Source organism: Xenopus laevis, chromosome 5L, assembly GCF_017654675.1.
Source record: "Xenopus laevis strain J_2021 chromosome 5L, Xenopus_laevis_v10.1, whole genome shotgun sequence".
Classification (NCBI taxonomy): domain Eukaryota; kingdom Metazoa; phylum Chordata; class Amphibia; order Anura; family Pipidae; genus Xenopus; species Xenopus laevis.
Genome location: NC_054379.1, coordinates 170,558,004 through 170,626,647, shown reverse-complemented (window position 1 = coordinate 170,626,647; position 68,644 = coordinate 170,558,004). Strand labels below are relative to the sequence as shown.

The 68,644-nt window shown below is 43.0% G+C and overlaps 3 protein-coding genes across 4 annotated transcripts in view; all 3 read left to right on the top strand.

The window, feature by feature from the left end:
- The first annotated feature begins 14,314 nt into the window (after window positions 1-14,314).
- On the top strand, window positions 14,315-26,338 carry LOC108717282 (extracellular calcium-sensing receptor). Its single transcript, XM_041563840.1, has 7 exons — window positions 14,315-14,366; window positions 15,170-15,459; window positions 16,822-17,235; window positions 22,152-22,988; window positions 23,778-24,002; window positions 24,702-24,825; window positions 25,422-26,338. The coding sequence occupies exons 1-7, from the start codon at window positions 14,315-14,317 to the stop codon at window positions 26,336-26,338; spliced, it is 2,859 nt and encodes a 952-aa protein (XP_041419774.1).
- A 7-nt stretch (window positions 26,339-26,345) lies between these two features.
- Window positions 26,346-39,474, top strand: LOC108717281 (extracellular calcium-sensing receptor). Its single transcript, XM_041563839.1, has 9 exons — window positions 26,346-26,352; window positions 30,022-30,310; window positions 31,645-31,760; window positions 32,970-33,186; window positions 34,129-34,144; window positions 35,212-36,048; window positions 36,829-37,053; window positions 37,901-38,024; window positions 38,558-39,474. The coding sequence occupies exons 1-9, from the start codon at window positions 26,346-26,348 to the stop codon at window positions 39,472-39,474; spliced, it is 2,748 nt and encodes a 915-aa protein (XP_041419773.1).
- A 9,656-nt stretch (window positions 39,475-49,130) lies between these two features.
- gckr.L (glucokinase regulator L homeolog) overlaps window positions 49,131-68,644 on the top strand; it is a 21,404-nt gene continuing 1,890 nt past the window's right edge. Inside the window, exons 1-19 of one of the 2 annotated variants that reach the window (XM_041562118.1) lie at window positions 49,131-49,212; window positions 50,549-50,631; window positions 52,780-52,935; window positions 55,436-55,504; window positions 55,949-56,017; window positions 57,305-57,378; window positions 57,572-57,638; window positions 57,923-57,976; window positions 60,018-60,112; window positions 60,195-60,300; window positions 62,273-62,388; window positions 62,757-62,855; window positions 63,055-63,152; window positions 65,155-65,231; window positions 65,499-65,595; window positions 66,656-66,753; window positions 67,723-67,806; window positions 68,139-68,288; window positions 68,579-68,644. The exon at window positions 68,579-68,644 is cut by the window's right edge and continues 69 nt beyond it. In XM_041562118.1, the coding sequence (XP_041418052.1) occupies window positions 50,572-50,631; window positions 52,780-52,935; window positions 55,436-55,504; window positions 55,949-56,017; window positions 57,305-57,378; window positions 57,572-57,638; window positions 57,923-57,976; window positions 60,018-60,112; window positions 60,195-60,300; window positions 62,273-62,388; window positions 62,757-62,855; window positions 63,055-63,152; window positions 65,155-65,231; window positions 65,499-65,595; window positions 66,656-66,753; window positions 67,723-67,806; window positions 68,139-68,288; window positions 68,579-68,644 (1,635 nt within the window). In that variant the 5' untranslated portion in view covers window positions 49,131-49,212; window positions 50,549-50,571. 2 annotated transcript variants of the gene reach the window in all.

The window sequence follows — 68,644 nt, the reverse complement described above, 5'->3', positions numbered from 1 at the left end:
ACTTCTACTCAGTATGTTAAACTGAGAGCCATCTAACCAGTATAAATCCTTTGCAGTGCAGTATGCCAATCTGAGGTCACCTCCCTGAAGTTTTTGCCCTCAATGATGATGATGATGATGAAACATGACTATAATAATGGCTCCTGTATATTATCTCACACTGACACATACTTAGTAGACATTAATAGAAAGTTCTGTATCAGGTTGTTTGCGTTTATGTATTTCAGCTTTCAGATCAGAGATTACCGGGATGTTCTGGGCCTGATGTTTGCTATTGATGAAATTAATGCTTCTGCTGATCTCCTACCCAACATCACCTTGGGCTTCAGGCTGTTTGACTCTTGTATGTGTGAGCTCAGGGCAACTGCTGGGGCTCTATCTGTGATGTCAGAGATGTGGAATCCGGCTCCCGGATATGACTGCCATGTACACTCTTCTGTGGTTGGGATTGTTGGAGAACTGTTCTCTGCCCTCTCTCTGCCCATTGCCAGGGTACTCGGGGTCCTACATGTCCCACAGGTACAGTTATAAAACATATCTCTTTATTGTATTTTATATGAAGTCAGTTTAGATTAGATAAGATTGGATGGTTATAATCTCAACCTGATTGGCCACACTCTGAATGGACAAAGAACCTACAAGGGGCCACACAAGGTCAGCCTTCATGTTCATCTGATGGTTTGTGCAAGGTAATGTGATTACGCCTACCCATAGTACAACTTAAGTGAGTCATACTGTCTATATGATGGGTTGTTAAAGGATTACTAAACCTTTTATTTTCAAATCCCTAAAAAGAATCTAAACAGACCCAAAAGTATATACCTGTCACCCAAACTTGAGTCTAATTGTAAGATAGAAACTTGCCTTATCCAAGGAGATGAGACTTAGGGGCAGATTTATCAAAGGTCGAAGTGAAGGTTCGAAGTTAAAAACTTCGAATATCGAAGTAATTTTTGGTTACTTCGACTATCAATTAGTCCAACTTCGATTTGAAGTTGAAAAAAACTTTGAAATTCGAAGGTCAAATTTTTTTGAAGTACTGTCTCTTTGAAACTTCAACTTTGACCATTTTCCACCTAAAAGCTGCCGAAGTGCTGTTTTAGCCTATGGGGGACCTCCTAGAACCTGTATGGAGGCAATTGGGGAGATCAAAGGTCGAGTTTCGTTGTACGATTAGAAGTAGGTCGAATTCGGCCAACTTCGATCCCAAAAAACTTTGACCTCCATTCAATAAGTCTTTTTGAATTCGAAGTTCAAAGTTTTTTTTAACTTCGACCTTTGATAAATCTGCCCTCTAATGTTGGGGGAGGTATGTCATTTTTGGTTCTGATTGAATTCTTTTTAGGTATAAAACCTGTGCAGTGGCAATCTCTCTCTCCTTCTTTTTGAGTACAAATAATGGCTTTTTATCATTTCTAGCAGCTGGTCAACTGGTTATAGTGAAAGCTGGTACAAGGGTGAGTCTAGTAGAAGGTCCCATTCTTGTCTTTCCTCACCCCGTCCCTCATTGCTTCTCCTCAGATCTCCTTTTACTGAAGGTGAATTCATGATTCATGGTGCACACAAACACACCAAATGACCATACATGTTAGGTCACATGAGCCAATTAACAGAAACAGTTGTGTCTTTTGCTTCCACATTTCTTCCTGTTACAGTAAGAGCTGCAGTATTTCTGGTCAGGTGATCTCTTCCTGTTACAGTTAGAGCTGCAGTATTTCTGGTCAGGTGATCTCTTCCTGTTACAGTAAGAGCTGCAGTATTTCTGGTCAGGTGATCTCTTCCTGTTACAGTTAGAGCTGCAGTATTTCTGGTCAGGTGATCTCTTCCTGTTACAGTTAGAGCTGCAGTATTTCTGGTCAGGTGATCTCTTCCTGTTACAGTTAGAGCTGCAGTATTTCTGGTCAGATGATCTCTTCCTGTTACAGTTAGAGCTGCAGTATTTCTGGTCAGGTGATCTCTTCCTGTTACAGTTAGAGCTGCAGTATTTCTGGTCAGGTGATCTCTTCCTGTTACAGTTAGAGCTGTAGTATTTCTGGTCAGGTGATCTCTTTCTGTTACAGTTAGAGCTGCAGTATTTCTGGTCAGGTGATCTCTTCCTGTTACAGTTAGAGCTGTAGTATTTCTGGTCAGGTGATCTCTTTCTGTTACAGTTAGAGCTGCAGTATTTCTGGTCATGTGGCAGCACACAGACACATCAGGTGGTTCAAGACAAGAGATGTAAAAGGCAGTTTTTACTTAAATATATATTCCAATTTTGTAAGATTCTTTAATATGTCACTTAATTTGATATAAACTATATGTTGCTGAAGTATTCATTTTGGGGTTATAATTTTTTTAATGGAGCAAGTTATCTTTTAATAATGACCAATGTCCCCATAAAACCTTAGCTGTGTGTTTAGCTGTGTGTAATTTTTTTATTGTGTAACATGGTTTCAAGCCTTTACCTACTTAACGGCAAAACCTTCTTAAAGGAACACTACACCCCCTAAATAATTATTTTAGCAACAGATAGTTTATATCATATTAAGTGGCATATGAAAGAATCTTACCAACCTGGAATAAGTATTTAAGTAAATGTTGCCCTTTTACATCTTTTCCCTTGAGCCTCCATTGTGTGATGGTCTGTGTGTGTCTCAGAGATCATCTGACAGGAAGTGATGCTCCAACAGTAACAGGAAGAAGTGGGGGAGCAAAAGAGACAGCTCTGTGCACTCATTGGCACATAGGAGCTAACATGTATGGATTGTTTGTGTGCACCATGAATTGCTTGATCCCAGGGGGCAGCCCTTAGTTCTTAAAATGGCAATTTTGGAACAAACTAGTCAAACAGTATATTTTGCTAAATAGTTAATTTAAATATGAGCTGATTTACAGTATGTAATATATTTTTATAGAGACCTACATTGTTTGGGAGAACAGTTTCCTTAAAGTTGTGGAGGATGAAATGATCCGTAGAATATAATATAGAATGATGTGCAGTCAATCTCCTGAATAAATGTTTCTAGGGTCCAATGTGGCCCCGCCCATAATGCAAATATGTCATCTAAGTAATGTACCCATTTCTTATGCCTTAAACATCTCATTGGTAAATACAAAAATTTGTTCAAACATTCATAATAATATTTGCATTGGACCCCATTGCTGTGCCACAAATCTGTATGAAATAAACACAATTTCCTCAAATTGGAAATAGTTATTATTATGCAGAAGAAGTTCCATGCATTGTATTATAAGCTTTTATCGTGCCCCATCCATAGTATCATGACTGATTGGCTCTAGTGTGACTCCGCACCCCCATCATGCTCTTGTCTAGAGTCACTAATGATAACCCTTGGCATCACCCGAAAACTAGTCACTAGTGTCCCTAATAGATGATTCATGTCTCTCTATAAACGGTCTCATTATTTTATCAACAAATACAGTTATAGGAAAAAGAATGAAATCAACACAGGATACAATAGATCTGGTAGGGGTAACGAGATTTGTATGAATTTTAGGTAATGAGACAGTTGTAAGGAGGCAGGTAACTCTCTCACCTTAGGAGTTATGGCTTCCTCTACAAGTGCCACTTATTGTCTTTTGTGTCACATTTGTATTTCACTGAAGGTGAGTGGCACTAGCCATTAGCTGAAAAGTGAACATCCCCAGGCAAGTGCTTCTGTGTGTTGTTTTTATTGAAAGTCCAGCACATCTAATAAAATGTTGTTTTACATATACAGAGGTCTTAGATGTTTGTTTTGAAGCATACATATTACATGAATATATGCAAAAGAAAAGCACATTAGGTGAAATCTAGAAGTTGTTACGATGGGGTGGAGGTGTTCACACTTCCTTAATTACCACCACACCTACATAGGATCGGTACTGAAGATTCATTTTCTATTTTTGAAAAACATATAACAAAATAAACAAGATAGTTGAGGGAGATGTAGGTCATTCTCAATTAGCTACAGTACTGTATGTTGGTGGACTCCTCAAGGCAGTTTTTGTCAGATTGGAGTCGTTGTGGCTAGGATTAATGGATTAGTGCCTCGTAGGCTTTCTAAGTCATACCACAAGGTGTAGTGGAAGGTAGATACTGTAAGTTGTCTGATATCAGAGGGGAGACTTAAAATATATGTGGCCCAGGTATCGAAAAACCTATTCGTTTGGATAGTTTTATTTAGGGAGGCTTCAACCAGTCCATGTGGAACAGAAAATGCAGTTTGTTCTCAACTAAGTTCATAGATGGTCGGGTAGAGGAGAACCATTCCTGCAATATGGCTTTTCTGGTTGCTGCAGCTAGTCTTTCTGCTAGTGCTTTGTTAGCTTTAGATACTTGCTGTGTCCCTCTGATTTTACTAAACAGAGCCCACTCTATATTGGGCGTGAATGTTTGTTTGGTTAGTGAGTGCCAGTATTTGTATACTTCTAGCCAAAATGCATTAATGATTGGACAAGACCATATTCAATGTATTAGTGAGGCTTCCATTTCTGAGCATCTTAGGCATGTTGACTTGGATAGCATGCCCATTTTAAATCTCTTTAGGGGAGTCAAGTTTGATTGGTGTAACAGTTGTAAGGCCATGATCTGGTATTGACTAGATGGTATTATTCTCATGGAGTGGGAGTGGAGTTTGAAATAGTTGTTTTTTAAATATAACAATATACATTTTCCCATAAATCAATATTAACAATCATTTTATGGATGTAGATCATAATGGGACAATATCACTAAAAGTAGACCTCGCATCAGTAAAGTGTGGCCACTCCTTATTTAGTAAATAGGATTTCTATTGACTGTCAGTTTAGCAAAGAGACAAGTATGGCCCTAATGTTTCTGTAAAACCCAAACTGTGTAATAAAGGCATTGGAGAAATAACGGTGGTGCTGTTCCAGTTTGATTCAGGTCAGATGCAAACAATGTTAACTCAGTTCCTGTGCATATATTATGTATTAGTCAGCCAGTATAGTCCACTGAGCCAACATGGAATGACCACAAGTAGGGTGTTCTTCATAATACGGTGCCCTTGGGGTAATTGTCTGGGGGTAAAATCAGCCAGTGGCTGAAGGAGAGAATCAGCACAGGGCAATAGAAAAGAAGCTTTACTTCCAGATCCACAGATATAAAAAAAAAATAGGATATTTCCCATCAAGCAGTTGGGTGGCAGCTAAACATGACCCCAGGCATTCTGGATACATGAATTGTACTGTGTGGCCCCCAGGGTCCCCAATGGCCATTTGGTTTTTAATCTGTTTCTAATATAAAGCTACTCATATATCCTCAGTGTGATGGAGATCAGTATTTATTCACCCAAGTCATTCTGGTTCTGATCCATTTTATTATAATGTTGTTCTCTGCAATTGGACTCAATGTCACTGATTATAATTAGGAATTTTATCAATTGACACCTAATGGGGAACATACAGGAAACTCACAAGCTGCAGTCACTTCAATTTTTATTGCTGATTGTACTATGTATGATCATTTATGATGACATTTATGATGTTATTTGTGTCCTCCTCTTTTCATTCCTACCAATATAAGTACAAACCGTTCACCTAGTACAGTTACTACTCTACTACTTACTACTACTAATGTCTCATTTACAGATCAGCCACGGATCAACCCTCTCAGCTCTGAGCAACAAGAGGAATTTTCCCTCGTTCCTCCGCACTGTGCCCAGTAACATGTTCCAGAACGTGGCTCTCACCCGCCTCATAGGCCTCCTTGGATGGACCTACGTAGGGATGCTGGTTGTGGACAATGATGTTGGGGAGCAAGGGGGGCAGATTATTCACGCTGGGATAGAGAAGTCTGGCAGTTGTGTAGCATTTCTGGAGAAGATACACTTGAGCTACTCCATGGCTCAGATACAACGGGTGGTGAATGTTATCAAGAAGAGCTCGGTCAATGTAATTGTTCTTCACAGCCCTGAGGTCCATGTAAAGGTTCTACTGGATTTATTGTATGATGAAGGGCTGACACACAAAATCTTCATTTGCTCAGCTTCCTTCACTCTCATGCCTGGTGTTTTCTCCAGAAAGGCATGGAAAGTCTTAAATGGAACGATTGGATTAATTCTTAATACAGGCCCCATGCCAGGCTTTGAGCAGTTCCTCAGTTCCCTCCACCCATCAAGATCAAATAAATACCCCTTGATAAGGACACTCTGGGAGAAAGCTTTCAGCTGCCAATGGCCGAGGGGAGAGACCCAGGAGAACCAGACAAACCTGACAGGGTTACTAGCAGTTTGCACGGGGGAGGAAGACCTGAGAGGGTTGATCCCTTGGTTATTTGAGATGAATGACCTCAGTTACACGTATCATGCCTACCTGGCGGTATATGCTTACGCCCAGGCTCTGCACACAATGTGCCAGGCGCCCACTGACAATTCTCCCTACAGAATGTGTGCCAATATCAGGGACACGCAACCATGGCAGGTAAATGAGCACTAAATACAGAACATATCTTACCTTAATTTGTGGATATAGGGATCTTCTGTAGCAGAGAATTGTCCCTCTGCTCCCCCACTAGGAGAATTATAATTGTACCTGTAATTTCCTATTCACACTCTACTCTGTTCCACCATGTTTAACTAAGGACCACCCTACCCTGTGGCAGACCTCTAAGAGCCATAGTCCATTTAGAGCATGTAGCATTGATATCAGGTGCATCTTAGCCTGGGCTACCCTACATTCTTGCCCACTCTATTGCCATATTTGCAACCCACCCAATACCATACTTGAAATCCAACTGAATGAGTGGACACAGGACCTGTTTCTCCAGTCTCTTAGTGAAAGGGGAGGGAGTATCTTACTAACAGAAGGGTGATCACCTATCACTCACCTCAGCCTCAAAGAATCAGTCAGACATTATGGAGATGAATATCAATATGAAAGACATTTTTGGGGGGTTACTGCTTGGTGTCTATGAGTCCAGAATAGCCTCTGTACTCATAGTTAGCAAGCTCTCCATCCTTGCACTAACAGTACCACCAAGTCCAACTGTATCAGATAGTCCACATCCTTGTAGATCCCACCTACTGCAGCCCCACTGTCCAACTATGGCACCCTCACCACCTGACTACTGCCCTCCCACTGTCCAGTGCCCTCTACACTAACATAGAATCCCATGGAAGGGGTATTAGTTGCATGACATCTTCTTCCTCCTCCCAATCTGCTCAACTCTCCCAACAGGTCCTCAACTATGTGAAGAAAACCCATTTCCGCACTAACACAGGGGATCCAATATCATTTAATGCTGATGGTGATATGCCAATGGCTTACGATATTGTGAATGTGCAGATTGTGAATGGCAGTTTTAATCTGGTGAAAGTGGGAAGATTTGACTCCGAAGCCAGAAATGGCAACACGATCCTTCTTGATATCAGATCCATAATGTGGAACGAGAGATTTACCCAGGTGGGTATTGCCGGGGTCCAGTCTGAATATCTGCTCATAAAGTTCTGATTCATCTTATGTAAAATTTTAAAGGGGAAGTAAAGGCAAGAAACAACATACACCTACTATAAGAAGCATATTTGCAATTTACCTCCATTAGAAATGTTATACAGTTTCTTTAAAATAACTGATTCTGTGTAGCTGAATTCACTGTCCACAACTTGAGGTTGTTCAGGGTCGGACTGAGCCAACTGGACACCAGGTGAGCCCTAACCAGCCCTCCCCCAGGCAACAGACCTCCCTCCCCTGACACTCTGAAGGTAGGTTTAAGTTACACAGGCTTGGGGAGAGGGAGGGCAGGTGGAAAAAGCCCTTGTAGGGGGAGGTGTGGGGGCATGGTGGGGGTGCCTAGGGTGGCAACCACGGTGGTCCCTGCACCCACCAGTTTCATTTATTTATTTATCTATCATTGAGGCTCAGTGAGAAACAACCCCACTCAGTTTCCCTGCCCATGGGAATGTAGACAAGTGATCTGGAGGTCGGAGGATGATTCCTCTGCAGTCCAAATACTCTTCTTTTTAGGTGTACGAGCAGTACCTGCAATATTGTTTTTTGCCTTTTCATCCCCGTTAAAGCGAAGATCCATTGTTTCAAGGGCAATTAGAAAATTCTGTGCGGTAGGACTGAGAAGCCACAGGAAGATCCTTATAAAGTAAAATTGTCTTTGGGGTCCCCCTACATTTGGTAAACTGTCGTGTTTCTCCCACATACTGAATGCTGAAACTTGCATTGCCTTGGTCATGGCTCCCTGGGCTCTGTACACTGTGGGGTTCCATGTGTGTGAGGTTCTGGTTTCAATCCTGTTTTCCCCACCAGGTGCCCCCATCCATGTGCAGCAGTAGTTGCCACCCAGGTTCCTGGAAAGCCACCCGGAGAGGTCAGCCCATCTGTTGCTATGACTGCATCCCGTGCTCTTTGGGCGAGATGACCAATACTACAGGTCTGTTTCACTATAAAACTGACACTTTATTCAAGAAGAGTAGAAAAAGATCCATATATTTTCCAACCTCAACCACAGGGTCTCAGGGTCCCACAAACACATAGATGAAACACAATGAAATAGAAAGCATAAAGTTGGGGCTTTCTCTAGTGGTCAATTAGAGATGAAAGGGGTGAAGTTATCATTGGTCATGGCATCTCATGGTCTCCAACCATCTTAATCCCTAGTGCCACCAGCTCCACACAGATCAGTGTTACCCATTCTGGTGGGATGACCAACCCATTGAGCCCAACACAAGTGCAACATGAATTAACTCCTAGAAGACTCACACTAATCAGGTTTTTCAGGCAGTTTCTCCTACTGATAATGACTTGAACAACCAGCCAGGCCATATGCCTATTGTGCGTCCTACATTAGTCAACACTACATTGACCAATTCTAAGACAAACAGTAGTTTTAGTGTACAACCAGCAAGGTTTGGGTGAATTCTTCCTAGTCCTTACAGTACAATACAATAGGGATTCCTGGACCAAGTGCAAATGAAAAAGTCAGTTTGGACTGAAGAGCTGACTGTCACAAACAGAGCAAAGGGAACTGTGAATAGGAGATCAAACATATTATTGTCAGAATGATAGGACAGATATGTGGGTACAGAGTGTACCCTGAAATATTTAAGAGAAACTAAAATATATTGAAAGATAGCAGAACGTATTTGTTTAATGAAGAACAGGGGGTATTTATTTCCAGATGCAGCCGAATGCTTTAGATGTCCCACGGAGCAGTGGTCCAATGAAGAGCGGAGCATGTGTATTCCCAAAGTGATAGAATTCCTCTCATATCAGGAGCCATTGGGAATCTTCCTCGCTATCACAGGCATCATCTTCTTCCTCATAACTCTCTGCATCCTCTTGATCTTCATTAAATATCAGAGAACCCCAATAATCAAGGCCACAAACAGGGAACTGAGTTTCATCCTTCTGGTTTCCCTCACCCTGTGCTTCCTCTGCTGCCTCATCTTCATTGGTTCCCCTTCCCCAATTACTTGCCCCCTACGACAGACTATTTTCAGTGTAGTTTTCTCTATCAGCATCTCATCTGTCCTGGCTAAGACCATCATGGTGATTCTGGCATTCAAAGCCACCAAAGTGGACAGTCCCCTGAGGAAATGGTTGGGACCAAAGATCCCTCGTACGGTGGTGGCACTTTGCACCATGATACAGGTTGGCATTTGTATCGTTTGGCTTCTTCTCTCTCCACCTTTCCCACAACTGAACTCAGAGATTGAAAGGCACAAACTGATATTTGAATGTCACGAGGGGCAAAGCCTTTTCTTTTATGTCACTTTGGGGTTCATGGGCTTCCTGGCAATGGTCAGTTTCTTTGCTGCTTTCCTGGCACGGAACCTGCCCGGGAGCTACAATGAGGCCAAACTCATCACCTTCAGCATGTTGGTCTTCTGCAGCGTCTGGGTCTCCTTCATCCCGGCCCATCTGAGCACCAAGGGCAAATATACTGTATCCGTACAGATATTCGCCATATTGGCCTCCAGCGCGGGGCTCCTGGCCTGTATATTTGTTCCCAAGTGCTATATTATACTGCTCAGGCCCGACAGGAACAGCCGGAACCAGTTAACTAGCAGGAAAAGAATAAGGCCAATTGGTTAAACTTACAATGTACAGTAAGTGATCACTTACACCTAAAGGCCCTTGAACAGTGACACACACAAGGGCCCCAGGGCCAGTATTAACCTGCTGCTATGGTTTAGGAGTGTGGGAGGAAACTCATGTAGTCACAGGGACACCACACAAACACCTTGAGACCCAACAAAGCCCCAAACTATATAATATAAGGATATTAGGGATCAACTAATACTTGACCTGCATAAAAGCACTTGGCCTGTTGGCTTGTACCTCATTACACTTCTTAGTGACTTCTGATACCCCAATATTGTACATCAGAGCTCTCTATGTACATCATTACTCTCTATGTACAGAAATTGTCATTTTATGGCCCTATTGCCACCTGGGGAACCTCCCTGATACTGGACCCCTCATTACCTGCACTTACCTTTGCTGGGGCGAGGGGGGGTGCATCACACAGTGAATAGGGGTGAGTCAGTTGTGAGGTTATGATGTGACAAATGTGACTTCTATAATTATTGTTCTTATTATTAGATATTATTATGTGTGATGAAGGAATAGCAGCCCCAAGTAGAGTTCCTCAGAAGGAGGGGGTTACACAGATAAGTTGGGGGCACTGACAGCCCAAAACTAACAGCTATGAGGACCCCAGATGAATGGGGGGCCTTGGATCATTGAATTAACTGTCACATTTATGTTATTTGTACTCAGAACTTGTCTTATTTTCCTGCAGTTGGTCTTCTCTTCATTGTGTAGAGGGAGTGGGTGGAGCTTATTCTTAGATACCACCTGAGAGCGGGACTTCCTCTGGCAGGTCGGGGGCATCTCTGTATCCGCCCACCAACCAATGGCAGTTTCTTGGGGGGACATTTATTTCCCTTTATATTGTGCAATTCTACATCTGTAACAACTGCCCCAAATACCAACAAATAAAAAATTAACATTTGCAACAATGAATTGTAAATTTATTTCTTTCTTGACTGAATCTCATGTCTCCCAAGTGTGTGATGTACAGAGACCCCCAGCAGCAGTACAACATTGTGTGTCATTGTAAAATGACCCCAGAAAAGCATAAATTTGTTACATTGGAACATATTCTAAATGAGTTCTATCTCTCTATCTCTCTATCTAGTTATACCAGTTATACAGTGTGTTGGTACAAGAGTTTACATGGTGTCTGAGTGGAACATTATTTCCCAGAAGACTGAGCGAGAGAAGAATAATTAAGAGATTCAGTCCCTGGGTGACAGATAATTTCATTTAGAAAAAATGGAATTTATTGGAGTTTTTATTCAGCACCTTCCAGTCATGATGATTTTACCAACAACCAATAATTATTTCCTATTTTGGGAATTAGGGAAGGTCAAGCCTATAATTACTGTTATACCAAGTATTATTATTCAGTATGTTGGGCCCCTGGGCACCCAGACCAACCAGGGAAAGGGCCACTGTCTCTTTTAATCAGAGTGATGGCTCACCCTCCCTACTGACTCTCTGCCCCCCATACACACACATTATATATATATATAAGAACACTATAGAGTTTGGCCAGAGATCCGGGAACAAGTGGCAGTTACTACTGACGGTCTCACATTTCCTTGATCAATATGTGGGGGCTGCAGATTTACTGGCTCGGGCTATAAAGTCCAACTGCACATAATGTATTGCACAGGGGCAGCTGATATGGAGTGTGGGAGCCAATGAAACTCTGCACAGAGACACCCCACTAACTACCTCCCCACACATGGATGGGGCCATTGATGTGATGTAATGGTCAGACACTGGGGCTGCTGGGAAATGAGACCAGTACAACATGCCCCCGGCGCTGGCACAGTAAGAAACATTTATTACTCTCTCATTTAAAGGGAAAATGAAGGGAATGTATTTATGGGGAGGTGACCAGGGTCGGACTGGGGGGCCGGAGGTCCACTGGTGCTGCCGCCTCAGGGCCCCCTCCCTGCACCATCTGTATGGGCTTACGTCCGTGTGCACACCGGCATGTGTTGTGTTCTTCTGTCCCTACTTCAGCCAGTGGCCGCAGTGCAGGAGCATAGGGTGTGGATCTGGGCTGGTGGGGCCCACAAGAACGGGGGGGTTTACTGATATCCACCCGGCCCAGACCGACCCTGGAGGTGACACAGGAGGTAAAGGGGTGGAAAATAAAGGAGATGAAACTAAACCAAAAGTGTCACTGAATCTGCCCCAGGGTGCGGGGAGTTTCTATGTAGATTGTGAGATCTGGGATATTGAACAGTCACTGAAATGATCAGTTTAATACACACAGGCAGCAAAGAGTTAATTCCACCAGAAATACATGTCACATTCACATTCTGTTTCCCACTGACACCCGCCCTCTATACTGGTTTCTTTAGTCAGTTTACTCATTCAAATGGATCTGGCAGTTGGAAGTGACATTTGGTTTATAAGGTCTGTTGGGCTTAATGAAGTCGTTTGCACGTGGATAGGAAACTGGCTACAGGATCAGGTACAGAGGGTGGTTGTTAATGGGACATTCTCTACTTGGAGTAAGGTTCTTAGTGGGGTCCCTCAGGGCTCAGTATTGGGGACACTTTTATTTAACTTGTTCATTAATGACTTAGGGGAGGGTGTTGTAAGTAATGTATCAGTGTTTGCAGATGACACAAAACATGGGGGCAGTTAAATCCAGGGGTCAATTTGAGAAGTATTTCCCTTCCTTTCACCTTCCTCTGGGTCCTTTTTTTTTTAAAAAGCATTTGTTTATGTCACAGAGTCTATCAACTGCTTTGGTGAGATCCATATAGAATCCATTAACTGCCCCCCCACTGTCCGACTCCTTTCCAACCTCCTCATAAAAAGCAATCAAATTAGTCTGACATGACCTATCCTTCATAAAGCCATGCTGATTGCTGCTCATAATGACATTCATTAGGACAACATTTTGAATGTGATCCCTTAACAAGCCTTCAAATAATTTGCCCACCACAGATGTCAGACTTACTGGCCTATAATTGCCAGGCTGAGATCGTAATCCCTTTTTAAATATAGAAATGACATCAGCTTTTCTCCAATCCATAGGCACCATACCAGATGACAGTGAATCATAGTAGAGGACTGGCTAAAACGGAACTAACTAAACAACCAAGGGTATATTCCATGTGGCCCCAGGACCCCTCCTTACATTACCATTGTATAAACATACAAGTAGCATGTTCTGTATCAGCCGCTGACAGTTGTTTCAGATGAGCACCTGAACACAGTGGGGCAAATTCACTAAACGACGAAGCGCCTAACGCTAGCGTGAATGCACCAGCGTAGCGCATTTTTGTTAATTGGCTGATTCACTAACGGACGCTGGCGTAAATTCGCTAGTGTTACTTCACACCCTTACACCTGGCGAATTTGCGCAACGGACGTAACTACGCAAACCCACAACGCGCAAATTATTCTGAACGCTACCTTTTACGCCAGACTTCCTTCACCACCTCAGACCAGGCGAAGTGCAATAGAGTAGATAGGGATTGCTTCAAAAAAAGTTAAAACATTTTCTAAGTCCCAAAAAACGCTGGCGTTTTTTCATTTTTTATGGGTGATAGGCTGAAAAAGATCGAAACATTTTTGGGGGCTCCCCTCCTTCCCCCCTACATTTCCTGACTCATGGCAACTTAACTATACAGTGGGCACATGTGTAGGGCAAAATAAACATTTTATCTGCTGTTTTGAAGGTTTCCCAGGCTTGTGTAGTGCTGCTACATATTCCTCCATTGTAACTTCAATTTGGCGCCGTATGCAAATTAACCATCGCTAGCGTAACTTCGCTTTGCTTGACAAATTAAAGCTAGCGCAACTTCGCAACCTTACGCTTCCCCTGAGCGCAACTTCAGATTTTAGTGAATTTGCGTAACGCTGGCGAAACTACGCGCGGCGAAGCGGACGCTGGCGCAATAACAAATCTTAGTGAATGTCCCACAGTGGGTTCTGTGACTTCTATAAACATATAAAGAGATACACAGTGGTGCCGACCCATATCTGTACAATTATTTATAAGTAAAAACACTCTGACAAGGTGAAGAACAAATGAGCTTTTCTGGCAAATCAGTAAGTGTGAGGTCCAAATCCCCCAATAAGTGTCCCCCAGCCTCCCCTTGTGTCTCAGAACTCAGAGGATCCAATGGGACAGAATAGCACTGAGTTTCTGCCAGATTCTGGGGTTTTCTGGGTTTTGTGCCAAATTTTTGTCCCAACCCCACCAGTCCTGGAGCTCAACAACTGAGACAGGTATAATGACATGCACAAGTCCTGCCCCTTTATAATGACGGCTGTGTGGAGTCAGATCAGGCCATTCATTGGTAGAGGCTGCCCAGGTGAGTGATGTCAGGTCAGGTTGTTATTCCCACGGCACCGAGATTCTCAGTATATTTTTCCTCTTCTCATATTATTTCTGCCTGAGCAAAATTCTGTAATCTCAGTAATCTTGGTCCATATACACTGAGTGTCCCATGAGATATTCCCTCTATCTAACATATATTCCAGCCAATCAGATCAGGCAGCTTTTTCTGCTGATTATTTTTATTGGCTGTAAAGTTCTTTTAGTCCATTAGGGATTTGTGGCTGATCTTACAGGATCCCTCGCAGACCAGATCAGATCTCAGGGTATTCAAGTGTTTATTAAGGCAAGAAACAACGACTGATTTATACCACTTTCTGGTTTTGATGACTCTGAGTGCCAATCTTATGCTATGCCCCATTCATTTATTAATTTCATCATATCCAATCAGCTCATCCTCCTCTTTATACAAAAACCTTTGAAAAGAACTGAACCTCCAAAGTCTCTGCCTCTTGCCTCAGAGGTCTATGGGTGGGTAACAGTAGTCTCTGCAAGTGAAACTGTCAGATCCTCATTTTTTAATGTTAATTAAATGCATTTAAAGGAAACACTGACCCCTCTGACCTGTGTTTATTAAATGCTTTCCTCTTTATTCCAATAACCTTGCTTACATCATGGGGGCATTAACCTCCAAAGGGGGGTCTTTGTGTTTGAGGCATACGTTGTTTTCTGCAGGAATATTTAGTCATTCTGTCCCTGCAGTGAGGTCAGTAGGTGTTAGTTAAAGTTATACCACACCCATGCAATAAACACAATTATTTTCTTTTGTTCTTTTCCCAGGAATTCACTCTCTTCTTAACAAACCCATTGGCCCAGCTGCAGAAGGTCATTACAGTGAGGAGGACATCATCTGGAGAAGCCTCTATGAGAAGATTCCTCCAAGTCCTCCTGCTCCTCTGCTCCCTGGGGGAGGGACACACAGCACCGGCCTGCAGGCTCCAAAGCTGGGACATGGAGTCATTCTCCCAACCCGGAGATGTTCTTATTGGGGGAGTGTTTGTCATCCACTCTGGCTTTCAACTCCAACGGCCAACTTTTCAGGAGATGCCCCAGCCAGCTTCATGCAAGGAGTAAGGGCTGAACTAAATGGGATCTGATTGGATGGAGCTGTGTCCTGAGACAATTACAAGGGTTTCACTTGTGTTGGAATGTTTTTAAAGGGGAGGGCAGGTCAGACACCTATGGGGTAATGTAGTTAATGGTCTTAAAGGGGTTGTTCTCCTTCCAACATATTTTTCAGCTCTGTTGGTTTCAGACAGTTCCCCAGAAATAAAGACTTTTCCCAGTCACTTTCTATTTTGTATGTGTGACTGTTTATTAAGGTTGGGGGGAGGTCACTGACCCTTTAACTTTTCTAAATTGATACATTTAGGTGATACATGTGTTATCTTTATCCCTACTGACCAGAATCCCTGAGTTTTTTTTAAGGCAGAATTGATTGAATAGTTGCACTTATATTCCCCATAGATCTTACTGAGAAATGGACCAACTAATGGATCAGCCAATTGGAACAGAATCTGCCCCTGGATCACTGACCTGCTCCACTCACACTTGCCAACATTACACTTTCAACTGAGATTTTGCAAAACTGTAAAAAAAAAATGGAAAGTAATTGGAAACATTAGTTATTTCTGGGGAACAATCTGAAAAAAGTGTTTGGAAGGTGAACAACCCCTTTAAGTTGGTCTAGATCTAGTATCTCATAGCAACCAATTTTGATATGACCATTTATTACATTTTATTGCAATTGGTCTCCATCTTCTATTGAAGGTCTGTAAGGATTTATCAGAAGAGCGCATGAATAGGGTTCATGATGACCCTGAGGGTTGACGAAGGGAGATATAAACTGAATTTGAAAAGCATCAGAATTCCGGACACCCCTTTATCCTACACTAAACACACATATCCTGATGGCCAATCCCAACAATCTAAAGGACACCCAGACTGCCCAGATATATTAAGCCCTCAGTAGTTCTGGAGCACAAATCCCACCACATTGAGCGCAGAGTGAGAATGGGACTACGTTTCCCGTAACATTTATCTGTAATATGTTTCTCTGTATTTCTGGTTAGGGTTTTTTGTAGGTCATTCTAAGGTTTCTTCTTCGTATGTCCTACTGAGTGTCTCCTGTATGACCTTCTAAAGGTTCTTTTATTTTGTATCTCCTACTGGGGGTCTTTTTCTCTGTATACTGTTCTAAAGGTCTTTTCTGTACTACTGAGTCTTCTTTGTATTACCTTCTAAAGGTCTTCTTCTTCTTTGTATGGTTTACTGAGGGTCTTCTTCTCAAAGTAGGCCTAGTCCCAGTATCTTGTTCCCAGTGTCAAATTAAAGTATTCCTACATGCTCAACTTTTTATCTCTTTAGTATTTCCTGGGGGACTTCTACGCAGTATGTTATCTGAGGTCACCTCCCTGATGTTTTTGCCCTAGATGATGATGACGATGAACCATGACTATGATAATTATCCTGTATTTTATCTCACACCAGACACATACTTAGTAGACATTAATAGAAAGTTCTGTATCAGGTTGTTTGCGTTTATGTATTTCAGCTTCCAGATCCGATATTACCGTGATGTTCTGGGCCTGATGTTTGCTATTGATGAAATTAATACTTCTGCTGATCTCCTGCCCAATATCACCTTGGGCTTCAGGCTGTTTGACTCTTGTACATGTGAGCTCAGGGCAACTGCTGGCGCTCTATCTGTGATGTCAGAGATGAGGAATCCGGCTCCCGGATATGACTGCCATGTGCACTCTTCTGTGGTTGGGATTGTTGGAGAACTGTTCTCTGCCCTCTCTCTGCCCATTGCCAGGGTACTCGGGGTCCTACATGTCCCACAGGTACAGTTATACTTAGAGCAAAAAGCTCTGATATAAAACATATCTCTTTATTGTATTTTATATTAAGGCAGTTTAGATTAGATTGAATGGTTATGATCTCAACCTGATTGGCCACACTCTGAATGGATGAACAACCTACAAGGGGCAACACAAGGTCAGCCTTCATGTTCATTTTTAGCTTTTTTATACTATTTATGTTTTTATCCTTTGCAGATTTGGATACATTCAATGGACTTGTTGGGTACAAATAGGAGAAAAATGGACAATTATGGGCCGAAATGTTGCTGTAATGCCCAAACTGTGTAATAAAGGCATTTGTATTGGAGACATAATGGTGGTTTTCCAGTTTGATTGTTACTCATTCAGTTGAGACACAAACAAAAAATTTATTTCATACTTACCGTAATTTTTGTTTCCTGGTTACTATGGGCAGCACTCACACCTCTGGGTTATCCCCGCCCCCGCTTTGAATAGGACAGAACAATTAAGTTAATTAAATTAACCCATGATTATATATACACCCCTCCCCCTCAGACCAGTGTCTTCTACGTCCGAGCTTTAATTTCTTTGGGAGGGTTCGGCGTGAGTGCTGCCCATAGTAACCAGGAAACAAAAATTACGGTAAGTATGAAATACATTTTTTGTTTTTCCTGGTCACTATGGCAGCACTCACACCTCTGGGTCAGTACCTTAGCAATCAGAGAGGGTGGGAGAAAGAAATTCAAATAAACCTCTTCACTTGCAGAATAGTGTATTTATTTTGCAGATTTTACTGCTTCCAATACTTTCATGCCAAATAACGTATTATCTGGTGAAAACACATTAACATGATAATGTCTCAAGAATGTGTTGGCTGAAGACCAAGATGCTGACTTGCAAACTTGCTCCAACGTAGCTTCTGCCTGAAACGCCCAAGAAGCGCTCAATGCTCTGGTGGAGTGTGCCTTTACCCCTCTTGGAATTTTACGTCCTGAAGACTGATAAGCCAAGTGGATACATTTTACTATCCATCTACTTATTGTAGATACTGCCGCTGCTTGTCCCTTCCTGTTACCATCAGGAATTACAAACATTCTGTTTGATCTTCTCCACTCTTTTGATCTCGCTAAATATGCTGATATGCATCTAACTAGATCTAGCGTGTTCCATATTTTCTCCTGTTCTGAAGCAGGTTCTGGAAAAAACACTGGCAAGATTGATTCTTGATTTATGTGGAAAGTTGACACCACTTTGGGCAGATACTCTGGCACTGTCCTTAACACCACCCGATGAGGTTGAATAACTGTAAAAGGTGGCTCTGCTGACAGCGCTTGTAAATCACTTACTCTTCTTGAGGAGGTGATTGCCGTAAGAAAAAGAGTTTTTAACGTCAGATTAACATCAGACACTTCTTCTATAGGCTCAAAGGGTCTGGATGTAAGTGCTTGCAATACCAAAGGTAAATCCCACGTGGCTGACAAAATCCTCCTTGGAGGCCTCAAATGCATTACTCCTGCCATAAATTTTGCTATATTTTCTTCCTTGGCCCATTGAACACCTGTTAATGCAGAGATAGCGGCGACTTGTGATTTTAATGTTCTGAGACTCAAGCCTTTATCAAACCCCAATTGAAGGAATTCTAGTACATGAGTAATTGCAATTTGTTCCGTAGTAATTTCTTTTGAAGAAAGCCATTGAGAAAATACTTGCCAGACTCTATCATATGCTTTGTTTGTTGAAAATTTTCTGGCCGACATCATAGTATTTATCACCGAGTCCGAAAACCCTTCTTTACTCAACCTGCTCCTTTCAATCTCCAAGCTTTCAGGCACAACCTTCTTGAGCAAGGGTGGTTGACTGGTCCCTGCGTCAATAAGTTTACTCTGTGGGGGAGTTGAAAGGGCTCTTCCACTATCATTGACTTCAGTAACGTGTACCAAAACCTCCTCGGCCAGTCTGGAATGATGGCTATCATTTCTGCTTTGTCTGCCTTGATTTTTCTCAATACTTGAGGAATCAGAGGTATGGGAGGAAATATGTATAGGAGACCCTTGCTCCATGATTGATGAAAAGCATCCATTGCTATTGCTTGGGGACAATGATATCTCGAAACAAACTTCTCTATTTTGCAATTGGCTGGAGTGGCCATCAAATCTACTTCTGGCATGCCCCATCTCTTCACAATCTGAGCAAAAACCTCCGGATGAAGCTCCCATTCGTGTCTGTCTATTACTGACCGACTGAGAAAATCTGCTATCACATTCTTCCTCCCTGGAAGATGCAGAGCTGAAATATTCTGTAGATTTTCTTCTGCCCAAACCATGATGGGACGAAGCTCCGTCATGAGACTTAGACTGTGTTCCTCCTTGTCTCCTTATGTACGCTACTGCTGCGACATTGTCTATCTTCACCATCAATGATGTTCCCCTCAATCGATGCTCGCAACGCTGAATCGCTTTCCATACTGCTCTCAATTCTAACACATTGGCTGGTAGTGTCTGTTCCTTGTCTGACCATCGACCCTGTAGATACACATTGTCCATGTGTGCTCCCCACCCGAAAGGGCTGGAGTCCGTGGTCAAAACTTTCCAACTGATCTCTTTCAACACCTGACCTCGTGCTAGCTTCTCCTCCTTTAACCACCATTTCATCTCTTCCATTACTTGAGACTGAATCCATATTTTCTGATTCCAATCTTGTAATTTTGGATCCCATTGACTCAAAAACATTTGGCCTGACATGCCATCTTGCCCATCTCAGCATTGGAAAAGTTGAATTTAGGAGACCCAAAATACTGCTCATTTCTCTTGCTGAACATGTGGACCTTCTCATAAGACCTTTGATTGTCTGCTTTATTTTGTTCTTTTTCTCTTCTGGCAGCACTACCACTGCCTGATTTGTCAGAAATCTGGCCCCCAAATATATCAAATCCTGTGTCGGCCGCAACTTACTTTTTTCTAGATTGAACACCCAACCGTGATCCTGTAAATATCGGATAACATACTCTCTTTGTTGTTCTAGTGTGTTGGGATTCTGTGACTTTATCAATATGTCGTCGAGATAATGAAAAATGTGTATTCCCAACCTTCTGATTTCCGCAATGAGAGACTGCAGTACCTTTGAAAAGACTCGGGGTGAAGTTGCTAACCCAAAAGGGAGGCATCTGAATTGATAATGACTTCTCTGATCTATCGCAAATCTTAGGAACTTGTGATGTGCGGCTACTATGGGAATATGGAAATAAGCATCCTTTAAATCCAAAGACAGAAGCCAATCCCCCTCTTGAACTTCCTTTATGATTGAAAAAATTGATTCCATCTTGAATCTCCTTATTTTCAAATATCTGTTTATTGGTCTCAAATCCAGTACTGGACGAAAATCCCCTGTCTTCTTTCGTAACATGAACAAGACTGAATAAATCCCTTGTCCCTGAAACTGTTGAGGGACTGGTTGAATAGCGCCTTCCTCCAACAATTGTTGCACATAATTGTTCAATATTTCTCTTTGTTGTCTTTTCTTGGGAATTTTCGACATGACAAATTGATTGTGTGTCGGAGTCTTTTCGAATTCCAGACAGTATCCCTGCCTGATGGTCTGCAATACCCATTGATCTGTCACCGACTTATTGAACGCCAAAACTGTGTTGCAGAATGTTTTCGCGCCAAACTAGCGTCTCCGCATCCCACAAACCGGAAGTGACGTCACCAGGAAACGCGACTTTGCTTTGGAACGCAGATTCCCTTCGCCGTCGTGTCACTTCCTGTTCGTGGAACGCATATGCGTTTCAGCGTCATCCTAATACTGCAGAAGGAAACCGCACAGTCTCTTACGAACCGAAACGAACCGAAACGAAACAAATAAAAAGACCTTACCTAGTGCCGCCCAACACCCGGTCTGCGACTCAGGAAAATATATTTTTGAAAAAATAAAACCCCCGGGCTGCCTAATAACGGGGTATCGACTAGCTGATCTCCTCTGGGAGGAAATACCTTGCATAGCCCTACCAGGGAGAGAGGCTAACTCCCCAGGCTATGGTCTCAAAATTGGGTCCGCGTGAGCCACAAAATAAAAACTCTACCCCAAAAAAGGGCTCCAAAAAGCGAGGACAGAAAAAAGACACTGGTCTGAGGGGGAGGGGTGTATATATAATCATGGGTTAATTTAATTAACTTAATTGTTCTGTCCTATTCAAAGCGGGGGCGGGGATAACCCAGAGGTGTGAGTGCTGCCATAGTGACCAGGAAAAATAATTGTAACTCAGTTCCTGTGCATATATTATGTATTAGTCAGCCAATATAGTCCACTGAGCCAACATGGAATGACCACAAGTAGGGTGTTCTACATAATACGGTGCCCTTGGGGTAATTGTGTGAGGTAAAACCAACAAGTGAAGGAGAGAATCAGCACAGGGCAGTAGAAAAGAAGCTTTACAACCAGATCCACAGAGAATAAGAAAATGCAGAGGTCATGTTTAACTGCCACTTAACTGCAGTTGGGTGGCAGTTAAACATGACCCCCGGGCATTCCTGATACATGAATTGAACTGTATGGCCCCCAGGGGCCCCAATAGGCATTTGGTTTTTAATCTGTTTTTAACATAAAGCTACTCATATATCCTCAGTGTGATGATGATCAGTATTTATTCACCCAAGTCATTCTGGTTCTGATCCATTTTATTATAATGTTGTTCTCTGCAATTGGACTCAATGTCACTGATTATAATTAGGGATTTTATCAACTGACACCTAATGGGGAAAATACAGGAATCTCACAAGCTGCAGTCACTTAAATTTTTATTTCTGTTTGTACTATTTATGATGATTTATGATGTAATTTTTGTCCTCCTCTTTTCATTCCTACCAATATAAGTACAAACAGTTCTCCTAGTACAGTTACTACTCTACTACTTACTACTACTACTAATGTCTCATTTACAGATCAGCCACGGATCAACCCTCTCAGCTCTGAGCAACAAGAGGAACTTTCCCTCGTTCCTCCGCACTGTGCCCAGTAACATGTTCCAGAACGTGGCTCTCCCCCGCCTCATAGGCCTCTTTGGCTGGACCTACGTAGGGATGCTGGTTGTGGACAATGATGTTGGAGAGCAAGGGGGGCAGGTTATTAAGGCTGGGATAGAGAAGTCTGGCAGTTGTGTAGCATTTCTGGAGAAGATCCACTTGAGCTACTCCATGGTTCAGATACAAAGGGTGGTGAATGTTATCAAAAAGAGCTCGGTCAATGTAATTGTTCTTCACAGCCCTGAGGTCCATGTAAAGGTTCTACTGGATTCATTGTATGATGAAGGGCTGACACACAAAATCTTAATTTGCTCAGCTTCCTTCGCATTCATACCGGGTATTTTCTCCAGAAAGGCATGGAAAGTCTTAAATGGGACGATTGGATTGATTCCTAACACAGGCCCAATGCCAGGCTTTGAGCAGTTCCTCAGTTCCCTCCACCCATCGAGATCCAATAAATACCCCTTGATAAGGACACTCTGGGAGAAAGCTTTCAGCTGCCGATGGCCGAGGGGAGAGACACAGGAGAACCAGACAAACCTGCCAGGGTTACTAGCACTTTGCACGGGGGAGGAAGACCTGAGAGGGTTGATCCCTTGGTTATTTGAGATGAATGACCTCAGTTACACGTATCATGCCTACCTGGCAGTATATGCTTACGCCCAGGCTCTGCACACACTGCTCATATGCCAGGCGCCCACCAACAATTCTCTATACAGAATGTGTGCCAATGTCAGGGACATGACACCATGGAAGGTAAATGAGCATCTAAATACAGAACATATCTTACCTTCATTTGTGAATATAGGGATCTTCTGTAGCAGAGAATTGTCCCTCTGCTCCCCCAGTAGGAGAATTGTAATTGTACCTGTAATTTCCTATTCACACTCTACTCTGTTCCACCATGTTTAACTAAGGACCACCCTACCCTGTGGCACACCACTAAGAGCCATAGTCCATTTAGAGCATGTAGCATTGATATCAGGTGCATCTTAGCCTGGGCTACTCTACATTCTTGCCCACTCTATTGCCATATTTGCAACCCACCCAATACCATACTTGAAATCCAACTGAATGAGTGGACACAGGACCTGTTTCTCCAGTCTGTTAGTGAAAGGGGAGGGAGTATCTTACTAACAGAAGGGTGATCACCTATCACTCACCTCAGCCTCAAAGAATCAGTCAGACATTATGGAGGTAAATATCAATTTGAAAGACATTTTTTGGGGGTTACTGCTTGGTGTCTTTGAGCCCTGAATAGCCTTCCTTCTGATTCCTTACTTTTGTCTAGCCTCTGTACTCATAGTTAGCAAGCTCTCCATCCTTGCACCAACAGTACCATCAAGCCCAACTGTATTAGTTAGTCCAAGTCCAAATAGATCCCACCTACTGCAGCCCCACTGTCCAACTATGGCACCCTCACCACCTGACTACTGCCCTCCCACTGTCCAGTGCCCTCTACACTAACATAGAATCCCATGGAAGGGGTATTAGTTGCATGACATCTTCTTTCTCCTCCCAATATCTGCTCAACTCTCCCAACAGGTCCTCAACTATGTGAAGAAAACCCATTTCAGCACTAACACAGGGGACCCAATATCATTTAATTCTGATGGTGATATGCCAGCGGCCTACGATATTGTGAATGTGCAGATTGTGAATGGCAGTTTTAATCTGGTGAAAGTGGGGAGGTTTGACTCCGAAGCCAGAAATGGCAACACGATCCTTCTTGATATCAGCTCCATAATGTGGAACGAGAGATTTACCCAGGTGGGTATTGCCAGGGTCCAGCCTGACTATCTGTTCAATAAGTTCTGATTCATGTTCTGTATATTTTAAAGGGGAAGTAACAGCAGAAAACAACATGGCATGTACTGCTCATTAACCTAAAAAGAAGCAATTTTGCAATGTACTTCCATTAGAAATGTTGTACCATTTCTTTCAAATAACCGATTCTGTGCATCTGAATTCACAGTTTGAAGAGTGGGGTTGTTTCATTTATTTATTTATCGTTGGGACTAATCTCAATGAGAAACTACCCCACTCAGCTTCCCTGCCCACTGGAATGTAGACAAGTGCTCTGGTGGCCGGAAGAGGATTCCTGTGAAGCTTCATCAAGGAGACCAACTGTGAGTTCAGCTGCACAGAATCTAATGCAAGTAAAGTGCAAATACTCTTCTTTTTAGGTTTATTATGAACAGAACCTGCAATATGGTTTTTTGCGTTTACATCCCCTTTAAAGAAAAAAATCCATGGTTTCCTGGACATTTAGAGAATGTGCTGCAGTAGGGCTCAAAATCCATAAGAAGATTCTAATAAAGTTAAATTGTCTTTGGGATCCCCCTAAACTGTTGTCTTTCTCCCACATACTGAATGCTGAACTTGCATTGCCTTGGTCATGTCTCCCTGAGTACACTGTGGGGTTCCATGTGTGTGAGTTTCTGGTTTCAATCTTGTGTTCCCCACCAGGTGCCCCCATCCATGTGCAGCAGTAGTTGCCACCCAGGTTCCTGGAAAGCCACTCGGAGAGGTCAGCCTATCTGTTGCTATGACTGCATCCCGTGCTCTTTGGGTGAGATAACCAACACTACAGGTTTGTTTCACCCCAAAACTGCCACTTTATTCAAGAAGAGTAGACTATTTTCCAAACTCAACCTCAGGGTCCCACAAACACAATGATACAATGAAATAGGAAGCATAATGTTGGGAGTCTCTATAGTTGACAATTAGAGATGCAAGTGGTGAAGTTATCATTGGTCATGGCATCTCATGGTCTCCAACCATCTCAATCCCTAGTGCCACCAGCTCCACACAGATCAGTGTTACCCATTCTGGTGGGATGACCAAGCCATTAAGCCCAACACAAGTGCTACCATGAATGAACCCCTAGAAGACTCACACTAATCAGGTAGTCAGGCAGTTTCTCCTACTGATAATGACTTGAACAACCAGCCAGGCCACGTGCCTATTGTGTGTCAGTTATTTTTATTCACAGGGCATTAAACTTCTCAGATTACAGCCTTTCAGTGTGGACTGAAGGAAAAATATTGTGCATTTCACTCAAGCCCCATTGAAGCATTTCATTTTAATAAAGTTACTTTTTTGTAATGTTTTATCTAATTTTAGTTGAATTTTAGGGGCAAAGCCAACTTATTAGTTTAGGAAATAACAGGGGGTATTTATTTCCAGATGCAGCCGAATGCTTTAGATGCCCCACTGAGCAGTGGTCCAATGAAGAGCGGAGTATGTGTGTTCCCAAAGTGATAGAATTCCTCTCATATCAGGAGCCATTGGGAATCTTCCTCACTATCACAGTCATCCTCTTCTTCCTCATAACTCTTTGCATCCTCTTCATCTTCATTAAATACCAGAGAACCCCAATAATCAAGGCCACAAACAGGGAACTGAGTTTCATCCTTCTGGTGTCCCTCACCCTGTGCTTCCTCTGCTGCCTCATCTTCATTGGTTCCCCTTCCCCAATTACTTGCCCCCTACGACAGACCCTTTTCAGTGTGGTTTTCTCTATCAGCATCTCATCTGTCCTGGCTAAGACCATCATGGTGATTCTGGCATTTAAAGCCACCAAAGTGGACAATCCCCTGAGGAAATGGTTGGGACCAAAGATCCCTCGTACGGTGGTGGCACTTTGCACCATGATACAGGTTGACATTTGTATCGTTTGGCTTCTTCTCTCTCCACCTTTCCCACAACTGAACCCAGAGATTGAAAGGCACAAACTGATATTTGAATGTCACGAGGGGCAAAGCCTTTTCTTTTATGTCACTTTGGGGTTCATGGGCTTCCTGGCAATGGTCAGTTTCTTTGCTGCTTTCCTGGCACGGAACCTGCCCGGGAGCTACAATGAGGCCAAACTCATCACCTTCAGCATGTTGGTCTTCTGCAGCGTCTGGGTCTCCTTCATCCCGGCCCATCTGAGTACCAAGGGCAAATATACTGTATCCGTACAGATATTCGCCATATTGGCCTCCAGTGCGGGGCTCCTGGCCTGTATATTTGTTCCCAAGTGCTATATTATACTGCTCAGGCCCGACAGGAACAGCCGGCACCAGTTAACTAGCAGAAAAAGAATAAGGCCAGTTGGTTAAACTTACAATGTACAGTAAGTGATCACTTACAGCTAAAGGCCCTTGTACAGTGACACACACAAGGGCCCCAGGGCCAGTATTAACCTGCTGCTATGGTTTAGGAGTGTGGGAGGAAACTCATGTAGACACAGGGACACCACACAAACACCTTGAGACCCAACAAAGCCCCAAACTATATAATATAAGGATATTAGGGATCAACTAAGACTTGAGCTGCATAAAAGCACTTGGCCTGTTGGCTTGTACCTCATTACACTTCTTAGTGACTTCTGATACCCCAATATTGTACATCAGAGCTCTCTATGTACATCATTACTCTCTATGTACAGAAATTGTCATTTTATGGCCCTATTGCCACCTGGGGAACCTCCCTGATACTGGGACCCCTAATTACCTGCACTTACCTTTGCTGGGGCGAGGGGGGGTGCATCACACAGTGAATAGGGGTGAGTCAGTTTTGAGGTTATGATGTGACAAATGTAACTTCTATAATTATTGTTCTTATTATTAGATATTATGTGTGATGAAGGAATAGCAGCCCCAAGTAGAGTTCCTCAGAAGGAGGGGGTTACACAAATAAGTTGGGGGCACAGACAGCCCAAAACTAACAGCTATGAGGACCCCAGATGAATGGGGGCCTTGGATCATTGAATTAACTGCCACATTTATGTTATTTTTACTCAGAACTTATTTTCCTGCAGTTGGTCTTCTCTTCATTGTGTAGAGGGAGTGGGTGGAGCTTATTCTTAGATACCACCTGAGAGCGGGACTTCCTCTGGCAGGTCGGGGGCATCTCTGTATCCACCCACCAACCAATGGCAGTTTCTTGGGGGGACATTTATTTCCCTTTATATTGTGCAATTCTACATCTGTAACAACTGCCCCAAATACCAACAAATAAAAAATTAACATTTGCAACAATTAATGTAAATGTCTTTCTTTCTGTGAATGAAATGAAAACTGACTGGGAATCTCATGTCTCCCAAGTGCTTGAAACACATATCAGACACCCCCAGCAGCAGTACAACACTGAATTGTGCCCCCTCTCCCCCGCTCCACAAATAAGACTTTAGATTTCAAGGCAAAAAAATGTCCTTAATAGTAAAATGACCCCAGAAAACCATAAATTTGTTACATTGGAACAGATTCTAAACGAGTTCTATCTCTCTATCTAGTTATACCAGTTATACAGTGTGTTGGTACAAGAGTTTACATGGTGTCTGAGTGGAACATTATTTCCCAGAAGACTGAGCGAGAGAAGAATAATTAAGAGATTCAGTCCCTGGGTGACAGATAATTTCCATTTAGAGAAAGATATTTATTGGAGTTTTTATTCAGCACCTTCCAGTCATGATGATTTTACCAACAACCAATAATTATTTCCTATTTTGGGAATAAGGGAAGGTCAAGCCTATAATTACTGTTATACCAAGTATTATTATTCAGTATGTTGGGCCCCTGGGCACCCAGACCAACCAGGGGAAGGGCCACTGTCTCTTTTAATCAGAGTGATGGCTCACCCTCCCTACTGACTCTCTGCCCCCCATACACACACATTATATAAATATATAAGAACACTATAGAGTTTGGCCAGAGATCCGGGAACAAGTGGCAGTTACTACTGACGGTCTCACATTTCCTTGATCAATATGTGGGGGCTGCAGATTTACTGGCCCGGGCTATAAAGTCCAACTGTACATAATGTATTGCACAGGGGCAGCTGATATGGAGTGTGGGAGCCAATGAAACTCTGCACAGAGACACCCCACTAACTACCTCCCCACACATGGATGGGGCCATTGATGTGATGTAATGGTCAGACACTGGGGCTGCTGGGAAATGAGACCAGTACAACATGCCCCCGGCGCTGGCACAGTAAGAAACATTTATTACTCTCATTTAAAGGGAAAATTAAGGGAATGTATTTATGGGGAGGTGACATAGGGGATAAAGGGGTGGAAAATAAAGGAGGTGAAACTAAATATTAATATTAAACTGAGTCACTAACAAAAGTATCACTGAATCTGCCCCAGGGTGCGGGGAGTTTCTATGTAGATTGTGAGATTTGGGATATTGAAAAGTCTCTGAAATGATCAGTTTAATACACACAGGCAGCAATGAGTTAATTCCTGTTGGAATGGAATAATCCATGAAGATTACACTGGGGGGGGGTGACTACATCCACCAGAAATACATGTCACATTCAGTTTCCCATTGACAATGACCCGCTATACTGGTTTCTTTAGTCAGTTTACTCATCCAAATGGATCTGGCAGTTGGAAAACATTTGGTTTATAAGGTCTGTTGGGCTTAATGAAGTCATTTGCACATGGATAGGAAACTGGCTACAGGATCAGGTACAGAGGGTGGTTGTTAATGGGACATTCTCTACTTGGAGTAAGGTTCTTAGTGGGGTCTCTCAGGGCTCAGTATTGGGGCCACTTTTATTTAACTTGTTCATTGATGACTTAGGGGAGGGTGTTGTAAGATGACAAAAAACATGGGGGCAGTTAAACCGTTTTTCTCTTCCTTTCACCTTCCTCCGAGTCCTTTGTTTAAAAAGCATTAGTTTAAGTCACAGAGTCTATCAACTGCTTTAGTGAGATCCATATAGAACCCATTAACTGCTCCACCACTGTCCGACTCCTTTCCAACCTCATCATAATTTGTCTGACATGACCTATCCTTCATAAAGCCATGCTGCTTCCTACCCCTAATATAATTAACCAGAACATTATTTTTAATGTGATCTCTTAACTAACATTGCCCCCCCCCCAGATGTCAGACTTACTGACCTATAATTGCCAGGCTGAGATTGTAATAACTTTTTAAATATTGGAATTAAATCAGCTTTCCTCCAACCCATAGGTACCATACCAGATGAGAGTCAGGAATAGAGGCCAGTCTAAAAATGAACTAAGTAACTACCCAAGGGTGTGTTCCATGAGGCCCCAGGGCCCTTCCTCATATTGACATTGCTTAAACATACAAGTGGCATGTTCTGTATCAGCCCACTGAGAGTTGTTTGAGCTGAGCCACATGAGCACCTGAACACAGTGGGTTCTGTGACTTCTATAAACATATAAAGGGATACACAGTGGTGCCGACCCATATCTGTACAATTATTTATAAGTAAAAACACTCTGACAAGGTGAAGAACAAATGAGTTTTTCTGGCAAATCAGTAAGTGTGAGGTCCAAATCCCCCAATAAGTGTCCCCCAGCCTCCCCTTGTGTCTCAGAACTCAGAGCATCCAATGGGACAGAATAGCACTGGGTTCCTGCCAAATTCTGGGTTTTTTTGGGTTTTGTGCCAAATTCTTGTCCAAACCCACCAGTCCTGCAGCACAATTTGTCAGATCAGGCAGCTTTTTCGGACGATTATTTTTATTGGCTGTAAAGTCTCCTTTCGATTCATTGAGGAAGAGATCAATTCTCATAGATCTGAACCTCTAAGAAGAGATTTGTGGCTGATCTTAAAGGATCCCTCACAGACCGGATTCAGTGTTTATTAAGGCAAGAAAATGATTTAATATCACTTTATAGGGCAACTATTTCATTGTGTTTAAGTTGTGAGTCTGTGTGTTTGAGGTGTAGGTTGTTTTCTGCAGGGATATTTAGTCATTCTGTCCCTGCAGTGAGGTCAGTAGGTTTCATAATTATTTCCTTTTGTTCTTTTCCCAGGAAATCACTCTCTTCCTGACAACCCATTGGCCCAGCTGCACAAGGTCATTACAGTGAGGAGGACATCATCTGGAGAAGCCTCGATGAGAAGATTCCTCCAAGTCCTCCTGTTCCTCTGCTCCCTGGGGGAGGAAAACACGGCCCCGGCCTGCAGGCTCCAAAGCTGGGACATGGAGTCATTCTCCCAACCCGGGGATGTTCTTATTGGGGGAGTGTTTGTCATCCACTCTGGCTTTCAACTCCAAAGGCCAACTTTCCAGGAGATGCCCCAGCCAGCTTCATGCAAGGAGTAAGTGTGTCAAGGGTTGAACTAAATGGGATCTGATTGGAGGGAGTTGTGTCCTGAGAAACTGAATGAGGGTATCAATTGGTTATGCTGGAATGCTTTTAAAGGGGAGGACAGGTCAGACACATATGGGATAATATAGTTAATGGTCTTAAATGGGGTATTCGCCTTCCAACACTTGTTTCAGTTCAGTTGGTTTCAGACAGTTCCCCAGAAATAAAGACTTTTTCTAATTATCTATTTGTGACTTTTTTTTTTAGTATTGACGTGTAAAATCTCTTGTTTTCCCTTCTTGTGTATTTGTGAAGCAGCTGTGGGAGGGGGGTCAGCGACCCTGTAACTGATCCATGAGTTGATCCATGTGTTTGTCCCTGCTGAGCATAATCCCTGAGTTTCATTTAAGGCAGCTGTTAGACTTGATACAATGGTTGCTAATACTCCCCATAGATCCTACTAAGAAATGGAGCAACTAAAGGACAATTCAAATTCTTTGCTGCCCAGATATTCTCAGCCCCCAGTAGTACTGGAGCTCAAATCCCACTGCACTAAGCGCAGCCTGAGAATGGGACTCTAAGTTAGTTCTCCATTTGGCATCAGAATACATTTTTCAATCCTTTCTCAGCAGCACAAAATAGATGGTGGCACTGTTCTATTGCAGCCCTATAGGAGGCATTTCCCTCTGACTGAAGGTGGTGAGAAGTGGAACTGTAACTAATGACCTTTGTACCTAGTTTCCAGTAACATTTATCTGTAATGTTTCTCTGTGTTTCCTGGTGAGGTTTTTTTTTGTCTATGTCCTTCTAAGGTTTCTTCTTTGCATGTCCTAGTGAGGCTCTTCTTTGTATGACCTACTGAGTGTCTCCTGTATGACCTTCTAAAGGTTCTTCTATTGTGTATGTCCTACTGAGGGTCTTTTTCTCTGTATGTTGTTACAAAGCTATTTTCTGTACTACTGAGGGTCTTGTTTGTATGGCCTTCTAAATGTTCATCTATTTTGTACGTCCTACTGAGGGTCATCTTTTTATTACCTTCTAAGGTCTTCTTCTTTGTATGTTCTACTTAGGGTCTTCTTCTCAAAGAAGGCTTAGTCCCAGTATCCTGTTTACAGTGTCACATGAAAGTGTTTCCACAATATGTGATCTCTTTAGTATTTCCTGTGGGACTTTTTAGTATGGCAACCTGAGATCACCTTCCTGATGTTTTTGCCCTCAATGATGATGATTATGATTAAACATGACTATAATAATGGCTCCTGTATATTATCTCACAATAAAAACATACTTAGTAGACATTAATTAAAAGTTCTGCATCAGGTTGTTTGTGTTTATGTCTTTCAGCTTTCAGATCCGATATTACCGGGATGTTCTGGGCCTGATGTTTGCTATTGATGAAATTAATGCTTCTGCTGATCTCCTACCCAACATCACCTTGGGCTTTAGGCTGTTTGACTCTTGTATGTGTGAGCTCAGGGCAACTGCTGGGGCTCTATCTGTGATGTCAGAGATGAGGAATCCGGCTCCCGGATATGACTGCCATGTGCACTCTTCTGTGGTTGGGATTGTTGGAGAACTGTTCTCTGCCCTCTCTCTGCCCATTGCCAGGGTACTAGGGGTCCTACATGTCCCACAGGTACAATTATATTGTCAGAGCAAAAAGCTCTGAAATAAAACATATTTCTTTATTGTATTTTATATTAAGGCAGTTTAGATTGAATGGTTATGCTCTCAACCTGATTGGCCACACTCTGAATGGATGAAGAAACTACAAAGGGCCACACAACGTCAGCCTTCGAGTTCATCTGATGGTTTGTGCAAGGTAATGTGATTGTGCCTACCTATAGTACAACTTAAGTGAGTCCTACTGTCTATATTATGTTATGTTAAAGGATAAATAAACCTTTTATTTTAAAATCCCTAAAAAGAATCTAAAGAGAACCAAAATTATATACCTGTCACCCAATATCTGATTGTAAGATAGAAACTTGCAGTGTAAACTAGTGATTTCCTTATCCAAGGATATGAGACTTAAAGTTGGGGGAGGTATATCATTTTTGGGTCTGTTTAAATTCTTTTTGGGTATAAAACCCGTACACTGGCAATCTCTCTCGCTCCTTCTGTTTGAGTACAAATAACGACATTTTATTATTTCTAGCAGCTGGTCAACTCCAGAATGTGAGTTATAGTGAGAGCTGGTACAAGGGTGAGTCTAGTAGAAGGTCCCATTCTTGTCTTGTCGCCCCGTCCCTCACTGCTTCTCCTCAGATCTCCTTTCACTGAAGGGGAGCCCAAGTTTTTTCCTATCTTGTATGTGATTACTGGGGGCCCTTTCAAACACATTAATCTGGAGCAAGTTATATTTTAATAAAAATGTCTCCATAAAACCTTGGCTGTGTGTTTGCTCAGAGTGTTATATTGTGTAACATGGTTTTCAGTCTTTACCTACTTAAAGCAAAACCTTCTTAAAGGAACAAGATACCCCCTGAATGAATAGTTTAGCAACAGATTATATCAGTTTATATCATATTAAGTGGCATATTAACCCTTTAAATGCCACAGAACCTAGAATCTACGTTCTGTGGATAAAGGGACTGCAATGTCAAATAATGTAGATTGGCCATTCTGCAGCATTTCACTTCATTCCACGATTATTCCCCCATCCCTAGGCAATGAGCAGGAGGGGGAAACGAGTGGGCCCTTGGGCACGATCACCCAGGGGCCCCATAGGCAGCAGCAGGTGCACATTGAACACATGCCTAATGCCGCAGCTACTTCCTGGATCCCCCCACACACACACAAGCCCTCCTTACCGGATCCAGCACCAGGATGGACTCCTGATCGTCGTGGGACCCTCCTGCCTCTTCTTCAATGGACTTCAGCCAGGTTAGTGTAACACACACAAATACACAAAAACACACATTTTACACACTTGCATTTACACTTACACACACTCACATCCATTTTTGGGGGATCAGGGGAGTTTCCCATTTTCACAACACTCACACACACACACACAACACACAATCTGCTTAGTGTACACACAAATTTATAGCTTTCTTATTTTTCTTGCTGCATCATGTGTTGTTTTGCCCGAAAAAATGTACATCACATAGTTTGGTATATCTATACATATCAGGCATCAAACTGTTCAGTAGACCCCTGGCATTCATATTTAGGATGCTTTATGCCGATACATTTGCGAAATGTGGGGTATATAATGGGGTAAAATGCAAGCTTTGTGACGATTTTCAAAAATGTCATTAAAAGCGTTATGTTTAGCATAGCTTTGCAGTTTGGTAATTTGCAGTAGAAAGATGTAATTACATGTTTTAGATTCCTCAGATTGTGTACTTTCGTAAAATATATGGTTTTCTAGGGTCTCCGTACTGTAAGAGACAGCTCTGTGCACTCATTGGCTCATGTGACCTAACATGTATGTATTGTTTGTGTGCACCGTGAATTGCAGGATCCCAGGAGGCGGCCCTTAGTTATTAAAATGGCAATTTCTATTTAGGATTCACCAATGGAAAAAACTAGTCAAACAATATTTTTTTTTTTTAAATAGTCAGTTTAGACAAAGCAGGGTTTTATATATGAACTTATTTATATATTTTTTTACAGACCGACATTGTTTGGGAGAACAGTTTTACTTAAAGTTGTGGCAGAAGAAATGATCTGTAGAATATAATATAGAATAATGTGCAGTCTATAGAGAAACATTCTGCATCTGGAAACATTAAATCCATCACTGGACAAGGGATCCATTTTTAGACTATCCTTTCATTTTTATCTTTTATAAACTATTTATGTTTTTATCCTTTGCAGATATCATAAGGAGCCTGTATGTTTGGATACATTCAATGGACTTTCTGCACTAACTGTTTATTGCCCCGTCTACTAGTTCTACACTCACTGATAACCACTAGGTGGCGCAGTTGGGTCCCAATAGGATTTCTATTGACTGTCAGTTTAGCAAATAGGATTTCTATTCTATTGACAGTTTAGCAAAGGGATAATTATGGCCTGAAACATTGCTGTAATGCCTAAACTGTGTAATAAAGGATTTGCATTGGATACATAAATCCAGTTTTGTTGTTACTCATTCAGTTGATGATGTATTAGTCAGCTAATATAGTCCACTGAAACAACAGGGATCATGAAGAAATGACAGGGGTTTCCCATTGGATAAAGTAGGTAATGGGAGGTTTTGCTTCAGACAGAACCATTGAAATCAGAGGTGTGTATGTGCACAGCTTGTGTTATGTGTTGTATCTTTATATTAGCAACAAAATTTGTGCAGCCTCATTCGTACAACAAGAAGGGTGTTCTACATAATACGGTGCCCTTGGGGTAATTGTCTGGGGGTAAAATCAGCCGGCGGCTGAAGGAGAGAATCAGCACAGGGCAGTAGAAAATAAGCTTTACTTACAGATCCAAAGAGAATAAAGAAAAAACAGGATATTTCCCATCAAGCAGTGGGGCGGCAGCTAAACATGACTGGATACATGAATTATACTGTGTGGTCCCGAGGGGCCATTTGGTTTTTAATCTGTTTCTAATATAAAGCTACTCATATATCCTCAGTGTGATGATGATCAGTATTTATTCACCCAAGTCATTCTGGTTCTGATCCATTTTATTATAATGTTGTTCTCTGCAATTGGACTCAATGTCACTGATTATAATTAGGGATTTTATCAACTGACACCTAATGGGGAAAATACAGGAATCTCACAAACTGCAGTCACTCAATTGTTATTGCTGATTGTACTATTTATGATCATTTATGATGTCATTTAAGGTGGGATTTGGGTTCTTCTCTTTTCATTTCTACCAATAAAAGTACAAACTGTTCTCCTAGTACAGTTACTACTCTACTACTTACTACTACTAATGTCTCATTTACAGATCAGCCACGGATCAACCCTCTCAGCTCTGAGCAACAAGATGAACTTTCCCTCGTTCCTCCGCACTGTGCCCAGTAACATGTTCCAGAACGTGGCTCTCACCCGCCTCATAGGCCTCCTTGGCTGGACCTACGTAGGGATGTTGGTTGTGGACAATGATGTTGGGGAGCAAGGGGGGCAGATTATTCAGGCTGGGATAGAGAAGTCTGGCAGTTGTGTAGCATTTCTGGAGAAGATCCACTTGAGCTACTCCATGGCTCAGATACAAAGGGTGGTGAACGTTATCAAGAGGAGCTCGGTCAATGTAATTGTTCTTCACAGCCCTGAGATCCATGTAAAGGTTCTACTGGATTCATTGTATGATGAAGGGCTGACACACAAAATCTTCATTTGCTCAGCTTCCTTCGCTCTCAGACTGGGTATTTTGTCCAGAAAGGCATGGAAAGTCTTAAATGGGACGATTGGATTGATTCCTAATACAGGTGCCATGCCAGGCTTTGAGCAGTTCCTCAGTTCACTCCACCCATCGAGATCCAATAAATACCCCTTGATAAGGACACTCTGGGAGAAAGCTTTCAGCTGCCGATGGTCGAGGGGAGAGACCCAGGAGAACCAGACAAACCTGACAGGGTTACTAGCACTTTGCACGGGGGAGGAAGACCTGAGAGGGTTGATCCCTTGGTTATTTGAGATGAATGACCTCAGTTACACGTATCATGCCTACCTGGCGGTATATGCTTACGCCCAAGCTCTGCACTCACTGCTCATGTGCCAGGCTCCCACTGACAATTCCCCCTACAGAATGTGTGCCAATGTCAGGGACACGCAACCATGGCAGGTAAATGAGCACTAAAAACAGAACATATATTACCTTCATTTGTGGATATAGGGATCTTCTGTAGCAGAGAATTGTCCCTCTGCTCCCCCACTAGGAGAATTATAATTGTACCTGTAATTTCCTATTCACACTCTACTCTGTTCCACCATGTTTAACTAAGGACCACCCTACCCTGTGGCACACCACTAAGAGCTATAGTCCATTTAGAGCATGTAGCATTGATATCAGGTGCATCTTGAGCCTGGGCTACTCTACATTCTTGCCCCCTCGCATGCCAGATTTGCAACCCACCCAATACCATACTTGAAATCTAACTGAATGAGTGGACACACGACCTGTTTCTCCAGTATGTTGGTGAAAGGGGAGGGAGTAGCTTACTAACAACAGAAGGGTGATCACCTATCACTCACCTCAGCCTCAAAGAATCAGTCAGACATTATGGAGGTAAATATCAATTTGAAAGACATTTTTGGGGGGTTACTGCTTGGTGTCTTTGAGCCCTGAATAGCCTTCCTTCTGATTCCTTACTTTTGTCTAGCCTCTGTACTCATAGTTAGCAAGCTCTCCATCCTTGCACCAACAGTACCATCAAGTCCAACTGTATTAGTTAATCCAAGTCCAAGTAGATCCCACCTACTGCAGCCTTTGGCACCCTCACCACCTGACTACTGCCCTCCCACTGTCCAGTGCCCTCTACACTAACATAGAATCCCATGGAAGGGGTATTAGTTGCATGACATCTTCTTCCTCCTCCCAATATCTGCTCAACTTTCCCAACAGGTCCTCAACTATGTGAAGAAAACCCATTTCAGCACTAACACAGGGGACCCAATATCATTTAATGCTGATGGCGATATCCCAGGGGTCTACTATATTGTGAATGTGCAGACTGTGAATGGCAGTTTTAATCTGGTGAAAGTGGGGAAGTTTGACCCTGAAGCCAGAAATGGCAACACGGTCCTTCTTGATATCAGATCCATAATGTGGAACGAGGGATTTACCCAGGTGGGTATTGTCGGGTCCAGCCTGACTATCTGTTCAATAAGTTCTGATTCATGTTCTGTATATTTTAGAGGGGATGTAAGGGAGAAAAACAATATTGCAGATATTGCTCATAAAACGAAGCAACTTTGCAATGTGCTTCCATTTCTATAAAATAACCAATTCTGTGCAGCTTAATCCACAGTTTGAAGAGTGGGGTTGTTCCATTTTTTTATTTATCGTTGAGACTCAGAAACAACCCACTCGGCTTCTCGTAGACAAGTGATCTGGTGGCCGGGAGAGGTTTCCTCAAGGGGAGGAACAATGAATTCAGCTGCACAGAATCAGTTATTTTAAAGAAACAGTACATCATTTCTAATGGAATACAGTGCAAATACTCTTCTTTTTGTGTTAATGAGCAGAACCTGCAATATTGTTTTTTGCCTTTACATCCCCTTTAAAGAGAAGATCCATTGTTTCCTGGGCATTTAGAAAATGTGCTGTGGTAGGGCTAATAAGCCATAGGAAGATCCTAATAAAGTAAATTTGTCTTTAGGGTTCCCCTGAATGTGGTAAACTGTTGTGTTTCTCACACCAAACCAAAAGAATGGCGGCACTCCATTCAAGCATAAGGCAGGTTTATTACAGACCCCACAGGGATCTCAAACCCTACGTGTTTTCGGGACTCAATCCCTTAATCATAGGCCTATGATTAAGGGATTGAGTCCCAAAATGCGTAGGGCTTGAGATCCCTGTGGGGTCCGTGTTGTGTTTCTCACTTGCATTGCCTTGGTCATGTCTCCCTGAGCTCTGTATACCGTGGGGTTCCATGTGTGTGAGGTTCTGGTTTCAATCTTGTGTTCCCCACCAGGTGCCCCCATCCATGTGCAGCAGTAGTTGCCACCCAGGTTCCTGGAAAGCCACCCGGAGAGGTCAGCCCATCTGTTGCTATGACTGCATCCCGTGCTCTTTGGGCGAGATAACCAACACTACAGGTTTGTTTCACCCAATAACTGACACCGTATTCAAGAGCACAATAAGTTCTGAATATTTTCCAACCTCAACCTCTAAAGGTCTCAGAGTCCCACAAACACAATGATATAATGAAATAGAAAGCATAAATTTGGGGCTATCATTGGTAATGGCATCTCATGGTCTTCAACCATCTCAATCCCTAGTGCCATCAGCTCCACACAGATCAGTGTTACCCATTCTGGTGGGATGACCAACCTATCGAGCCCAACACAAGTGCTACCATCAATGAACACCTAGAAGACTCACACAAATCAGGTTCTTCAGACAGTTTCACCTACTGATAACGACTTGAACAAGCAGCCAGGCCACATGCCTATTGTGTGTCAGTTATTATTATTCACAGGGCATTAAATGTCTCAGAGTTATTTTTTTAATTTCAGTCTCTCAGTATGGACTGAAGGCAAAATATTGTGCTTTTCACCCAAAACTTTAGGGTTAAACATATTAGTTAAACATATTAATTTAAGGAATAACAGGGGGTATTTCTTTCCAGATGCAGCCGAATGTTTTAGATGCCCCACTGAGCAGTGGTCCAATGAAGAGCAGAGCATGTGTATTCCGAAAGTGATAGAATTCCTCTCATATCAGGAGCCATTGGGAATCTTCCTCACTATCACAGTCATCCTCTTCTTCCTCATAACTCTCTGCATTCTTTTCATCTTCATTAAATACCAGAGAACCCCAATAATCAAGGCCACAAACAGGGAACTGAGTTTCATCCTTCTGGTGTCCCTCACCCTGTGCTTCCTCTGCTGCCTCATCTTCATTGGTTCCCCTTCCCCAATTACTTGCCCCCTACGACAGACCCTCTTCATTGTGGTCTTCTCTATCAGCATCTCATCTGTCCTGGCTAAGACCATCATGGTGATTCTGGCATTCAAAGCCACCAAAGTGGACAGTCCCCTGAGGAAATGGTTGGGAGCAAAGATCCCTCGTACGGTGGTGGCACTTTGCACCATGATACAGGTTGGCATTTGTATCGTTTGGCTTCTTCTCTCTCCACCTTTCCCACAACTGAACCCAGAGATTGAAAGGCACAAACTGATATTTGAATGTCACGAGGGGCAAAGCCTTTTCTTTTATGTCACTTTGGGGTTCATGGGCTTCCTGGCAATGGTCAGTTTCTTTGCTGCTTTCCTGGCACGGAACCTGCCCGGGAGCTACAATGAGGCCAAACTCATCACCTTCAGCATGTTGGTCTTCTGCAGCGTCTGGGTCTCCTTCATCCCGGCCCATCTGAGCACCAAGGGCAAATATACTGTATCCGTACAGATATTCGCCATATTGGCCTCCAGCGCGGGGCTCCTGGCCTGTATATTTGTTCCCAAGTGCTATATTATACTGCTCAGGCCCGACAGGAACAGCCGGCACCAGTTAACTAGCAGGAAAGTAAATAGGTGGCTTGCCTAAAATTACAGCTTTATAATATGCAAATATCCTTATAAATGGTGCTTAGTGATGTCATTGGTTATTAAATGTGCTTAGTTGCCTCTAAGGTACAGTATAAGAATATTAATAGAAGAAAGTTAGGAAGCACCACCGCTCCGACTCATCACATGTGCCGGTAAACGGGGGCTTGGCAGCTTATAAATGCCGCGTTTCAGGCACAGGTGCCCTTAATCGTAGGCATGATTAAGCTTATGATTAAGGGCACCTGCGCCCAAAACGCGCCAAGTAACGTTTTGTAACGTGTCTTTTAACCATGAACGAATAAAGATTTTGACTTTTTAAACATTTCGGAGTGTGGAAACATTTCTTCTTAGGTTAAGAAAAAGACTCGCATGTCCGCGCCCTAGAGGCCACTCCTCCATAGTGCCCATTCTCAACAGTGCGTAGATTTCCTCTTGCTGGTCTCCATTCCAGTAGACATCATGTATAGGGGATATAGTAGTTGAGAAAACCATTCCACACGTGTAGAATAACATCAAAATATCCAGCTTTATTGGGGTGATTAAAACAACAAGCAGGCATCCATTACAGATGTACTCCTACCCTATGACATGTTAGGTCACCTGACGCATTTCATGCCTCTTTCTGGCACTTAATCGGAGGTGCGGTCACCTTATATACCTATGTTCATTAAAATAATCAAATAAAAAAAATCATATATTTGCTTATTACAAGTCATATAATTTACAACAGTTGTTATCATAATTTAAAGATATTAATCCGTACACACTTTAATGTCCAATATTATCCACTTATGGGTGTTATACATACATTATGGCTGGAAAAAACATGTTACTTCCCAGTCATTACTGAGACCAAGTGGATGCAGTGTCTTTAAAGTGAATATCCCATAGATTTCTCTTTGATCAATTATTCTCTTAAAGGAAAACTATACCCCCAAAATGAACACTTAAGCAACAGATAGTTCATATCATATTAAGTGGCATATTAAAGAATCTTACCAAACTGGAATATATATTTAAGTAAATATTGCCCTTTTACATCTCTTGCCTTGAGCCACCATTTTGTGATGGTCTGTGTGCTGCCTCAGAGATCACCTGACCAGAAATACTGCAGCTCTAACTGTAACAGGAAGAGATCACCTGACCAGAAATACTGCAGCTCTAACTGTAACAGGAAGTGATCACCTGACCAGAAATACTGCAGCTCTAACTGTAACAGGAAGAAGTGTGTAAGCAAAAGACACAACTCTGTCTGTTAATTGGCTCATGTGACCTAACATGTATGGTTTGTTGGTATGTTTGTGAGTACAGTGAATCCTACGATCCCAGGGGGCGGCCCTTATTTTTTAAAATGGCAATTTTCTATTTATGATTACCCAATGGCACATACTACTAGAAAAGTATATTATTATGAAAATGGTTTATTTACATGAAGCAGGATTTTACATATGAGCTGGTTTATTCAATATCTTTTTATAGAAACCTACATTGTTTGGGGGTATAGTTTTCCTTTAATATCGCCTCCACGTGGTCACAATTTCACACTTTCTATGCCTTGAAATCTAATTTGGTTAAAATCACCCCCATGTCTTTGCATGATATGTTTACCTATGGCCGATGTTCTTTTATTGGAAAAATGTGATTCTTCTATTCTATCCAAATCTATAGGTGTGTGGTGCTCTCTTTGAGTGATCTGTATGTTCTACCTACATACTGTACCCCACAATTGCAGGTTGCTAGGTACATAATACCCCTTGAATCACAATTTATGTAACTTTTTGTACGAAAAGTCTCCCCTGATGTTGTACTCTTAAAAAAGTCTTGAACCAATAGACGTTTGCACACTTTACATCTGTTCTTCCCACATTTAAATGATCCCTGCTTTGCTAACCAATTTTTCTTTGCTTCTAATTGTCTGTTTTTAGGTCGGTAAAGACTGGGTGATACATCATTAGAGATGGTCCTACCCCTTCTGAATACTTACTTCAAATTTCCCAACATTCCACTATCCTACAAAGGATTAATCCTCAAAATATCTAATCTTTTGTCAATGATTTTTCTTATTTGATCAGATAGGTTACTATATTTGGTAATAAAGTAAATATTGGGTCCATCTCGTTTTTTGTTTGCATTTTTGTTCAATTTACTCCTCTTATTATCTCTACTCTCCAGTGGGTATAACAACTCTTGTGTGGAGTTACTTCAGCTCTTTCATTTGCCTTTTTTATCACAGTAACATCATATTTTCTCTCAACCAGTTTGTCCCATAGTATCATCGCCTGGTTCTGGGGGGCATCCCACGTGGTGCATATGTGTCTGAGCCGCAGAAATTGTCCCACTGGGATGCCCCCCAGAACAGGACGGGGATGGCAGCTATCTGCTCTCAATAGTGCATTCCTGGCTATTGGTTTTACATAAAGATCACATCTGATTTCTCCGACATCTGTTCCTTCTAACGTGATGTCTAAGAAATCTATCCTCTTGTTGTGGGCTGTATGGGTGAAGCGTAAATTGCGCTCATTTTGGTTACAATACTCCAAGAATGTAACAGTCTCCTCCTGGGTACCGCCCCAGATGAATATTAGATCATGTATAAATCAGTGATAGGTTATCATTTTGTGCCTGTAACAGTTTCCACATCCATAGACGTGGCACCGCTCCCACCAACCCATGACTAGGTTGGCATATGTGGGGGCAAATTTTGCCCCCATAGCGGTGCCGCGTCTCTGGAGGTAGAACAATCCGTCAAACATGAAAAAATTGTGCGTTAACAGGTATTCAATGCTTAATAAAATAAACTCCTGTGTGATGTCATCATATAGTTCAGAGTACTGTAACCTAAACTCCACAGCTCGCTTTTTTATTGAGATTATTTTAATGAACACAGGTATATATGGCACAGGATTGTGACCTCACCTCCGATGAAGTGCCAGAAAGAGGCATGAAACGCGTCAGGTGACCTAACATGTCATAGGGTAGGAGTACATCTGTATTGGATGCCTGTTTGTTGTTTTAATCACCCCAATAAAGCTGGATATTTTGATTTTATTCTACACGTGTGGAATGGTTTTCTCAACTACTATACCCGCTAACCATTTCTTCTTGCCTAAGAATATTAATAGGTAATGAAATAAAGCAGATTTAAAGGGTAACTATGCCAGTGACAGGTCTCTATTAAAGTACATCAGATATAATGTAAATAAAGACTTTCCATGAACAAGATGTTTCTGTATATGTATGTGCCACTGGATCATGAGCCAGTAAAGTCCTCTCCTTCCAATGCAAGTGTAGGCTCTTCCCCATTTTCCTTCCTAGAGGGTGCCAGGGAGTTGTTACCTGTAGGTGGGACTTGGCCGGCTCCTGACGCTTATCCAGAGGCCCCATTTGCTTAGGAAGGGCAACAACATTAGTGAAGCGAGTGTTGGTGGAGTAGTGGTGAGCAGAGATGACTTTCACGTAGTTAGTAGAGCTTGACCCTGTAGTCTCCATAGTCTCCATATTCCAGCCATGGATGTTGGGGGCACTGAAGCGCTTCCACTGTGATCCAGAGAGAAGTGCTGAGCTGCATTACAGCCCCCCCCATGCAGGCTCCTCCCATTGCGCATCATGCTAACATTGCTGCTATAGTACTAGGCAGTTCCTACTAGCGCATCTCTGATTCTAGGGTCAAAGGGGTATTAGGGGTATCCATGACTTTCTTCTGCATCCTGAGAAGAACTGCCTCATTAACCCCTGAGTGAGTTAATGGAGAAAAGGACATATGGTTTAGCCGTTAGGATTCCTGGTTTCACCCAAGTGGCCCGGGTTCAACTCCCGTTATGGGAAGTCCAACTTGTTTGCAGGCCATTTGATTGGCTCTGGAAGTCCTTATTTCCTTTTCTGCTACAGTTGGCTTTTGCTGTGATTATATATATATATATATATATTGTACATGTGGGAACCGTGGAAGAGCAGATATGAGATGTTAGCGGTGAGTGTATGTGCTCCTCAGGGCACTGGGTGCTGCGGGTGACTCTGTGGGTGGGGAGAGCATGGGAGTCTGTGAATGGGAGTGCAGTCCTTAGGGTAAATTTATCAAAGAGTGAAGTTAGAGATCACCACAGTCCTCTAGATGAACTTTCACTTTCACCCATTGATAGAAATAGAAATGAATGGAGAGTGGCAGAATTTCACTCTAGAGGACTATCACTCTTTGATAAACATGCCCCCTAGTGAATAAAGTGGCCATGATAAAGTGCATTAGTGGGCTGTTATTAAACATATCCCTATATTACCCCCAGTCCCAAAATTGGAGTGCTGTCACAGGTCTGTATCACCGAGTTGGTGTCAGGTGCCTTCAGGTGTCGGGCTCAATACTGCCCAAAAAGCCCAAAAAATGTATATCACAAAACAAGAGACCTGCGGCACAACTGTTGCAATTGATTAAGTGATTAGTATTTATTCATCTCATAAACAAAACGGCAACGTTTCGGGCCTCCACTGGGCCCTTTATCAAGCCTATTGGTGTAAACATGCGCCAAACATTTATAGTGGAAGAGGGGTGTAGTCACGCCTCTCATCCCTCCCCCAAGGTCAAAGTTCACAGTGTCCATATTGCATTTTCCGTGATTCATAGTCCATAGCAACCATTATCAAAAATATTATTTTCTGTTGGTATGGCATTATCCAGTTACAAAAATTGTATCCCAATTAAAATGTATCAAAAACATTGTAACACACAGTGATAAAAGTGATATTAAAATTGAGACATCCAAAAGCTAAATGTTATAAGGAATTGATCTATACAGGCCTGAGATATCATCTGGCACCCATGTGGCATAAGATACTCAGCACTCTCCATGAGACACTTCATTGTATGTGCAAATTGGTACCGATACTCAGGAAATTTCCTGCAGATCATGCTCCTTTGAAAAAAGAAAAAAGAAATGTTTTGTTTTTAACATATCTCTATTTTTCTTTTTTCAAAGGAGCATGATCTGCAGGAAATTTCCTGAGTATCGGTACCAATTTGCACATACAATGAAGTGTCTCATGGAGAGTGCTGAGTATCTTATGCCACATGGGTGCCAGATGATATCTCAGGCCTGTATAGATCAATTCCTTATAACATTTAGCTTTTGGATGTCTCAATTTTAATATCACTTTTATCACTGTGTGTTACAATGTTTTTGATACATTTTAATTGGGATACAATTTTTGTAACTGTATAATGCCATACCAACAGAAAATAATATTTTTGATAATGGTTGCTATGGACTATGAATCACGGAAAATGCAATATGGACACTGTGAACTTTGACCTTGGGGGAGGGATGAGAGGCGTGACTACACCCCTCTTCCACTATAAATGTTTGGCGCATGTTTACACCAATAGGCTTGATAAAGGGCCCAGTGGAGGCCCGAAACGTTGCCGTTTTGTTTATGAGATGAATAAATACTAATCACTTAATCAATTGCAACAGTTGTGCCGCAGGTCTCTTGTTTTGTGATATTTTTTTATATTACCCCCAGTAGCTGGGCAGCTGAATTGCTCTGGCACAAGGTTAGATTCGTTGTTTTTTGCTTCTACTTCTACACAATGTCCTGAGTCACATTGAGACTTCATTCTGATTAATAAAAGGTTTCTACCAATTCCCACAGTTTATCTGCCCCCAGCAGACACGACTCCAGACTCAAACCCCCCCCCCCTTCCCTACTCAGTAAAGTCTTTACCCACTGCCCAAATCTCCCCGGGGGCAGAATCCACTTCCCACTGAGACTCTGGTGCTTCTACTGCCCCCTAGTGTTGGCTTGTCCCCAATAGATGTGAGGGCCCAGGCCAGTAAGTACATAGAGGTAAATAAATGTATGTGGATCAGTAAATATCAGAGGGATAAAATAGATCAAATAGAATAGAGCAGATAAAGGGGGGCGTGGTTGTCATGGATACAGCCGATAATAAGAAGGAAGAATGGGGGCAAATTAACACTTTGTTATGTGGAGTCACAGAATGGAAATGACCCCACAATTCCACACTAATTATTAATTACTGAAAATCACAAAAGTCTGACTAGGCCTCCTGTAGGGTCAGAACTGGGGGGGCAGGTTGTATCTCTTCTGCCTTCCATCCCAATGTCTGGGGGCTGAGGGTGTGTATGTTCCTTGTACTTATATAGTGTATAATGGAGGGGAGTTGTAAGTGAATAAGAAGAACTGGTGCAGAGGTTTGTGCACTGCTGTTCCGCATAATGAATGACACTGTGACCATGTGACTGCACTGACTGTATCAGTTATGGCTCCTGCAGACACTGAGGTGCATCATATTGATATTATAAATGTGACGTTCCCTCAGGCACACTAAGGGTTAATGCCGGGGGGGGGCAGCCGAGACTTGTTTTGTTCCCTGAGCTGTGGGAATGACGTGGGGAGGAGAGGTCACTGTCCCACTAACACTGAAAAACAACTGCCGGACATTGAGAAACATTGGACCCAGAACTCAACGGACTCACCTTTATTCTTATATTCATCAGTGATGTACAATCAACAGGGGTGTGGGGGGCTGAGTGTGAGGGGCAAGAGAATGGGGTGAGGGGTAAGAGAATGGGGTGAGGGGTAAGAGAATGGGGGTGAGGGGCAAGAGAATGGGGTGAGGGGTAAGAGAATGGGGTGAGGGGTAAGAGAATGGGGTGAGGGGCAAGACAATGGGGGTGAGGGGCAAGAGAATGGGGTGAGGGGTAAGAGAATGGGGTGAGGGGCAAGACAATGGGGGTGAGGAGCAAGAAAATGGGGTGAGGGGTAAGAGAATGGGGGTGAGGGGCAAGAGAATGGGGTGAGGGGTAAGAGAATGGGGTGAGGGGTAAGAGAATGGGGTGAGGGGCAAGACAATGGGGGTGAGGGGCAAGAGAATGGGGTGAGGGGCAAGAGAATGGGGTGAGGGGTAAGAGAATGGGGTGAGGGGTAAGAGGCAGTGAATGGAGACTGAGGGGCAGAAGAAGGGGATGGGGGTTACAATGCACATAGTGGGGTAAGAGCAGGATAATGAGCATCTGCAGGAGGAATAAAAGCTTATGGGACACAGTATTTATTATAACACTTCTATTCCATCAGCAAAACTACAACTCCCATGACCCAGCTAGAGAGGGAAATTCCCAGCCTCTTCCATAAGCTGTAATACAAACAGAACAACAGGACTTTCTACTCTGTAAACTCACGTGCTCCCAGTCTGGATACTCAGAGTTCCCTGTATAACTCAGCCTGCAGCCTTGTGCCTTTATATGGTCACAGAACAACCCCTCAGTGACTTCTAATATCCTTATCATTTACAGTAGGGGGTACATTATCCCTTATAATACATGAGTGATACTCAGAGTTCCCTGTATAACTCAGTCTGCAGCCTTGTGCCTTTATATGGTCACAGAACAACCCCTCAGTGACTTCTAATATCCTTATCATTTACAGTAGGGGGTACATTATCCCTTATAATACATGAGTGATACTCAGAGTTCCCTGTATAACTCAGCCTGCAGCCTTGTGTCTTTATATGGTCACAGAACAACCCCTCAGTGACTTCTAATATCCTTATCATTTACAGTAGGGGGTACATTATCCCTTATAATACATGAGTGATACTCAGAGTTCCCTGTATAACTCAGCCTGCAGCCTTGTGCCTTTATATGGTCACAGAACAACCCCTCAGTGACTTCTAATATCCTTATCATTTACAGTAGGGGGTACATTATCCCTTATAATACATGAGTGATACTCAGAGTTCCCTGTATAACTCAACCTGCAGCCTTGTGTCTTTATATGGTCACAGAACAACCCCTCAGTGACTTCTAATATCCTTATCATTTACAGTAGGGGGTACATTATCCCTTATAATACATGAGTGATACTCAGAGTTCCCTGTATAACTCAGCCTGCAGCCTTGTGCCTTTATATGGTCACAGAACAACCCCTCAGTGACTTCTAATATCCTTATCATTTACAGTAGGGGGTACATTATCCCTTATAATACATGAGTGATACTCAGAGTTCCCTCTATAACTCAACCTGCAGCCTTGTGTCTTTATATGGTCACAGAACAACCCCTCAGTGACTTCTAATATCCTTATCATTTACAGTAGGGGGTACATTATCCCTTATAATACATGAGTGATACTCAGAGTTCCCTGTATAACTCAACCTGCAGCCTTGTGTCTTTATATGGTCACAGAACAACCCCTCAGTGACTTCTAATATCCTTATCATTTACAGTAGGGGGTACATTATCCCTTATAATACATGAGTGATACTCAGAGTTCCCTGTATAACTCAACCTGCAGCCTTGTGCCTTTATATGGTCACAGAACAACCCCTCAGTGACTTCTAATATCCTTATCATTTACAGTAGGGGGTACATTATCCCTTATAATACATGAGTGATACTCAGAGTTCCCTGTATAACTCAGCCTGCAGCCTTGTGCCTTTATATGGTCACAGAACAACCCCTGAGTGACTTCTAATATCCTTATCATTTACAGTAGGGGGTACATTATCCCTTATAATACATGAGTGATACTCAGAGTTCCCTGTATAACTCAGCCTGCAGCCTTGTGCCTTTATATGGCCATAGAACCCCCTCAGTGACCTCTAATATCCTTATCATTTACAGTAGGGGGTACATTATCCCTTATAATACATGAGTGATACTCAGAGTTCCCTGTATAACTCAGCCTGCAGCCTTGTGCCTTTATATGGTCACAGAACAACCCCTCAGTGACTTCTAATATCCTTATCATTTACAGTAGGGGGTACATTATCCCTTATAATACATGAGTGATACTCAGAGTTCCCTGTATAACTCAGCCTGCAGCCTTGTGCCTTTATATGGTCACAAAACAACCCCTCAGTGACTTCTAATATCCTTATCATTTACAGTAGGGGGTACATTATCCCTTATAATACATGAGTGATACTCAGAGTTCCCTGTATAACTCAGCCTGCAGCCTTGTGCCTTTATATGGTCACAGAACAACCCCTCAGTGACTTCTAATATCCTTATCATTTACAGTAGGGGGTACATTATCCCTTATAATACATGAGTGATACTCAGAGGACCCTGTATAACTCAGCCTGCAGCCTTGTGCCTTTATATGGTCACAGAACAACCCCTCAGTGACTTCTAATATCCTTATCATTTACAGTAGGGGGTACATTATCCCTTATAATACATGAGTGATACTCAGAGTTCCCTGTATAACTCAGCCTGCAGCCTTGTGCCTTTATATGGTCACAGAACAACCCCTCAGCGACTTCTAATATCCTTATCATTTACAGTAGGGGGTACATTATCCCTTATAATACATGAGTGATACTCAGAGTTCCCTGTATAAATCAGCCTGCAGCCTTGTGCCTTTATATGGTCACAGAACAACCCCTCAGTGACTTCTAATATCCTTATCATTTACAGTAGGGGGTATGTGTCATTAGGAACATGTATGTGGCCCCTGTAGCAGGTAAGTACCATATAAACAGTAAGATTGTGGGAGAGGGTGTATATCAGGGAAGAGTGGGGGTGATTATGGGAGGGAAGGACAGTTGTGAACAAACAGGGAACACAGAGAGATTGAAGTTTAACCTGGTTGTTTAATGATTGGCAGAATAATCTGATAAGAATGAGACAAACAAGTGACTCTGCTACAAGAGAGACAGACTCGCTGCATGGAGAGACACACAGGCTCGGCCGGGAACACTCACATACAGAACAGACAGCTGTGTAAGTACTGAGAGATTACTGGGTCAGTAAAGAGACAGCATGAGATTCTCTGTTACACGACTGAGAGACAGACCAGTAAAGAGACAGCTGGGGGTGATAAACTGCAATGTAAAATAATAAATATAGAGAGAGAGACTGACAGAACAGATATAATGCATGAGACAGACAGAGGGACAGACTGGTCTGGAGTGAGAGAACAAGAGATGTCCCCAGAGACTGCAGAGCAAGAGACCTCTCTAAATTAGATGATAAGCACCCCCCCCCCACGCTGACTTTTTGGAAATGACATGAGAAATGGTGTCACTATCTGTATAACAATGTGTAGTACCACTGGGTATACTGGTACCAATGTCTCCCTTAACCCCCTGAGACCCACTAGTACTGGAGAGTCAGTTCTGCAGGTACAACTGAGAGTCCATGTGTTCTGCACAGGGAACTGTAATAACCAGCAAAGGCTCGGGGATTGGGCAGTTCAGGCTGATACAATATCGTGGTCCCTGGAGTCAGTAGCACTTTGGACTCTGAGGGAATAACGTTCACCTCTCTAAGTTTCTAATTAACCTTAAACGTAGCAAATTAGTTTCACTGAAGCAGTTTCTTCTTATGGGATTTATCTCTGTTGCTGAATTCCCATTTATACCATATAATATCCCCCCCTTACCTGCCTCTTAACTGCCCCCCTTTATATATTTATATATAGTGATCATATCCCCCTTATATATTTATATATAGTGATCATATCCCCCTTATATATTTATATATAGTGATCATACCCCCTTATATATTTATATATAGTGATCATATACCCCTTATATATTTATATATAGTGATCATATCCCCTTATATATTTATATATAGTGATCTTATCCCCTTATATATTTATATATAGTGATCTTATCCCCTTATATATTTATATATAGTGATCATATCCCCTTATATATTTATATATAGTGATCATATCCCCTTATATATTTATATATAGTGATCATATCCCCCTTATATATTTATATATAGTGATCATATCCCCCTTATATATTTATATATAGTGATCATACCCCCTTATATATTTATATATAGTGATCATATACCCCTTATATATTTATATATAGTGATCATATCCCCTTATATATTTATATATAGTGATCATATCCCCTTATATATTTATATATAGTGATCATATCCCCTTATATATTTATATATAGTGATCATATCCCCTTATATATTTATATATAGTGATCATATCCCCTTATATATTTATATATAGTGATCATATCCCCCTTATATATTTATATATAGTGATCTAACAACCTTCTCTGTACTTTCTCTCTTTTAGTAGTTGTATAATCTGCAGAGAGAAGCATGAGAGGCACAAGGAAGTATCAGCATGTGATCGAGACCCCTGACCCAGGGAAATGGGAGGTGAGTATGAGGCTGTGATTTACTTTTGTTCATGGGGTTGGTAGTTGCAATGGGGGGGAGGGGCACTGTACCTACCAATGCAGTAACTGACCAATCAGATGTTGTCTATCATTAAAGTAAACTGCACTAGATGAGTGAAAGCTGGCTTCTGATATCTGATTGGTTACTCTGGGCGGGTAAAACTTTGTCCCACACTGGGTTCCTCGCTTTTCTCTTTGATACTTGGAACATGATGAAATTCAGATAAATGACAACATGATTGGCTGGAAGGTTGTTGCCCAGGCTTCACTTGATGCCAATGTTTCTCACAGAGAAAACCAGAGGAACGTTTCCTTTGGGGTTGGTTGATCTTTAGGAATTGTGTGTCCCTGATACTCCTGCCAATTAACGACCAAAGGGCAAATGAATTGGGACTTATTGGCTGACATGTTTTGTATTGGCCACACCCTGCTATGCCCCTAGTGACTCCCCCAATCTCCTCCCACTCAAACATGCTGTTATTGTAACTTCCTGTTTGTGACACAGAGCATTTCCTGATTAAGCCACTTCACTTCCTAATCCAACAACATCACTTCCTGTTAATGTAACTTCCTGTTTGTGACACAGAGCATTTCCTGATTAAGCCACTTCACTTCCTGATCCAACAACATCACATCCTGTTTCTCATACACCACTTCTTATGTCATATGCAATTGTAACCCTTTCGACACCCCTTTGTCGGTGTTACACTCCACGTGTGGCGCTTACCTGATGGCACGGGACAAACCTGAGCCACTCCGTAGTGGTATTGGGAGAGACAGGGTACCTGGTACAGTGCCTCTACCTAGTGGGATCCGGGAATGCACCTACGGGTGGCCCCACTGGGAATACAGTAATTACACACACAGTATTGGTTAAACTGAATACATTTTTATCTAACATAAATGGGCAGCTAGTACAGGCAGTACTCCTAACCAGTGGCAATAGGGCCTTACTAACTAACTTGCTTACACAATCGGTCTAGCTAATTAAAGAAGGCAAAGTCCTTTAAAGGAGAAGGAAAGCTACAGAGGCAGTTTATTACCAATAAATTAACTGCAATAGTGCAAGCTATAACACTTTATTTATTCTGTGGAATGCTTTACCATACCTGAGTAACTAGCTCTAGACACTGTCTTTGTTTGTTTAGGATAGCAGCTGCCATATTAGCTCGGTGTGACATCACTTCCTGCCTGAGTCTCTCCCTGCTTTCTTATAGTTTTGGGCTCAGATTACAGCAGGGAGGGGATGGGGGTGGAGCAAACTGAGCTTTCTGATAAAGCTTACTCAGTTTTAAACTTTCCTCTGTATCTTAAGCGCTTCTTTAGGGTACTGTCCCTTTAAACAGGATACTCACACAAATCCTCTTTGGATACTTTAGAGTCTCTCCAGGTGAGTCCAGCACAGTCAGACATACAGTGAGACTAGCAGCCCCTTTGGATGCTCAGATAGGAATCTCCTGCTGGTTATTCCTCCAGTCTGGATTCCTCTCACACTCTCTGTCTCTCCAGACACAGTATGTGGCTTCCCTGTGCCAGTCTGATCCAAATGAATGTGGTGCAGCCTCTCAGCTCTCTGGTCCCACCAGCAGCTCTCTGGCCTCTCTCTGTCTCCACCATGCGGCTCTCTATGCCAGGCTCTCTTCTTTTGCCAGTCTCTGTGACTTCCTCTTCCTGCCTGCCACTCACTAGCTGCTGTGTCACTTCCTGTTGCACTGAGATCACTGAACAGCTGGTTGCTAGGTAACAGCTTACAGCTCACACACACAGGCTCTGGGATTGATCTCATACAGGGATAAATACAGGGGTTTTGCACTAATTCCCTACACAATTCAATTATATTTTGGTGCCACAAAATGAGTGAAAGAGAAATGTTGTGTGTGTGTGAGATTCTGTGGAGTCTATAGACCTGCCAGGGGCATCACAATAACACAATCATCCCCTGGGCCAGGGAGGTGTGAGGGGCCCTAGGGCTCTGATCACTTTCACTAGAGGTTTATGTTTAATGTCAGGGGGCCCTAAAATGATTGTGCTGTGGGGTCAGTAGGTCCTTGTTACACTCGTGTCCCAGGATTGGTTGTGACCAAGGGCAGGAGAACACAAGGGCCCCATTCACTGTTTCTATTCCCAGCTGGCGGGATACGAGGAATCTCTGCCAATCAGTGAGAAGTCCAACCCCATGACGCGGGAGCTGGATAAAGCCGACCCCTCCCAGTTGGTGCAGCTCCTGAGAGACTGTGATGCCGAGATATTCCAGGAGGAAGATGAGAATCTCATTCATTATCATGTGAGTGTCAGGGTGGGCCCAATGGGAGCCACACTCTGCTTTATTATAGGGGCCAATAATACAATGTATTCTCTGATTGGTTCATACTGGGAACTGACTGCCGTATCACCATGTATTGGCATGTATTGGCATGTATTGGAATGTATTAAAATGTATTGGCATGTATTGGCATGTATTGGCATGTATTGGAATGTATTAAAATGTATCGGCATGTAGTGGCATGTATTGGCATGTATTGGAATGTATTGGAATGTATTGGAATGTATTGGCATGTATCGGCATGTATCGGCATGTATCGGCATGTATTGGCATGTATTGGCATGTATTGGAATGTATTGGAATGTATCGGCATGTATCGGCATGTATCGGCATGTATCAGCATGTATTGGCATGTATTGGCATGTATTGGAATGTATCAGCATGTATTGGCATGTATTGGCATGTATCGGCATGTATCGGCATGTATTGGAATGTATTGGCATGTATCGGCATGTATCGGCATGTATCGGCATGTATTGGCATGTATTGGCATGTATTGGAATGTATTGGAATGTATCGGCATGTATCGGCATGTATCGGCATGTATCAGCATGTATCGGCATGTATTGGAATGTATTGGAATGTATCGGCATGTATTGGCATGTATCGGCATGTATCGGCATGTATTGGAATGTATTGGAATGTATCGGCATGTATTGGCATGTATTGGCATGTATCGGCATGTATCGGCATGTATTGGAATGTATTGGAATGTATTGGAATGTATTGGAATGTATCGGCATGTATTGGCATGTATTGGCATGTATTGGAATGTATTGGAATGTATCAGCATGTATTGGCATGTATTGGCATGTATCGGCATGTATCGGCATGTATTGGAATGTATTGGAATGTATCGGCATGTATTGGCATGTATCGGCATGTATTGGAATGTATTGGAATGTATTGGAATGTATCGGCGTGTATTGGCATGTATTGGCATGTATCGGCATGTATTGGAATGTATTGGAATGTATTGGAATGTATCGGCATGTATTGGCATGTATTGGAATGTATTAAAATGTATCGGCATGTATTGGAATGTATTGGAATGTATTGGAATGTATCGGCATGTATTGGCATGTATCGGCATGTATCGGCATGTATTGGAATGTATTGGCATGTATTGGAATGTATTGGAATGTATTGGCATGTATTGGCATGTATTGGCATGTATTGGAATGTATTAAAATGTATCGGCATGTATTGGAATGTATTGGAATGTATTGGCATGTATTGGCATGTATCGGCATGTATTGGCATGTATCGGCATGTATCGGCATGTATCGGCATGTATTGGCATGTATCGGCATGTATCGGCATGTATCGGCATGTATTGGAATGTATTGGAATGTATTGGCATGTAGTGGCATGTATTGACATGTATTGGAATGTATTGGCATGTATCGGCATGTATCGGCATGTATCGGCATGTATTGGAATGTATTGGAATGTATCGGCATGTATTGGCATGTATCGGCATGTATCGGCATGTATTGGAATGTATTGGAATGTATCGGCATGTATTGGCATGTATTGGCATGTATCGGCATGTATCGGCATGTATTGGAATGTATTGGAATGTATTGGAATGTATTGGAATGTATCGGCATGTATTGGCATGTATTGGCATGTATTGGAATGTATTGGAATGTATCAGCATGTATTGGCATGTATTGGCATGTATCGGCATGTATCGGCATGTATTGGAATGTATTGGAATGTATCGGCATGTATTGGCATGTATCGGCATGTATTGGAATGTATTGGAATGTATTGGAATGTATCGGCGTGTATTGGCATGTATTGGCATGTATCGGCATGTATTGGAATGTATTGGAATGTATTGGAATGTATCGGCATGTATTGGCATGTATCGGCATGTATCGGCATGTATTGGAATGTATTGGCATGTATTGGAATGTATTGGAATGTATTGGCATGTATTGGCATGTATTGGCATGTATTGGAATGTATTAAAATGTATCGGCATGTATTGGAATGTATTGGAATGTATTGGCATGTATTGGCATGTATCGGCATGTATTGGCATGTATCGGCATGTATCGGCATGTATCGGCATGTATTGGCATGTATCGGCATGTATCGGCATGTATCGGCATGTATTGGAATGTATTGGAATGTATTGGCATGTAGTGGCATGTATTGACATGTATTGGAATGTATTGGCATGTATCGGCATGTATCGGCATGTATCGGCATGTATTGGAATGTATTGGAATGTATTGGCATGTATCGGAATGTATCGGCATGTAGTGGAATGTATTGGAATGTATTGGCATGTATTGGCATGTAGTGGCATGAATTGGCATGCTGCAGACTGCATAATGGGAATTATCAATAATCTATTAGTCCTGATTGTGGATTGGTCTGACTTGGTTTGGCCCCTGGTTGTCCCAAGATGAGCCCATGATGATTAATGTTCTCTCTCCCCTCACAGAGACTGTACAGCGAGTCGGTGCTGAAGACAATGGGGGATGTAGCAAAGAGAGTGCAGGAGGTATTAAAGGTGAGTACAGGGAAGTGTGGGCTCCATGGCTCAGGGGTCCCTACTGTTTATGGAATATGGAGCAGGAAGTAGTGGTGAAATTCCCTAATAAAGTCCCAGGTATTGGGGTTCCATGGTTGGACATTTACTGATTTGAGTGAAAATGGGAAATCAAACAGGAGAAACCTCTGCCTGCTCTTTTTGCCTTTATATGAGATAAGGGCTGATCATTAGACTGATGCAGAATGCACTGGTATTTATACAGCCATGCGTTCACTTCATCAAACAGGAGAAATACCAATTAACCATTCATGAATGTTCTTACAGAAATGACAGAAGAGACAAATAGAAGCTGACACAAGTTTATTTATTCCTACTTCATGGGGCCCCTGGGGAAAGAATCCACTGGGCAGAGAAATAAAGGTCTTGTTTTGAATTATGACTTTTCAACCTGTTTCTTCCCAGAATCCTGATGACAGTCTGGTGGTTCTGAGTGGCTGTGGGACCTCCGGGCGGCTGGCCCTTTTACTTGCTGTAAGTGCACCACAGGGGCTTCTGGGACTAGATCAGTCTGATGCCAATTTACATGGGGTGGGAGATGGAGTCTGTGACTCAGGCAGTGGGTGGGATTAAAACACTAAGATTAACAGGAGGAGCAATGGATATGATTGGAGCACTCTGATGGTGTCTCAGAGGGGGAGGGGCAAGGAGTGTGTAACTCAAGCAGTGGGTGGGACTAGAACATATATTGCTTATAAAGGGGAGGAGTAAGGAGTGTGTAACTCAAGCAGTGGGTGGGACTAGAACATATATTGCTTATAAAGGGGAGGAGTAAGGAGTGTGTAATTCAAGCAGTGGGAGGGACTAGAATATATATTGCTTATAAAGGGGAGGGGCAAGGAGTGTGTAACTCAAGCAGTGGGAGGGACTAGAATATATATTGCTTATAAAGGGGAGGGGTAAGGAGTCTGTAAGTCAAGCAGTGGGAGGGACTAGAATATATATTGCTTATAAAGGGGAGGGGCAAGGAGTGTGTGACTCAAGCAGTGGGAGGGACTAGAATATATATTGCTTATAAAGGGGAGGGGCAAGGAGTGTGTAACTCAAGCAGTGGGAGGGACTAGAATATATATTGCTTATAAAGGGGAGGGGCAAGGAGTGTGTAACTCAAGCAGTGGGAGGAACTAGAATATATATTGCTTATAAAGGGGAGGGGCAAGGAGTGTGTAACAGGCAGTGGGTGGGATTAGAACATATATTGCTAATAAAGGGGAGGGGTAAGGAGTCTGTAAGTCAAGCAGTGGGAGGGACTAGAATATATATTGCTTATAAAGGGGAGGGGCAAGGAGTGTGTAACTCAAGCAGTGGGAGGGACTAGAATATATATTGCTTATAAAGGGGAGGGGTAAGGAGTCTGTAAGTCAAGCAGTGGGAGGGACTAGAACATATATTGCTTATAAAGGGGAGGGGCAAGGAGTGTGTAACTCAAGCAGTGGGAGGGACTAGAATATATATTGCTTATAAAGGGGAGGGGTACGGAGTCTGTAAGTCAAGCAGTGGGAGGGACTAGAATATATATTGCTTATAAAGGGGAGGGGCAAGGAGTGTGTGACTCAAGCAGTGGGAGGGACTAGAATATATATTGCTTATAAAGGGGAGGGGCAAGGAGTGTGTAAGTCAAGCAGTGGGAGGAACTAGAATATATATTGCTTATAAAGGGGAGGGGCAAGGAGTGTGAAACTCAAGCAGTGGGCGGGATTAGATGTTTGATCATTTAATTGCTAATAAAAAGTAAAACTTGGGAATGTTTTTCCTTTTCAGAATTCCTTCAATGGACTCTTGAAGGGGCTGCACAAGACCCCCTGTTACTGCTACATCATGTCGGGAGGGGACAGGTGAGTGAGATTCTGAATTGAATCAAAACAGTTGTGATTGTGGCTATTTTACATCATTACTGCCCCTCTGGTGGCAACTGGGGACCTGCAACTAAGTGGGAGCAGAAATAATGGTGCAATTCAGTTACAACATCTTTCCTAGAAGGAACCCCAAATCACCAATACACAGTGACCCCCTGTTCTTGTTCCGCAGATCGATTGTCACCTCTCAGGAATCTTCAGAAGATAACCCCCAGCTGGGGGCCCAGGAATTAGAGAAGGTAGGTTGCTCTCAGCAGGGACAGTGGGGTGCACATGTCTGTACCCCACATTAATAGGAAAACAACTTGTCTACTGTTACTATTATTTTATTCACCAGTGATCGAGTGTCCCCCAATCTATGAATTGATAATACACTGGGGGCAATTAGCTGAGTGAATTCCAGCTCAGACTATTTGTGCCTCAATGTCTAATGGACTGGTCCCATATTGTTCTTTTTACATTAAACCAAATGTTTACACTGAGCCCTTTAAATAACGACTGACCGACAGTTTGGAACTTGCAGGTGTGTGAGGGGAAGAAGAACGTGCTGTTTATTGGCATTTCCTGCGGCTTGTCTGTGAGTATCACATATAGTCATTGTGTGGGTCGCTTGTGGTCAGGCTGAGACCTCGTGGGTCGCTTGTGGGCAGGCTGAGACCTCCTGGGTCGCTTGTGGGCAGGCTGAGACCTCGTGGGTCGCTTGTGGGCAGGGCTGCCGTCAGAAATCGTGGGGCCACAACACAACAATATTTTTTGGGCACCCTTCGCCCCCCCCCTTCCCCACCCATCACTACAAGGGCCCCTAAAAAGTATTAAAAAACATAAAAACATAGTATAATAAAGTTATATAAACTAAATTCTTGGACAAGGACAAGTTATATAAAAAACTTGTAAGGGGGGCCCTGGCGCCAATTTTTTTTTTGAAAAAAAAATTTTTTTGGAGCCCCAATTTTTTAACTTGTAAAGGGGGCCCTTCGCACCAATGCTTTTTAAAAAAAACTTTTATGGGGGGCCCTGGCACCAATGTTTTTTGTTTTTAAACTTATAAGGGGGCCCTGACCATCAATAGCTTTTCATAACTTGTGTGTGTGTGGGGAGGTTACTTTTTAGCGCTGATGTCTGTGTGGTCTTTTAACTGTGACATGGCGTGGGCGGGGTCTGGGGCGGGGCTTGGGCACCAGGATGGGGGGGCCGCCAAAAAATGGGGCCCCGTGATTTCTAATCGCGGCCCTGTTCATGGGTCGGTTGTGGGTTATGCTGTAACTGGTGGATCCCTTGTGCATACCTCCCAACATTTTGGAAGTAAAAAGAGGGACAAAAAAATTTTTTCCGCACGTAGCACAGCAATTATTTTGACCACACCCCTTTCTGTGGCCACACCCCCTAATTACCATGTTCGTTTTACAAAATTTGGCAGGTTATGAGAGTTTGAAAATACTTCTCCTTATCTAAACTGTGTTTTTGTGTCTCAAAATTGTTACAAAGTATCTTATTTGCACCTGTTGGCTGTTCTGGGCTGCTAAAAGCCAATTAAGTGAGAAACTTTGTTTCTTTTTCTGGCTGTTCAGTGCAGAGAAAAGAGGGACTTTCCAGTACAAATGAGGGTTGAGCTGTCAAAAGAGGGACTGTCCCTCCGAAAAAGGGACAGTTGGGAGGTATGCCCTTGTGGCTGCTGCCATACACTATATATGTCAGGGTAACTACACACAGCAATGATTAACCATTTATGCCCCATATGTGATAAAACAAATTTTTAATCTGGAGGAAAAATCTGAACTGTTATTTAGATGCTTAGATGTCTCTCAATGCCCCTTTCCTACATGTTGCACCAAATGTATTTTACTGATAACCTTTTGTCTCTCTGTTTAATGCTAAGTATAACCAGTCTGCATTCCAGGGTCACTGACCCCCACTGTGGGGCAAACAAAGCCAGGACCCTCTGTGATACAATACACAGATTTGTTCCCATCTTCCCACTGCAAGAGTTGTGTTCCGTCTGGAACCTATACTTCAACCAAACTGGGCATGCTCACTAAATGGCACCCCATTGGCCCAGCAGTATTAGCTGTGATTGGCCCTATCACAATGCAGGATTGGTTTGGTCTTTATAATGCCCCCCACCCCCAGAATGTCATGTAATTGGCCCATCTGGAAGTATCAATCCCTGTTCTGCATTTACGTCAGGGGCTGTTCCCTTTCTGGCTACTAAGTTGGCTACCAAGAATTCCAAATTGTTAGTCTTTTTGTACAAATGGACAGGCTGGAACCATCACAGCTGTACCCACATGTTCCAGTGACCAGTAGTATCAGTGCCCGACCCTGGCATCATGTTGTAGGCAGGACCACTAAATGCCAGCTGGCTACCATAAATACTCTGGGAAACTCTTAACAATGGATCCACAATAAAGAACTTCATTCCCTAAAGGAGTTGTACTTGTAAGTCCTACCGTATGCCCTCGCCTCTCACAGCTTGGTGTTGTTACACCATAGAACATAGAGCCCATGACACCCTCATATAAAGACCCGCTGGCACCGTGGATTCCATTTGGCTCCATTACTCAGGGTAGAGGGAGAAGAAGTGGATTCGGGGACTAATCTTGCTGTGTCTGTTCCATCAGGCTCCGTTCATCGCTGGTCAGTTGGATTTCTGCATGAGGCACCTGGATGTTTACCTGCCGGTGTTGGTGGGATTTAACCCAGTCAGTATGGCCAGGTGGGCTGAGAGAGGAGCTTCTTGCCTCCCTGTGACTGGGCCTTACTGGTGCCTAATGGTTTCTTGTGCTGCTCACCCCTAGGAACGAGCGCATCGAGGGCTGGCACTCCAGTTTCCGACAAGTGGCCGAACGGCTCCAGACCCTGCACGACTCTCAGAAGGGCTTCATTCTCAATCCGGCAGTGGGGGTAAGTGTGCCGGCCAGTGTTGTCATGGTTACAAGTCATTCTTGCCTGTAGAGCAGGGATCCCCAACCTTTTCAACATGTGAGCAACATTTAGTAAAAGGATTTGGGGAGCAACACAAGCATGAAAAATGTTCATGGGGTTCCAAATAAGTGCTGTGATTGGCCATTTAGTAGCCCCTATGTGGATTGTCAGCCTACATTGAGTCTCTGTTTGACAGTACAACTGGTTTTTATACAACTAAAACTTGTTCAAAAAAAATTACCTGCTTTGAGACCACTGGGAGCAACATCCAAGGGGTTGGAGAGTAACATGTTACTCATGAGCAACTGGTTGGGGATCACTGGTCTAGAGCCATATGAATAGATATAGATTGAGCAAACCCAGTGATGGTGCCCTGTCTGTGACCTGCTTGTACAGTCCATACTATAAATGCTTCAAACAACCGCACTAAAAATAACAAAGAAGTTTATTAAATGTTCCAGAGCCGTCCTCAGGAATGAAATAACCCCCACAGCCGTGATGCATAAAATACACAAAATGGCACCAAGGCCTTATCAGTGATGTCATCACCTACTGTGTTATGTCACTTCTCAAAAGGAATCGTGTGCATCCCACTTTATCACATGAACAAAAAACATTTAGGGGCCGATTCATCAATAGTCGAATATCGAGGGTTAATTAACCCTCGATATTCGACTGGGAACTAAAATCGTTCGACTTCGAATATCGAAGTCGAACGATTTAGCGCTAATCCTGCGTTCGATCGTTCGAAGGATTTTTCGTTCGATCGAACGATTAAATCCTTCGAATCGAACGATTCGAACGATTTAAATCCAACGATCGAAGGAAAATCCTTCGATCAAAAAAAGGTTAGCAAGCCTATGGGGACCTTCCCCATAGGCTAACATTGACTTCGGTAGCTTTTAGCTGCCGAAGTAGGGGGTCGAAGTTTTTTTTAAAGGGAAAGTACTTCGACTATCGAATGGTCGAATAGTCGAACGATTTTTACTTCGAATCGTTCGATTTCGTTCGAATTCGAACGAATTTAACCAATTCGATGGTCGAAGTACCCCAAAAATACTTCGAAATTCGAATTTTTTTCATTCGAATCCTTCACTCGAGCTTAGTGAATCGGCCCCTGAAAGTATTCGTTTAGAAAGGAAATAGACGAAATAAAGTGGGACAAGAAATAATACCCCCTTCTCCGGTGTTTGTTCTGTCCCACTGGGGGGGGATAAGTGTAATAAATATATGTTCTGGGGTCAGGTCTAAGTTTGTCATTTCTCACTGGAGGAAGGTCTATTATTTATTGTCACATTCATTAATTCACACTTTATTTCGTTTATTTCCTTTCTAAACTCATACTTCTATTTTTATTTTCTTTGATATTTTTCTAAAAAAAAAAAAAGTAATGTGCGATTCTTTGGTTTGAAGCATTTAAAGATACAGATCAGATAGAAATTAGAATAATCTAATGGTGAGGGAATGATGGCGCCTCACACTACAGAGAAGCGGCTTCAGCAGATCCCAGGCTCATGTATCTGGGCACCTTCATAGGTCCATGTCACCCATAGGTGCCCACCCTTACACTACTGGAACTCACTGTTGCCTCTTACGGATTTGGCTGCTGCTCCCTTTCAATAAAGGATTACCCATAACCCACCCTGGGCCATCAGGGATCTTCTGCCTCTCACAGGGCTTGGCTCAACTCTCATGGGGACGTTCTACACATACCTACATACATCTACCTGCTCTACTGTATAGGTGCCCCCCAATTCCTTACTGACAATGTGAATTCCCAATTCAACCCACTGGGCTGATAACTAATTATAGATGGAAATAATTTATTGAGAGTGAAATCTTGCCCATCCCACTATAGCAATGACCATTCTGGTATGTAACTCTGCTGAGCATTGTGGGAGTTGTAGTACAGCAGGAGTACATTATCCAAGGCTTCTCTCTTGTCTTCCAGCCTGAAGGAGTGAGTGGTTCCTCGCGGATGAAGGGGGGAAGTGCCACCAAGATCCTTCTGGAGACTCTGTTGCTGGTGGCCCACAAGGCTGAGTCCAATGTGCCGGTGACTGAGAAGTGAGTGGGAAGACAATATTCGGGTGCAGTAGAACTAAAGTCCAGGGGAACCTGCTAGACCTCAGCCCTTGTGGTATAGGATTAGGGGCGCAGGGGAACTGAATGGGCCTGAATCTATTGATATCTGCTTGGTGTTGGGTGAGTCCTGATCTCCAGTCTTGTTTCCCACCCACATTCCCAGGGCTGCTCCCAAGAAACTGTCTGGGGTCCAGTGTGTGCCCATTACAAGGCTGTGGGTTCATATCAGCATGGTGACTAGGGGCTGATATGATTTGGGGGGCTACACTGTCATCTCAAGTGGGGAAAGTAGCAGAGGGGCAGAAAAGGAGTTGTGGGCCCACCAGCTGACTGGGTGCCTCATGTTTCAGGTGCCTGTTGGAAATTCTCAGGACATATGAGAGGGCCCACAAGGTCACCTACTCCCAGAGCAAGAAAATTGCAGCCCTGATGAAACAGACGGCAACAAGGTAGGTGGCACCCACATAAGAACAGGTAGATATGGGATGTTGGGGGGCTATTTAATATAAGGATACAGGCTGTATATGGGGTGCTCTTACAGTCACATACAGGTTGTTCCATGTGGGGAACTGTCACTAATTGATATAGGTTGTACATCTGGGGGGGCTTGAATATGGCCGAGCTAATAATGTGCCCCCTGATTTGCAGCCTACAGAAAAAGGGCCATCTGTACATCCTCGGCTGGGGCACCCTGGGGCTAGTGGGCATAATGGATGCAGTGGAGTGTGTGCCCACCTATCAGGCAGGTAAGTGACATATCTGGGCCATAATCTCAGGTATTTTGGTTCTGTTTCCCCAAATCTTCTGACCCCCAACCTGCGCCCTTCCATGTATAGGAGAACAAAAGGTAGAGTTCCGCACATCGGGGTACTTTAAAGCTTTGATCTTTATTCATCCATATTTAAAAGACACGCAGCAGGGTTGCTTAACGCGTTTCGGGCACAGCTGCCCTTAATCATTAGGATAAAGGAACACTGGTAAATAGATAAGGGCAACCACGACCTGTAGTGATGGACTTCTGGTATTAAATTATACATTAGATCACATGGATACCATGGTTACCTATATACCTACAAAACCAATACAATGGAAAAATGTGCAGAATTCTGGATATTTACCTTAAATAACTGTAATCCACATGGACTGAACACCAGATTTGATATTTCTCACTTTGTATAAATGAATAGATTTTTTGTTTATATTTTTCTGGTTTATTATTTCACGTTTGTGTTTGATTGGATACTTTCAATCTTTTTATTCTGCACATTTTTTCATTGTATCGTTTTTGTAGGTATATAGGTATACATGGTATTCATGTGATCTAATGTATAATTTAATACCAGAAGTCCATCACTACAGGTCGTGGTTGCCCTTATCTATTTACCAGTGTTCCTTTATCCTTATGATTAAGGGCAGATGTGCCCGAAACGCGTTAAGCAACCCTGCTGCGTGTCTTTTAAATATGGATGAATAAAGATCAAAGCTTTAAAGTACCCCGATTTGCGGAACTCTACCTTTTGTTCTCCTATTGTATGCGGCGTGGGACACCAAGGGAATCCAGTACCGGCTATATACTTTCAAGCTGACACATTTCTACCTTGTGATTTGCAATGAGTCGGAGCGATTATATTTATTTCCCTTCCATGTATAGACTCACCTCTCATATATATATATATATACATGTATGTGAAAATGCTCCAGTGCTTGGTTGTGTGACTGTGACCTTGCTATTGGTGTAGTTCTGCTGGGGCCCTTAGATACCAGGGCCCGGGTACAGATAGAACACTGATGCTCAGCCATAAGCCACTATTACTAACTCATTCATCTGGTGGCAAATTCTACTGCACCAGTGTCATTGGGTCCAGTCAGAACGTTTCCTCTGCTGAGTGCGCCTGTGTATGGCCACCCTTAGCCTCACTGTACCTGCCCCGGGCACTTATGGGAGGTAAGTAGCAGAACAGGATTCTTGCCTCTGCCTTAGGTGACACTTTGTAATAACAATGTGCTACATCACACTCCAAAGCTGCTTGTCATGCTGGGAGCTGTAGTTTAATAGTGGTTGGAAGAGAGTGATTGGAATAATTGCAGCAGTATGAGATGTATAAGGGGCACACCATGGGCCCTATGGGTATAAACATATACATGGCATATCCCTCCCCTCTTTATCTGCACATAACAAGCCAACTAGAACAAAAACCCACATCCATCAGGTTCAACCCTTCCAAACACTTTACCGACGACCCCTCAGGAAGGCAAAGAAGAAAAGGAATTGGATAATTCTGATGCTCAGGATGAAACCCCAAAATGATTCTTTCAATCTGTTATAGATCTTTCCTCTGCCGAGCCCCACCCCCACAATTCCCAGTTACTTACTGGCTGAGGCTTCTGGGAGTTCGTTTTTTGTTCTACAAAATTAACCCCAATTATGAACCTGTGATTGGCAACCGGGAAACGGATCTTGGCTGCCAAAGGGGTATTTCTCATTTGTACAGGATTGGGGGGTGATCAAGGGGTAAGGGGAATTCTCTACGAGTGTATTTCTATGTCGGGCAGTTCAGTGGGTGGATGGGAAGTGACACGTGGCCCAACAGGAGAGTGAGTGGCACAACAATAACTGTGGGACAAACACCAGTCGGGGGCACCCACACCTGTCTGGCTCCACAGGAAAAGCCTCAGGGTCACTTACCCTCCCTGTACCCACCAATGAATGTACCAATGAGTGACCTGATGTTATTGCTATTGGAACAGACTGGAGGGACGTGCGTGGGTTTATCACTGGCGGTTACCACTCCATAGAGAACAAGGAAGGGGATCTCTCGTCACTGGTAAGTAGCGACTTCTGCAACAGAAATGATGTGGGGGGCACCTGGGAAATGAGCCTCAGTCTGTGTTACCTGTGCAGAGTGGGGGGTTCAGATATTCAGGCTTGGGTTCTACTGGGTCAGTACCTGGGTACTAGTTGGAGGGTGACCCAGCTATTTTATTGGCTGCTCTTCGGTGCACAATGGGTTCAGTTACAGTCAGGTGTATGCAGGTTAGTAGCTATGACTATCACTGGGCACAGGGCAAGCACTAACCTCTCTCACTGGCAGGGACCCGAGTTCTCCATCTCCCATGAAGACTTTGTGAAGAACGTTCTCCCCTCAGTGTCAGAAACAGACACCGTCCTGCTCATCTTCACTCTGGATGGTGAGTTCCATATGGACCTACCTACAAGCATTTCCTATGTACATCTCTCATGGACTTTCCCTTCCCCCCCACTGTAACATATTGCCCAGGACCCCATACATTCTCAGACGGTAGACCACAGAATTCAGGCCCTGTGATAGGATAAGGACCCCAACAGTAAAGGTTCCAATCCCCTCAGCAAGATGAAGGCCCCTATCCAACACGAATGTGTATTCAGAGCACAAAGCCAAATCCTGACTATTTAACCCAAAACAAAGCGTGTCTGTGCCCAGCCAGAACCAGAACTCACCAGTCCAGTAACATAAGGAAATATCTGGTGTGTGTTCCAATAAACAGAGGGAGTTGGGAAGCACCGAAACCAACAAGGCTACTGTGTCCCACAAATGTGTCAACAACTTCTGGACTGGAAGTACAATGAAGGGCTCAGTATAAGCACCATGTGACTATTATGGAATGGGGGGGTGGGTAAGGAACCAGTCCAGCATGGCATCAGTTGGATCATCAGCAGAGTGGGCATCTCTGAGTGCAGGGTGGGTTTGGGAGCAGCTCAGACCAGTAAACAAAGTGCATGGCTAAGTTGCCCCAGGGCAGCTAATGTGCTTCTGTACAGTTTCCCACACTGATTGTGAGCTAGGCTGAGTGTACACTCACTATTTAAGTGAAGTTCTTTCTTGGTGGATATAGCACTGGAAGGTTCCCAGGTGTCTCTGCTTTGATGCCCCTCTTATTCTGACACATAGAGGAGATTGGGGTGGGAATATATCCCAGACATGCCCCAGTATAGAGAAGACTGGGAGTCCAGATGAGGCCGATGTATTGTGTTTGTTCATCATGAGATTCTTAATGAAAACCCTGAGGTTATACACAAAACTCATCTGCAGAGGGAAATTCTACGAACAAGGAAGTGAAATGGGTAAATGGGTGAGAGGGCAAGTCGTTACAGGAATAAAATAAAGGGAAACTTTGCAACCACAGGTTTAAATTCCAGACAAGTTGCCTTTATCATTCCTGTATTGGGTTCATGAACCCCATTTAATTGCCTCTGTGGTTCTTCCTTCAGATGACCTCAACCAAATAGAAAAGCTGGTGGCTCTGGTCAAGGAGAAGACCTCAAATATTCAAGTCATATGCCATGCGACAGCCGGACAGTACTTGCCGGTAAGATGTTCCTTGGTGTTTTACTGTACTTACCATGTGTACTTGTCTCTGTGGTACTTCCCCCCCTGATACATCTCATTAAGCTTCATTCTATAGTACATCCCCCCTGATACATCTCATTAAGCTCCTCTCTATGGTACATCCCCCTGATACACCTCAATAAGCTCCTTTCTATGACACCTCAGCCTGGTACATCTCAATAAGTCCCTCACTATAATACATCGTCCTGATACACCTCAATAAACTCCTCTCTATGGTACATCAGCCTGGTACATCATCCTAGTACATCTCATTAAGCTCCTCTCTATGGCACCTCAGCCTGGTACATCTCAATAAGCCCCTCACTATAATATATCATCCTGATACACCTCAATAAGCTCCTCTCTATGGTACATCATCCTGGTACATATCAATAGACTTCTCTATGGTCTCTCAGTGTAGGGCCCCCATTTCCCTTTATGCTATCTATACAGTATTCAACATTAATATGGTATTCTCTATAGTGAATTAGTCCAAGCAAATCAGGTCAGGTGATCACCATGACCCTTTGCCCCTCCCCCATATACCAGTATGGTCAGTATGCCCATTTACCAGAACATACTGGTATATACTGGTATATTTGCCAATTCCCTCTTCTATCCTTCTTCTGGAATGTCTACAAATGGGTTCTTCTGAACCAAAAATGGGTGGTTCTATATTTCTAGTCCCAAACATCACGTACTGTTTTTGGTACATCCCCCTGTCTGGAGACCATGACGTAATATCGTAATTATCATTCAGATGGAGGAGGCTTTACTAATGAAAAGAATATGGTTCTTTGGTGAGGGGAGGCTGAGTAGTACTCCCTGTGTCAGGTACCCACAAATAACAAGTGGGGTACATGGGTTTAGTGCCCAACTCTCTCTGTTACCCACGTGCCAGTGATTGCCCTGCATTATTCCCACTGTAATGACTGATTGTCCCTCGCAGAACTCACTCAAGAAAACAATTCCAAGTATCATTGGTCTGACGTGGCCTATCCTGTTCTTGGAGTATGAGGGTGCTTTTATCCAGGTACTGTATGTGCAATCCCCTGGGGTCTTGCCTGCTGCCCACCCATCTACTCTCACTCTGTTCCTATCTACCCTCTCTTCCTCCCCATCTAGCATCCTCCTCCTCTCCCCATTTACCTTTCCCCTATACCATCCAACTACCCTCCTTCTCTCCATATCTGCCCTTTCTCTCTCCCTGCCCATCTCTATTTCTTCTGTCCTTGTCCTTCTTGTGTATCTGCCCCTCTTCTACCCCTTCTACCCCTGTCAAACTCGTATTGATCTGGGAGAGCAACAAGATATTAATGGATCACCAATAACTGCCCCACTCACACATATGGGATTTACCTGCAGAAATTCCAGAGGGAACTGAGCACAAAGTGGATACTGGACACGGTTACGAGTGGCGCCTACACCCTGAGGGGGAAGATCTTCAGAAACTTTATGGTGGACTTCAAAATTAATAACTCAAAACTCTTCCACCGAGCAACGTCGGTTCTCCAGGTAATTCCTCAATAGAGCTTTTTCTGACCAGGTTTTTTTGACATGTGAGGGTAGTAGTAATATCAGTAGTTGTAGTTAGTAGTATCATTATGGAGTAATAGTAGCAGCCAATGTAGCAGGAGTAGGAGTGGTAAATGCAGATGTAGCAGTAAGAGTAGTGTCAGCAGGAATAGCATTAGCAGCAGCAGGAGTAGTATTAGCAGGTGTAGTGGTGCCAGTAGTTTTGGTAGTAGTAATACAGTACAAGTCCTTACATGCCAACGTAACGGGCATTTGAACCTACCCCACAGAGGCTAACAGGACAGTCCCAGCAGCGCTGCACAGAGGTGCTCCTCCAGTCCATTTATGGGGAACAG

Bases quoted from the DNA above. Each gene is read 5' to 3' on its own strand.
- LOC108717281 (XM_041563839.1), top strand. The intron at 31,761-32,969 runs GTATGTGTGAGC...CCCCATCCCTAG, and splicing joins CTTTAGGCTGTTTGACTCTT to GCAATGAGCAGGAGGGGGAA. The intron at 38,025-38,557 runs GTTTGTTTCACC...ATTTCTTTCCAG, and splicing joins CGAGATAACCAACACTACAG to ATGCAGCCGAATGTTTTAGA.
- LOC108717282 (XM_041563840.1), top strand. From the start codon at position 14,315: ATGACGGCTGTGTGGAGTCAGATCAGGCCATTCATTGGTAGAGGCTGC. The intron at 15,460-16,821 runs GTAAGGGCTGAA...TTTTTGCCCTAG, and splicing joins CAGCCAGCTTCATGCAAGGA to ATGATGATGACGATGAACCA. The intron at 22,989-23,777 runs GTAAATGAGCAT...CTCTCCCAACAG, and splicing joins GGGACATGACACCATGGAAG to GTCCTCAACTATGTGAAGAA.